We start from the raw sequence: 72089 nt of genomic DNA, 5'->3' as shown, positions 1-72089 counted from the left end.
CTTATCATTTATCGCCCTCCAGGTTCCCTCGGAGAGTTCATCAATGAGCTTGATGCCTTGATAAGCTCAATTCCTGAGGACGGCTCACCTCTCACAGTTCTGGGCGACTTTAACCTCCCCACGTCTACCTTTGACTCATTCCTCTCTGCCTCCTTCTTTCCACTCCTCTCCTCTTTTGACCTCACCCTCTCACCTTCCCCCTACTCACAAGGCAGGAAATACGCTCGACCTCATCTTTACTAGATGCTGTTCTTCCACTAACCTCATTGCAACTCCCTCCAAGTCTCCGACCACTACCTTGTATCCTTTTCCCTCTCGCTCTCATCCAACACTTCCCACACTGCCCCTACTGGATGGTATCGCGCCGTCCCAACCTTCGCTCTCTCTCCCCCGCTACTCTCTCCTCTTCCATCCTATCATCTCTTCCCTCTGCTAAAACCTTCTACAACCTATCTCCTGATTCTGCCTCCTCAACCCTCCTCTCCTCCCTTTCTGCATCCTTTGACTCTCTATGTCCCCTATCCTCCAGGCCGGCTCGGTCCTCCCTCCCGCCTCCGTGGCTCGACGACTCATTGCGAGCTCACAGAACAGGGCTCCGGGCAGCCGAGCGGAAATGGAGGAAAACCCGCCTCCCTGCGGACCTGGCATCCTTTCACTCCCTCCTCTCTACATTTTCCTCTTCTCTCTCTGCTGCTAAAGCCACTTTCTACCACTCTAAATTCCAATCATCTGCCTCTAACCCTAGGAAGCTCTTTGCCACCTTCTCCTCCCTCCTGAATCCTCCTCCCCCTCCCCCTCCTCCCTCTCTGCAGATGACTTCGTCAACCATTTTGAAAAGAAGGTCGACGACATCCGATCCTCGCTTGCTAAGTCAAACGACACCGCTGGTTCTGCTCACACTGCCCTACCCTGTGCTCTGACCTCTTTCTTCCCTCTCTCTCAGATGAAATCTCGCGTCTTGTGACGGCCGGCCGCCCAACAACCTGCCCGCTTGACCCTATCCCCTCCTCTCTTCTCCAGACCATTTCCGGAGACCTTCTCCCTTACCTCACCTCGCTCATCAACTCATCCCTGACCGCTGGCTACGTCCCTTCCGTCTTCAAGAGAGCGAGAGTTGCACCCTTGAAAAACCTACACTCAATCCCTCCGATGTCAACAACTACAGACCAGTATCCCTTCTTTCTTTTCTCTCCAAAACTCTTGAACGTGCCGTCCTTGGCCAGCTCTCCCGCTATCTCTCTCAGAATGACCTTCTTGATCCATATCAGTCAGGTTTCAAGACTAGTCATTCAACTGAGACTGCTCTTCTCTGTATCACGGAGGCGCTCCGCACTGCTAAAGCTAACTCTCTCTCCTCTGCTCTCATCCTTCTAGACCTATCGGCTGCCTTCGATACTGTGAACCATCAGATCCTCCTCTCCACCCTCTCCGAGTTGGGCATCTCCGCCGCGGCCCACGCTTGGATTGCGTCCTACCTGACAGGTCGCTCCTACCAGGTGGCGTGGCGAGAATCCGTCTCCACACCACGTGCTCTCACCACTGGTGTCCCCCAGGGCTCTGTTCTAGGCCCTCTCCTATTCTCGCTATACACCAAGTCACTTGGCTCTGTCATAACCTCACATGGTCTCTCCTATCATTGCTATGCAGACGACACACAATTAATCTTCTCCTTTCCCCCTTCTGATGACCAGGTGGCGAATCGCATCTCTGCATGTCTGGCAGACATATCAGTGTGGATGATGGATCACCACCTCAAGCTGAACCTCGGCAAGACGGAGCTGCTCTTCCTCCCGGGAAGGACTGCCCGTTCCATGATCTCGCCATCACGGTTGACAACTCCATTGTGTCCTCCTCCCAGAGCGCTAAGAACCTTGGCGTGATCCTGGACAACACCCTGTCGTTCTCAACTAACATCAAGGCGGTGGCCCGTTCCTGTAGGTTCATGCTCTACAACATCCGCAGAGTACGACCCTGCCTCACACAGGAAGCGGCGCAGGTCCTAATCCAGGCACTTGTCATCTCCCGTCTGGATTACTGCAACTCGCTGTTGGCTGGGCTCCCTGCCTGTGCCATTAAACCCCTACAACTCATCCAGAACGCCGCAGCCCGTCTGGTGTTCAACCTTCCCAAGTTCTCTCACGTCACCCCGCTCCTCCGCTCTCTCCCACTGGCTTCCAGTTGAAGCTCGCATCCGCTACAAGACCATGGTGCTTGCCTACGGAGCTGTGAGGGGAACGGCACCTCAGTACCTCCAGGCTCTGATCAGGCCCTACACCCAAACAAGGGCACTGCGTTCATCCACCTCTGGCCTGCTCGCCTCCCTACCACTGAGGAAGTACAGTTCCCGCTCAGCCCAGTCAAAACTGTTCGCTGCTCTGGCCCCCCAATGGTGGAACAAACTCCCTCACGACGCCAGGACAGCGGAGTCAATCACTACCTTCCGGAGACACCTGAAACCCCACCTCTTTAAGGAATACCTAGGATAGGATAAAGTAATCCCTCTCACCCCCTTAAAAGATTTAGATGCACTACTGTTCCACTGGATGTCATAAGGTGAATGCACCAATTTGTAAGTCGCCCTGGATAAGAGCGTCTGCTAAATGACTTAAATGTAAATGTAAATGTAATATTTATACTGCCTCGGAAAATCCTCTTTTTCTTTTTATAGACTCCTGATGTTTTGTTATGTTTTGTTTGTTGTTTCTGATTTTGTTTTTAAATTGGCAATGAATGACACTGGGTGTCTGTTGGAGAGATTCTTCTGGTCTGTGTCTTGGATCTGCTCTGCTTAATGTGGCAAATCACAAGCCATTCTAGATCTGGATCTGCTCTGCTTAACCCTTGTGTGGTGTTCGGGTCTGTGGGACCCATTTTCAATGTTTTACTAAAAGAAAAATGAGACAGTGAATTATTTTGTTTAACCTGAGACTCAATGGCCTTGGCTCATTTTCTGTGAAAATATTTTAAAAAACATTTTCATTGAGGGCACACTGTGAACCCCCCTACACATGTATATTACATGGTGGTGTCCGGGTCCACTGGACCCGAGGGTAATAAAAGTGTGGAAAAGTTTGTGTGTCGGTGAAAACAAGTAAAAATGAAACAAAAATGTTTGCTGCGTTACTTCACTCTGTCTAGTTGCTCGGGAACCAGTGCCTCGGCCGTCTTCGGTGACTCTTGAGGAATGTAGGGAAACCATGGGTGCTCTCGGCCACGGGACCGTCCGGGGACTTCCGGGATGACTTGGAGGCAAGGTGGAATCACTGGACGTGCGAGTGAAATCAAATTTTCTCTCCATCCGTCGTTCCCGCAATCGCCCATCAATGCGGATGGTCAAAGCGATGAGGGAGTCAAGATCCGTGGGTAACTCCTGAGCAGCAAGCTCATCCTTAAACTCCTCTGAGACGCCGTGCAGGGACATGTTGGACAGTTCTTCCTGGTTCCACACACTCTACGATGCCAACGTGCGGTATTCCACCACATAGTCGCCCACTCTGCGGGCGTCCTGCCGGAGCTGGATTAGCTTCCGGGCATTATCTCTCCCGGAGAACGGGGCATCAAAAACACTTTCTCACTTTCTCAACTCTACCACGAACCCCTCCAGACTCACGCACATGGCCGGCTGTTGTTCCCATATGGCGGTAGCCCAGGCGAGAGCCCTCCCAGACATCAGCGTGATGAGGTAGGTTATCTTGGAGCTATCCGAGGGGAAGGAGGAGGGATGAGGCTCGAAAATGTGGGCACACTGAGCTAAAAAATCCCGACGGGTGCTTGGCTCTCCATTACGTGGTTCTGGGGGAGGTAAATGGGGCTCCCGGGAAGGTGGAGTGGCCTCCTGATGGATCCTGAGAGGATCTCTCTCTGCCTCCTGATGGAACCTGAGAGGATGTCTCTCTGATCCTGAGAGGATCTCTCTCTGCCTCCTGATGGATCCTGAGAGGATCTCTGCCTCCTGTCATGACGTTAGCGTTCATGTCCAAAGGATTAGCATTTCAATTGTTATAATTATCAACTGTGTGTCTTATCTCAGTCGACCCCCACTTCCCTTTCGTCCACCAAGCCGCGATGACGGTTTATCCCACTAGGGAAACTCTGCTATCATTTACTTGTAACTATCTACTGTTTGTTATGCATTTCTGTGAATTACTTAGTTAGTAAATACATGATTTTAAGACAATTGATGTATGGATGACTCATAGTGAAGACTGGGTTCGTGCAGATAACCAACAATTTACGATGTTTGGAATGAGACTAACGTCAGGTAAAGAATACGTCCTTAATCGGAAGACTAAGGGATCTGTAACGTCTGTTGGTGGAAGAAGGTGAGGACCAAGGTGCAGCGTGGTACGAGTTCATATTATTTATTCGAAACTGAACAATTAAATGCAAAACAACAAAGAGAACAACCGAAACAGACACAAAAACAGAAAGCAACTACCCACCCCACACAGGTGGGAAAAGGCTACCTAGGTATGGTTCTCAATCAGAGACAATGATAGACAGCTGCCTCTGATTAAGAACCACACCTTTTCCACACTTTTATTACCCTCGGGTCCAGTGGACCCGGCCAAACATAGAAATCCAAAACATAGAAAATGAACATAGAATTCCCCGCTAGTCACACCCCGGCCTAACCAAAATAGAGAATAAAAGCCTCTCTATGGCCAGGGTGTCACGGTTTTCCTTAGGTGAAAGAGAGTCAGACCAAAATGCGGCGTGGCTATTGCGATTCATGTTTAATGAAACAAAGTACACACGAATCAAAAACAATAAACGTAACACGAAAACCGAAACAGCCTAATACTGGTGCAAAGTAACACAGAGACAGTAACAAGGACAATCACCCACAAAACCCAACACCAAACAGGCTACCTAAATATGGTTCCCAATCAGAGACAATGACGAACACCTGCCTCTGATTGAGAACCATATCAGGCCAAACATAGAACTAGACAAACTAGACATGTAACATAGAATGCCCACTCAGATCACACCCTGACCAACCAAAACATAGAAACATACAAAGCAAACTATGGTCAGGGTGTGACACAGGGCGTGACAGGATCAGATATTAAAAGATCTGAAAGTTATATTAGGAAAATTATAATGTTGCAATCTGAATATTTTCCTTGGTGCCCCGAACTTCCTAGTTTATTACAGTTACATGATTAATCAGTTTAATCGCGTAATACTAATTACAGAGTTATTTGATAAAGATTCATCTTCAGTTTAATGATGCCAAAGAAACGACACTCCTGAAGGATCCTGAGAAGATCTCTCTCTGCCTCCTGAAGGATTCTGAGAGGATCTCTCTCTGCTTGTGTCACCCACCACACCACTGCTCTGCATGGCTTGGACCCAATCACAGCCTAATTTCAATGCCAAGTGCCATGAAGTATTTGGCATTTGAGATGTGTGCGTTCTAGAGACCGAGAGTCATGCAATAGTGCAAACAAGGTTTCCTGTAACGTGACTTTTCCATGTACCAGATAATTTTGTGATTTTTCTTTTTGTTTTGACAAATTGTCATCTGATCTACAGACTTTGATTACACAGTGACATTTATCACACTATTCTAGCTATAGCAAGAGAAGTACCATAGATCACAGCGTGAGGAGAGCCAATACAAGCAGGACGAAGTGAAGACACAACGCTGTGATGACAGAGAACATTCTGGAAGGAGATTGCACCCATAGGCTAACACAACACCACTAGGAAGGAATCACTGATTCTTTCAACATCATAATAACTAAGCCATGGCCACGGCGTTCACATACATATTTATCAGCTCTTAACCATTTACATAATCTACCGTCCCTCCTGCACTAGCCATTTACATAATCTACCCTCCCTCCTGCACTAGCCATTTACATAATCTACCCTCCCTCCTGCACTAGCCATTTACATAATCTACCCTCGCTCCTGCACTAGCCATTTACATAATCTACCCCTCCCTCCTGCACTATACATTTACATAATCTACCCTCCCTCCTGCACTAGCCATTTACATAATCTACCCTCCCTCCTGCACTAACCATTTACATAATCTACCCTCCCTCCTGCACTATACATTTACATAATCTACCCTCCCTCCTGCACTAGCCATTTACATAATCTACCCTCCCTCCTGCACTAACCATTTACATAATCTACCCTCCCTCCTGCACTAACCATTTACATAATCTACCCTCCCTCCTTCACTAACCATTTACATAATCTACCCACCCTCCTGCACTAACCATTTACATAATCTACCCTCCCTCCTGCACTAACCATTTACATAATCTACCCACCCTCCTGCACTAACCTGTTACAGTATATAATCTACCTCCGGCACTAGCCTGTTACAGTACATAACATACCTCCTGCACTAACCTGTTACAGTACATAACATACCTCCTGTACTAACCTGTTACAGTACATAACATACCTCCTGCACTAACATGTTACAGTACATAACATACCTCCTGCAGTAACCTGTTACAGTACATAACATACCTCCTGTACTAACCTGTTACAGTACATAACATACCTCCTGTACTAACCTGTTACAGTACATAACATACCTCCTATACTAACCTGTTACAGTACATAACATACCTCCTGTACTAACCTGTTATGTTAAATAATCTACATCCGGCACTAACCTGTTACAGTACATCATCTACCTCCTGCACTAACCTGTTACAGTACATCATCTACCTCCTGTACTAACCTGTTACAGTACATAACATTTATTTATTTATTTTTTATTTCACCTTTATTTAACCAGGTAGGCAAGTTGAGAACAAGTTCTCATTTACAATTGCGACCTGGCCAAGATAAAGCAAAGCAGTTCGACAGATACAACGACACAGAGTTACACATGGAGTAAAACAAACATACAGTCAATAATACAGTATAAAAAAACAAGTCTATATACAATGTGAGCAAATGAGGTGAGAAGGGAGGTAAAGGCAAAAAAAGGCCATGGTGGCAAAGTAAATACAATATAGCAAGTAAAACACTGGATTGGTAGTTTTGCAATGGAAGAATGTGCAAAGTAGAAATAAAAATAATGGGGTGCAAAGGAGCAAAATAAATGAATTAATTAAATACAGTTGAGAAAGAGTTAGTTGTTTGGGCTAAATTATAGGTGGGCTATGTACAGGTGCAGTAATCTGTGAGCTGCTCTGACAGCTGGTGCTTAAAGCTAGTGAGGGAGATAAGTGTTTCCAGTTTCAGAGATTTTTGTAGTTCGTTCCAGTCATTGGCAGCAGAGAACTGGAAGGAGAGGCGGCCAAAGAAAGAATTGGTTTTGGGGGTGACTAGAGAGATAAACCTGCTGGAGCGTGTGCTACAGGTGGGAGATGCTATGGTGACCAGCGAGCTGAGATAAGGGGGGACTTTAACACACCTCCTGTACTAACCTGTTACAGTACATAATCTACCTCCTGTACTAACCTGTTACAGTACATAATCTACCTCCTGCACTAACCTGTTAGACTACATAACATAGCTCCTGTACTAACCTGTTAGACTACATAACATACCTCCTGCACTAACCTGTTACAGTACATAATATACCTCCTGCACTAACCTGTTACAGTACATAACATACCTCCTGCACTAACCTGTTACAGTACATAACATACCTCCTGCACTAACCTGTTACAGTACATAACATACCTCCTGCACTAACATGTTACAGTACATAACATACCTCCTGCAGTAACCTGTTACAGTACATAACATACCTCCTGCACTAACATGTTACAGTACATAACATACCTCCTGCAGTAACCTGTTACAGTACATAATATACCTCCTGTACTAACCTGTTACAGTACATAATATACCTCCTGCACTAACCTGTTACAGTACATAATCTACCTCCTGTACTAACCTGTTATGTTAAATAATCTACCTCCTGTACTAACCTGTTACAGTACATAACATACCTCCAGCACTAACCTGTTACAGTACATAATCTACCTCCTGTACTAACCTGTTATGTTAAATAATCTACCTCCTGCAGTAACCTGTTACAGTACATCATCTACCTCCTGCACTAACCTGTTACAGTACATAACATACCTCCTGTACTAACCTGTTACAGTACATAACATACCTCCTGTACTAACCTGTTACAGTACATAACATACCTTCTGTACTAACCTGTTACAGTACATAATCTACCTCCTGCACTAACCTGTTACAATACATAACATAGCTCCTGTACTAAACTGTTAGACTACATAACATAGCTCGTACCACTCACTTCCGTCATCATGAAGTGCTTTGAGAGACTAGTCAAGGACCATATCACCTCCACCCTACCTGACACCCTAGACCCACTCCAATTTGCTTACCGCCCAAATAGGTCCACAGACGATGCAATCTCAACCACACTGCACACTGCCCTAACCCATCTGGAAAAGAGGAATACCTATGTGAGAATGCTGTTCATCGACTACAGCTCGGCATTTAACACCATAGTGCCCTCCAAGCTCGTCATCAAGCTCGAGACCCTGGGTCTCGACCCCGCCCTGTGCAACTGGGTACTGGACTTTCTGACGGGCCGCCCCCAGGTGGTGAGGGTAGGCAACAACATCTCCACCCCGCTGATCCTCAACACTGGGGCCCCACAAGGGTGCGTTCTGAGCCCTCTCCTGTACTGCCTGTTCACCCACGACTGCGTGGCCATGCACGCCTCCAACTCAATCATCAAGTTTGCAGACGACACAACAGTGGTAGGCTTGATTACCAACAACGACGAGACGGCCTACAGGGAGGAGGTGAGGGCCCTCGGAGTGTGGTGTCAGGAAAATAACCTCACACTCAACGTCAACAAAACTAAGGAGATGATTGTGGACTTCAGGAAACAGCAGAGGGAACACCCCCCAATCCACATCGATGGAACAGTAGTGGAGAGGGTAGTAAGTTTTAAGTTCCTCGGCGTACACATCACAGACAAACTGAATTGGTCCACCCACACAGACAGCATCGGCTTGTCACCAAAAGCACTCACAAACTTCTACAGATGCACAATCGAGAGCATCTTGGCGGGCTGTATCACCGCCTGGTACGGCAACTGCTCCGCCCACCACCGTAAGGCTCTCCAGAGGGTAGTGAGGTCTGCACAACGCATCACCGGGGGCAAACTACCTGCCCTCCAGGACACCTACACCACCCGATGTCACAGGAAGGCCATAAAGATCATCAAGGACAACAACCACCCGAGCCACTGCCTGTTCACCCCGCTATCATCCAGAAGGCGAGGTCAGTACAGGTGCATCAAAGCTGGGACCGAGAGACTGAAAAACAGCTTCTATCTAAAGGCCATCAGACTGTTAAACAGCCACCACTAACATTGAGTGGCTGCTGCCAACACACTGACTCAACTCCAGCCACTTTAATAATGGGAATTGATGGGAAATGATGTAAAATATATCACTAGCCACTTTAAACAATGCTACCTAATATATAATGTTTACATACCCTACATTATTCATCTCATATGTATACATATATACTGTACTATATATCATCTACTGCATTCTTATGTAATACATGTATCACTAGCCACTTTAACTATGCCACTTTGTTTACATACTCATCTCATATGTATATACTGTACTCAATACCATCTACTGTATCTTGCCTATGCCGCTCTGTACCATCACTCATTCATGTATCTTTATGTACATATTCTTTATCCCTTTACACTTGTGTGTATAAGGTAGTAGTTTTGGAATTGTTAGGTAGATTACTCATTGGTTATTACTGCATTGTCGGAACTAGAAGCACAAGCATTTCGCTACACTCGCATTAACATCTGCTAACCATGTGTATGTGACAAATACATTTGATTTGATTTGAACAGGGAGAACAGAGAGAACAGAGAGAACAGGGAGAACACGGAGAACAGGGAGAACAGAGAGAACAGGGAGAACACGGAGAACAGGGAGAACAGAGAGTAACGAGAGAACAGAGAGAACAGGGAGAACAGGAAGAACAGAGAGAACAGGGAGAACAGGAAGAACAGAGAGAACAGGGAGAACAGAGAGAACAGAGAGAACAGAGAGAACAGAGAGAACAGGAAGAACAGAGAGAACAGGGAGAACAGGGAGAACAGAGAGAACATGGAGAACAGAGAGAACAGGGAGAACAGAGAGAACACGGAGAACAGGGAGAACAGAGAGAACAGGGAGAACACAGAGAACAGGGAGAAGAGGGAGAACAGAGAGAACACGGAGAACAGGGAGAACAGGAAGAACAGAGAGAACAGGGAGAAGAGGGAGAACAGAGAGAACAGAGAGAACAGAGAGAACGACATGGCTGCCAATGTGATGCAACCAGGGCCGACGCGGATGGCGGTTACTCATGTACAGGACATAAAGACGTCCTTTGAACTGTTCAAAAGAAGAACCCTACGCTGGCCACTTGGGTTATTCTTCAACATCTTGGACATCTCGGCGTACAACACGTTTGTCATCTGGATGGCGTTGAACTCAGATAGGAACAGAGGGAAGCTCCAGAGGAGACGGCTCTTTCTAGAGGAGCTGGGAAAGGCCTTGGTTAGACCTCAACTCCAGAGGAGACGGCTCTTTCTCGAGGAGCTGGGCAAGGCATTGGTAAGACATCAAATCCAGAGGAGGCAACATATCCCAAGGACCCCTGCTTCTGCAGCCATCGTGAGGATGATTCAGGAGGAGGATGCTGGTGCCCTATCCTCCCCATCCGCCCCGACCATCAACTCCAATACAGGAAGTGTGAGTGATGTTGTTGCATGTGTGTGTGTCTGACTCTCCTACCTTGGCCTGATGAACGCACAGACACATTGCCTAATGTAATTATATATGTGAGTGAGATGTTAATAAAATTCCTGAACTAAGTGTTTTCATCATTCTAGATTTGTAACCGGTAGTAACAAGAAGAAACGCTGCAATGTGTGTGGACCAAAGAAGGACAGGAAGACACAGTACACATGCATCACGTGCAAGAAATACATTTGCCTACACACACACACACACACACACACAGTAAAACTCTGTCCCTCATGTGGTGTGCAGACCGGCCTTCATTTGTGTTCAATGGGGCTCATTTATTATTATTATTTTTTTCTTATTTATTATTTTCATAAAATACTGTTTGTAAAATGTGTCCGTCCAATTTGTTCAGTTCAAAGCAATAAACATCAATGGTGATAAACCTTGTTTCATTTATATTTGTTCAAGATTAACATAATTTATTCCACCCATGTCTTGATTATCATACATTTTTTGTTTATAGAAATCACATTTTATACCATTTTTTTTATTTTTAAATAGCACTGTTATTGATGAATGTGATCTAGCAGGCAAATTGGAAATTATAGAAAAAAAGGTATGGTGTCTCTATTGCTTGTAATTGATATAAGTCAACATCTAAGTATTAAGTATTTTTTTTTAACGTAAATTGTTATGGCTGTATAGTTGTAAAAACCCAATAACGTTGTGGGTCCATCAGACCCGTGAATAACAACAACATTGAACACCACACAGGGATTAAATAATCAGACATGAAAACAAGTCTTTACAATATGTGTCCCCCCTGTTAAATGTAGCGATCCTTTAAGATGATTTTAAGGACGACAATTCAAAGGAAAGGTACTACAATGTGAACACCCAATCACACCCCTATAAATCAGAAGGATAATCTGTATTAAAAGATTCACACTGTAGAAGAATGCCATTTGTCCATGCACTGTAAAACAGTGTTTTTATTGTGCACCGGATGTACTATACTGTCCTCGAGTCTCAGAGTCATGTTATAATCATTTTATTGATATATATATATATAATCAATCTCTGTAATACAATATATAATAACATTTTAAATTAGATACATTTACTAAAATAGTTCATCTAAAAACAAAAAGATAATACCCCCCCCCCCCCCAAATATAGACATGATGAAAAGCAGACGTTATAATCTATAGTTCTTTATTTACTTCTGCAGATAACATATATGGCAATCATGCTTTTTTTCTTCATATAACACCATCTAAAGACATTTATTATATATTTTATTTTTTACGTAGAATATTTTACATTTAGGCCCATGAAACTGGTAGAAATATACAAAACAAGATTCTTTTGACTAGACGAGTGTATATATATATTATTATTTAATTATTTAATTTTATTTAATTATCATACTACTGTCATTATTGCAATTGTATTATTTTACATAGCAGAAATATACTGTATGTGGTTTAGTTTCTGAGAGAATCATATTATTGCAGAAAACAAGATTTTTTCTTCAACATGTAGACATATCATATCGTACGGACAATTCACAGAGGCCACAGTTACGCGTATAACACAGAGTTTTACAACATCGTTTGAAGACAGAAAACTGCAGTATGGTAACTTTATACAAAATGAATGGAACCCTTATTCATTGCACATTTTAGTTATATAATCTTTGCAGAGACCAAAATGACTCATTGAAACCAGATCCTTGTCATTTGTAGCTGCCATGGAAACAAACTAGTTGATATCTTATAGAAATACATATTTGATCATTTTGTGGAATTAATATATAATCAAACTAAATATATTTATACATATACTGTACATATATTAATCTATTTCTATATATATTGCCAAACAACTTGATAATTCATATGTTTCGTCTTTCAATTTTTAAAAAACAAACAAGGTATATTTTCAGTAATAATATTGTTGTTGGTTTCTGGTCAGGTTAGGTTATAGTCCATCGATAAGGTTTCTCTCTCAGATCATGCCATTGGAAACCTGTACAGTCATAACAACAGACTATGGCTATTAACAGAGCCATATATTTAAACAGTTAGAATTTTCAATAATTGTTCTAATTCTACACATTAATTTAGATGGCATTGTTTAAATATTACCCATGTAATGTTAAAGGAGAGTTAACATGGCCGTTATAGAATGTTGTAGTGTCATGTTAATGGAGTTCTAACATGGCTGTTATAGAATGTTGTAGTGTCATGTTAATGGGGTTCTAACATGGCTGTTATAGAATGTTGTAGTGTCATGTTAATGGGGTTCTAACATGGCTGTTATAGAATGTTGTAGTGTCATGTTAATGGGGTTCTAACATGACTGTTATAGAATGTTGTAGTGTCATGTTAATGGGGTTCTAACATGACTGTTATAGAATGTTGTAGTGTCATGTTAATGGGGTTCTAACATGACTGTTATAGAATGTTGTAGTGTCATGTTAATGAGCTCTAACATGGCTGTTATAGAATGTTGTAGTGTCATGTTAATGGGGTTCTAACATGGCTGTTATAGAATGTTGTAGTGTCATGTTAATGGGGTTCTAACATGGCTGTTATAGAATGTTGTAGTGTCATGTTAATGGGGTTCTAACATGACTGTTATAGAATGTTGTAGTGTCATGTTAATGGGGTTCTAACATGACTGTTATAGAATGTTGTAGTGTCATGTTAATGGGGTTCTAACATGACTGTTATAGAATGTTGTAGTGTCATGTTAATGAGGTTCTAACATGGCTGTTATAGAATGTTGTAGTGTCATGTTAATGGAGTTCTAACATGGCTGTTATAGAATGTTGTAGTGTCATGTTAATGGGGTTCTAACATGACTGTTATAGAATGTTGTAGTGTCATGTTAATGGAGTTCTAACATGACTGTTATAGAATGTTGTAGTGTCATGTTAATGGAGTTCTAACATGACTGTTATAGAATGTTGTAGTGTCATGTTAATGAGGTTCTAACATGGCCGTTATAGAATGTTGTAGTGTCATGTTAATGGGGTTCTAACATGGCTGTTATAGAATGTTGTAGTGTCATGTTAATGGGGTTCTAACATGACTGTTATAGAATGTTGTAGTGTCATGTTAATGGGGTTCTAACATGACTGTTATAGAATGTTGTAGTGTCATGTTAATGGGGTTCTAACATGGCTGTTATAGAATGTTGTAGTGTCATGTTAATGGAGTTCTAACATGGCTGTTATAGAATGTTGTAGTGTCATGTTAATGGGGTTCTAACATGGCTGTTATAGAATGTTGTAGTGTCATGTTAATGGGGTTCTAACATGGCTGTTATAGAATGTTGTAGTGTCATGTTAATGGGGTTCTAACATGACTGTTATAGAATGTTGTAGTGTCATGTTAATGGGGTTCTAACATGGCTGTTATAGAATGTTGTAGTGTCATGTTAATGGGGTTCTAACATGGCTGTTATAGAATGTTGTAGTGTCATGTTAATGGGGTTCTAACATTACTGTTATAGAATGTTGTATTGTCAAGTTAATGCATCATATTGCAGAAACCTCATCTCTCTAAATACATGGCTCTGGCTTCGACTAGAATGACTGACTAACTGACTGACTGGTGTAAGGAAGGAAAGTCTTCGTTCACAACTCTCATCACGGTAGTTTCAGTAGATCATTTGGTCGCTTTTCACGGCTGTTCCTGAGGAGTTGGACACTAAATGTGGTAAACATGATTGCAGTAAAACAATATATCTGGGTTATTAGGAGTTGTTAGACAATCACTGCTCAAATGCTGCTTCTGTAGTAATACTTCTTATTGTACCCTGTTCTCTGCAGCAACGGTATGTGAGGGATGCTTCTCATTTCGGTTTGTAAATCTAGAGCTAATCCCTTCTCACCAGCGTATGCTTTTGGTCCGTCTCACTCTCACATACAAAAAAACATCCTACAGAGGATTCTAAAAACAAGTTATAGGACACATAGAAAATTATTGTTCTTTAGAAAACAAAGATACAATTAAAACAGTCTCTCGTATGTAACGGTAATCTGCGTTGTTTTGTAACAGGTACTTCAGTCATGTCACGCCAGATGGTCTGAGATCCATACCGGCCTTGTGCTTTTCAAATGGTTAATATACATGTATGTGATAATATTATTTAAAAGATATGGACATTTGCCTTGCAGGTTGCACTTTCCCATAATGGTCATCGCTTATGATTGGTCAATATTCAATTCCACTATGCAATTTTCATATTGAGTTAATTTGTCGACTTTAAAACATTGTTTTTTTTTCTGTATTTCTTTCATACGGATTTTAATGTGTATCTTTCCTTTTCACAATCAGAGCTATAGCAACGTAAAGAAAGGACACTGACACTGACACGTCCGAAACCTCAATAATGATTTCAAATTGATATTATTTGTTTAATTATTATTATACATTTTTTTTTTTAACTCTTGTTTGGGGTCTCAAATTACTGTTGAGAATTAGAATAGAATAACTGAAACTTGGTTGTGCATCAGCAGTTTCTCTCTTGTTATGTGTCAGTAAACCATGCCTCCATCCAAGGTTGTTATGCAAGTAAAGTCTTACCATGTAAGAAAATATATAATAAATCAGGTGTGATGGAAACAGGAAGTTTCAGTCCAATTTGTATAAATGACGATAGATCATCTCTTCGTTCGACACGGTGGGATGTTTTTTTAGTGTCTGTAAAATGTGTTTTGTGAGAAATGGTGGGTGGAAATCACTTTGATGCTCAAATATTTATATAATAACCATCCTATTGAAGTAAATTTGGAGTCACGCGATGATATGGTGTGTGGTCCTCCCCACTACGACTCAGGGAAAGCATGCAGTGTATTAGGCTTGATATTAAATAAAGGACGATGAACTTCACAGGGTGGTGAAAGATGATCTTGATGCTCCCTTTCTATTAAATATCCGGGGTCTTATTCTGGTGACGTGATGATCGATGCTCGACTGCTGTTTGACAAAATAAAAAATATTCTCGCTATTATCCATAACGAATCTCATTATGTAGATTAGCCCCACACTGCATCTGTCGTTGGTAGAGTTGAAAATGCAATGGAAACGTTAGTTGTTTGTTTAAAAGTCGGTACAGGAAAACTGGAACGCAAAAGTGTATTTTTATGTGCACTATTCTATTTCACACTGATTGTTTCATCCGTTACAAGTCTATTAGGTGGAAACACGGGTGTGAAAATGTGCATATTTTCTTTATGTGTGACAGTCACTCAATTATCCCAATTCAGTTAAACCTTTTTAGATTGGTTAATTAGTCTATTTACTCATCTAAACGTGTAGTAATCATGGCTGAATTACCGACAGGGCATGCAGGGCACATTCCCAGGGGGCCTTGACCTCCAGGGGGCCTTGACCTCCAGGGGGCCTTGACCTCCAGGGGGCATTGACCTCCAGGGGGCATTGACCTCCAGGGGGCATTGACCTCCAGGGGGCCTTGACCTCCAGGGGGCCTTGACCTCCAGGGGGCCTTGACCTCCAGGGGCCTTGATCTCCAGGGGTCTTGACCAGGGGGCATTGACCTCCAGGGGGCCTTGACCTCCAGGGGGCCTTGACCTCCAGGGGGCCCCAATTATTTGATTTGTTCACGCGCTCAGATATCATATTAACATGGCAAAATGTGTAGAATTGCAGGTCATTAATTAGCTATAAAACTGCAAAAAAAACTATATTTGTTGACTATTGTTAATGAAATAGTTTTTTCTGCTGTGAGATACCTCTGTACGTATTCCATTATATATTTTTTTTAAATCCTGGTGCTGAGTTAATGTGAGTTAATGTGTCGCGGCTAATTGTATAGCTAACAGGCTATGTGTTTGTAGATCCGCTGAGGTGAAGGAAGCTACAATAACCAATGTGATAACGACTGAAGTCATTCCCCCCCACCCCACCCACCCTCCCCTTCCAGACGCACTAAAACCCAGACCCTGGCTACGGCTCGGTTTTACAATAACTTAATTTTTTCATAGATGAATTAAGTTAATATTAGCACGTTAGTGTTGAATCACATTGGGCCTCCAAATTTAAATTATAATTCAAAATTATAGTATTTTCTAGGTAACAATCTTAGAAAGACTAACATGTTTGCATATGAAACACAAAACTATCACAATAACAGCTGTTTGACTTTCTTATTTCTGTTGACAAAACAAATGAAAAAACAAATAAATAAAAATAAATGAAAAGTAAAATGAAAAGTAAAATGTAATCAGGTTGGTCACGTTTCCCCTGGAGGTAGGTGATTAGATATCAGACATGGAAGGTCTTATCTGCCTCCCAAATGACACCCTATTCCCTATATAGTGCACTACTTTTAACCAGGGCCTATATTAGGTAGTAGTCCATATGGGCCCTGGTCAAAAGTAGTGCACTATATATAGAATAGGATTCCATTTGGGAATGCATCCCTTGGTTGTGCTTCACCTTGATTACGTTGTTTTCTGCAAAGAGTTGGCCTCGGAGACAGGCTGAATACAACAGGGTTTAGATGTAAGCCTCTTCAGTGGCTGCTGCCGGTGTCTGCTCAGGGCCGTTCTCCTGGCGTTCTCCTCTCACCATCATCGGGGGTTGGATCATTATCCGCAGACGCTGTAACGTGCGAGAGAACGATACGTGCAGAATACGTCAGACATCTTTTTAGGCTGTAAGTTACAACATTAACATGCTATATGCAGATGCCGTGAGGAAATGATATGTTTGCACATCTTCATGCTTTCACATCGCTGGTAATACATTGTATCACGCACTAGATAGCTAGCTGGCATCCGTGTCTGTAAGATCGAGCCTTTCCGCCGGGTGCCTGGCACACACAAACCAAGGAATTGATTGCTACAATTTAAGCAATCGAGATCGCACTGACTGACACAAAAAGGGCGGACAGCTGCTCCTCTCGTTGCCATTGACGACCGCAGCGCTCCATCCTTGACAACACCAGAACCAGCAATTACTGTTCCTTTCACTGCAAGCTGCAAGCTCAACAGACGTAGCGGCATGGGACTGACCAGCCTCACATTCCTTTCTGTGACCTTCTCAACAGACGAAGCGTCATGGGACCGACCAGCCTCACATTCCTTTCTGTGACCTTCTCAACAGACGAAGCGTCATGGGACCGACCAGCCTCACATTCCTTTCTGTGACCTTCTCAACAGACGAAGCGTCATGGGACCGACCAGCCTCACATTCCTTTCTGTGACCTTCTCCTTCAACAGACGAAGCGTCATGGGACCGACCAGCCTCACATTCCTTTCTCCTTCTCAACAGACGAAGCCATGACCTTCTCAACAGACGAAGCGTCATGGGACCGACCAGCCTCACACTCCTTTCTCCTTCTCAACAGACGAAGCGTCATGGGACCGACCAGCCTCACACTCCTTTCTCCTTCTCAACAGACGAAGCGTCATGGGACCGACCAGCCTCACACTCCTTTCTCCTTCTCAACAGACGAAGCGTCATGGGACCGACCAGCCTCACACTCCTTTCTCCTTCTCAACAGACGAAGCGTCATGGGACCGACCAGCCTCACACTCCTTTCTCCTTCTCAACTGAACGTCTATGTGTATACATGTATCTTAATTTGATCACTCTGTTGTTACAGATAATTTTTAAATGAGCTTTGTGATTTTCATAAAGTGACTGAAAATCTGCAGTTGTCTTTCCCTCATTTGATCTCATATCTAAATTACAGCCTATTGAAACTAATTTACGTTAGCAATGATCACTTTCAACTTATCTCTCTCTCTCTCTCTCTCTCTGTCTCTCTCTCTCTCTCTCTCTCTCTCTCTCTCTCTCTCTCTCTGTCTCTCTCTCTCTCTCTCTCTCTGTCTCTCTCTCTCTCTCTCTCTCTCTCTCTCTCTCTCTGTCTATCTCTCTCTCTCTCTCTCTCTCTCTCTCTCTCTCTCTCTCCATCTCTCCCGTCTCTCTCTCTCTGTCTATCTCTCTCTCTGTCTATCTCTCTCTCTCTCTCTCTATCTCTCTCTCTCTCTCTCTCTCTCTCTCTCTCTCTCTCTGTCTCTCTGTCTCTCTATATCTCTCTCTCTCCATCTCTCTCTCTCTGTCTCTCTCTCTTTATCTCTCTCTCTCTGTCTCTCTCTCTCTCTCAAGACTAATGTCTTGCAAAAAAATACATTATCGCCAACATTTTGCTATCCTCAAACTTTTCTTTTAGAATGTCTGTGAGAACCAACGATTATTTATACGGATTCATATAAAAACAGTAATCGCCAAGAGCAATATTCCCAACTAATTTTGGATTAAGTGCCATACCATCTATTTAAAATTGTACAAAACCCCACAGCCTGTGACAAACTCTCTGCTGCAGGCAGATCTCTTTCTGAGACGCACGCTATGGTTATCTCCAGAAGAGTTGTTGGACATAAAATGGTCGCCTTTAAGTCGACTCTTTGTACACAGTATGTGAGGAGAGCACTTGAAATGTCAGGATAGTTGGTTCGATTCCCGGGACCACCCATAGGAAAATAATTTAGGCACGCATGACTGTAAGTGACTTTGGAAAAAAGTGTCTGCTAAATGGGACATATATATATACCTTCAGGAAGAATTTTACATTTTAACACATTTTGTTGTGTCATAAAAATATGGATTGAATTTAGATTTTGTTTCACAATACTCTAAAATGTCAAAGTGGAATAATTTTTTAGACATATTTACAAATTAATTAAAATATGAAAAACTGAAATGTCTTGAGTCAATAAGTATTCAGTCACATAATGAGTTACATGGACTCACTCTGTGTGCAATAAAAAAATAGTGTTTAACATGCTTTTTGAATGTCAACATCATCTCTGTACCCAATACATACAATTATCTGTGTCAGTGCTCTCAGTCGAGCAGTGAATTTCAAACACAGATTCAACCACAAAGGCGTAAAATAAAAAGCAGACATTGAATTTCCCTTTCAGTATGGTGAAGTTGTTAATTACACTTTGGTTGGTGTATCAATTACAACCAGTCACTACAAAGATACAGGAGTCCTTCCTAACTCAGTTGCCGGAGAGGAAGGAAACTGCTCAGGGATTTCACAATGAGGCTAATGGTGACTTTAAAACAGTTACAGAGTTTAATGGCTGTGATAGGAGAAAACTGAGGATGGATCAACAACATTGTAGTTACTCCACAATACTAACCTAAATGACAGAGTTTAATGGCTGTGATAGGAGAACACTGAGGATGGATCAACAACATGGTAGTTACTCCACAATACTAACCTAAATGACAGAGTAAAAAGAAGGAGGCCTGTTTATAATAAAAACATTCCAAAACATGCATCCTGTTTGCAACAAGGCACTAAATACTGATGCAAAACATGTGGCAAAGAAATTAACTGTATGTCCTGAATACAAAGTGTTATGTTTGGAGCAGCACATTACTGGCTGCATCACGTTATGGGTATGCTTGTCATCGGCGAGAACTAGGGAGATTTTGAAGAATATAAAGAAATGGAGCTAAGCACAAGCAAAATCCTAGTGGAAAACCTAGTTCAGTCTGCTTTCCTACAGACGCTGGGAGACAAATTCACCTTTCAGCAGGACAATAATCTAAAACACAAGGCCAAATATACACTTTAGTTGCTTAACAAGACAAAATTGAATGTTCCTGAGTGGCCTAGTTACAGTTTTGACTTAAACCGGCTTGAAAATATATGGCGAGACTTGAAAATGGCTGTCTAGCAATGATCAATAATCGACTTGACAGAGCTTGAAGAATTAAAAGAATAATGTGCAAATACTGTACAATCCAGGTGTGGAAAGCTCTTTAGAGACTTACCCAGAAAGACTCACAGCTGTAATGACTCTTAGAGACTTACCCAGAAAGACTCACAGCTGTAATCACTCTTAGAGACTTACCCAGAAAGACTCACAGCTGTAATGACTCTTAGAGACTTACCCAGAAAGACTCACAGCTGTAATCACTCTTAGAGACTTACCCAGAAAGACTCACAGCTGTAATCACTGCCAAAGGTGTTTCTAATAAAGTGCTGACTTAAGGGTGTGAAAACTTATGTATTCAAGATATATTAGTGTTTATTTTTCACTTTGACATTCCAGAGTATTTCGTTGACCAAAAAAAAAAGACAATTTAATCAATTTTAATCCAACCTTGAAACACAACAAAATGTGTAAAATGAGTACTTTCTGAAGGTGATTGTCAGCAGCTGAGGAAGACAGAAGGTGATGCGTTACCTCTTTGTAATCCCCCTTGAGGTTGAGGAACATATAGACCATGTATCCAGGTATCAGGAGCATGGAGGACAACGCCATGCACCAACCTACTCCCTGTCCCCAGGCCGGGAACACGTAGTTGTTCATGGTGAGAGGAACCATCTGGACAGCACTGAACAGGAACACTGAACACAGAACAACCTGGTCAAACACTCAGAACCATCTGGAAGACTGAACAGGAACAACCCTGGTCACAACACAATCAGAACCATCTGGACAGCACTGAACAGGAACACTCCCTGGAAGACAGAACAACCTGGTCACAACACAATCAGAACCATCTGGACAGCACTGAACAGGAACACTCCCTGGAAGACAGAACAACCTGGTCACAACACAATCAGAACCATCTGGACAGCACTGAACAGGAACACTCCCTGGAACACAGAACAACCTGGTCACACCACAATCAGAACCATCTGGAACAGAACAGAACACTCCCTGGAACACAGAACAACCTGGTCACAACACAATCAGAACCATCTGGACAGCACTGAACAGGAACACTCCCTGGAACACAGAACAACCTGGTCACAACACAATCAGAACCATCTGGACAGCACTGAACAGGAACACTCCCTGGAAGACAGAACAACCTGGTCACAACACAATCAGAACCATCTGGACAGCACTGAACAGGAACACTCCCTGGAAGAGAAGACAGAAGAACAACCTGGTCAGAACACAATCAGAACCATCTGGACAGCACTGAACAGGAACACTCCCTGGAACACAGAACAACAACCTGGTCACAACACAATCAGAACCATCTGGACAGCACTGAACAGGAACACTCCCTGGAACACAGAACAACAACCTGGTCACAACACAATCAACCACAATGGAGAAAAAAAGCTTTAGGGCTTAATTGTGTTTTCATCCTGGATAATGTAACGTTGTATCTGGCTAGAACGGACTACTACCTTCCATTGTCTAATACAATTAACCAATCAAAGTCACCTTGTTACATCACAAACACAACACCAAGGATGAAGGAATATGGAGGGTTATTAATGACAAAAATATGTTGTATAATTTGGTTTTACAGCCCTCCATAGAAAAACACCATGGAGTTCATTTGACAACTCTATACTTTGTGGTAGACAATTGAATGCTTTACATTGATTTGTAAATTAACTTTATGTCCTGAATACAACGTGTTATGGTTGGGGAAAATCCAACACAACACATTACTGGCTGCATCATGTTATGGGTATGCTTGTCATTAGGAATAGGGAGTGTCTGTACTCCTGTTCATCCATGACTGCGTGGCCATGCACGCTTCTAACTCTGTCATCAAGTTTGCAGACGACACAACAGTAGTAGGCTTGATTACCAACAATGACGAGACGGCCTACAGGGAGAAGGTCAGGGCCCTGGAAGAGTGGTGCCGGGAAAATAACCTCTCACTCAACGTCAACAAACCAAAAAGAGCTGATCATGGACTTCAGGAAACAGCGGAGGGAGCACCCCCATATCCACATTGACGGGACCGCAGTGGAGAAGGTGGAAAGCTTCAAGTTCCTCAGCGTATACATCACTGACAAACTGAAATGGTCCACCCACACAGACAGCCTCAGAAGGCTAAAGAATTTGGCACCTAAAACCCTCACAAAACTTATACAGACGCACAATTGAGAGCATCCTGTCGGGCTATATCACAGCCTGGTACGGCAACTGCACCAACCGCAACCACATGGCTCTCCAACGTGATGCGTTGGGCAAACTACCTGCCTTCCAGGACACCTACAGCACCCACCTTCAAAGGAAGGCGAAAAAGATAATCAGGGACAACAGCCACCCGAGCCACTACCCATTCACCCCGTTATCATCCAGAAGGCGAGGTCAGTACAGGTGCATTAAAACTGGGACAGAGAAACTGAAAAACAGTTTCTATCTCAAGGCCATCAGACTGTTAAATAGTCATCACTAGCACATTAGAGTCTGCTGCCCTATATACATAGACTTGAAATCACTGGCCACTTTATTAACTAGTCACTTTAATAATGTTTACATACCTTGCATTACTCATCTCATATGTATATACTGTATTCTATTCTACTGTATCTTAGCCTATGCCGCTCCGACATTGCTTGTCTATGCTTGTGTATATATTATTCATTCCATTCATTTACTTAGATTTGTGTGTATTGTTGTGGAATTGTTATATTACTTGTTAGATATTACTCCACTGTTGGAGCTAGAAACACAAGCATTTCGCTACACCTCGCAATAACATCTGCTAAACACGTGTTTGTGACCAATAACATTTGATTTCATTTGATGTTTAATGCTCTAGTTTGAGAATGTTGAAAGACAGAGAAAGGGGAAGAGATATATATAGAGAGAGAGAAGAGAGAGAGAGAAAGAGAGATAGAGAAGAAGAGAGAGTACTTACAGCCACGATGAGAGGAGTGAACACGACCCAACACAGCTTCCACCACAGGCAGGGCCTAAAGCCAATCATCTCCTCAATGTTGGCAAGGAACTTATCAGCACCTGCAACATATGCAAGACAGGAAGCAAGTAGGTTAAAGGTGCTGTGATGGAAGACAAGTACCTGCACTCATTGGAAGCAGATTTTGGAATTTGGATTTTGACAACACCAACACCCAAACCTTTTACATAGACTATTACATTGAGAAGGCCCCAACCTCTTTGTACATCAGTCAGGTTAGCGACGTCACCGTAGCTCTAACAGGAAGTGAGGTAACCGACTCACCGTAGAACCAGGATATGGAGACACACTCGAAGAAGACCAGGAAGAGCAGGCACATTCCACTGGCAGAATAGTAGTCAAACAGCTTGAACACGTACAGCCCACCCTATTGGACGAGAAGAGAACAGAGAAAGACTGTTGGATACAGGTTCCCAAGTGGAGAGAGAACGAGACCAGCAAGACGGGGAGTCATGGGGGGGGGGGATATAGAGGATAGGAGATAGAACGACTGAGATGTGATGTAAACTGGTGACGCGGAATAATGTGAGGGATGAGAGCACCAGTGGTGGTAGCTGGTGGAGGGTCACTGACCCTAGCTGCCTGCCTGTCTCCCTGGGAATCTTCAGGGCCCTGGAGCCCGGCGCTAGGGAAGGGTGGAGGGAGATGAAACGCTAGACTGGTACTGCAGAGCTGAGGTGAACAACTGATTAGGCCGATTGTTTCAATCCAAGAGGGATGCAGACATTAATCTCCAGTGACAGATGTGATAATGCTGTGAAGAGCGGTGAAGTAGGGTAGAGAGTGGTGGGTAGTGTTTCATACAAGCAGAGGACTGGAGGGGGGGGTGACTGGAAGCATTCAGTGATCCTGTCAGTGGCCACGCTATATCGGTACAGGTTTCAGGAGGAGAGTTATTGACCTCAGAGTTTGGGATGTGGAGCTTGAGAAGACATCATCATTTTCCCTGGTTTGATCCTGTGAAAGAGTCCAGGGCAGGGGAGGAGGGGGGAGGAGGGGGGGGGGGTCGAGGAGATGAAGCCGTTAGGGAGAAATAACATCAACTGATCAGATACAGGGATGTCAACACAGCCTGTAAAGAAATTATATTGGAGAAAAATAACATGGAATGTTAAGGGACTTAAAGGTTTGATATTAACTTCTTTAGGTATAGTGGGCAGCATTATCACTTTTGGATAAATAGTGTGCCCAAATTCAATTTCCTGCTACTCATGCTAAGAATATAAGATATGCATATTATTAGTAGATTTGGATAGAATGTTTGCATCATGTCTGTGAGTATAACAGAACTTATGTAGCAGGCAAAACCCTGAGGACTAACCATTCAGAATTGTTATTTTTTTAGGTCTCTGTTTGTTCACTGAGTTCTCATTGGCAAACGATACAGCTTCCACTGGATGTCCCCAGTCTTTGGAATTTGGTTGAGGTTATTCATTTGTGCAATGAAGAAGTAGGGCCAACTAGAAACTGCGTAACACTGTTGAGAGTTGCTTAAGACTTGAAAAGTAGCTTGGTTTGTTGTGTTCCTGTATTGAACACAGATAGACCCGTCTTCAATTTGATCGATTATTAACGTTTAAAAATACCTAAAGTTATAAATACCTATACCTAAATCTATTTTGGCAAAGTTTATAGGCAACTTTAGAAATATTTTGTAGTGACGTTGTGCATTTTGGAAGCTGTTTTTTTCTGGCTCAAACGCGCCAAATAAATTGACATTTGGATATATATGGACAGAATTAATCGAACAAAAGGACCAATTGTGATGTTTATGGGACATATTGGAGTGCCACCAAAAGAACCTCGTCAAAGGTAATGCATGTTTTATATTTTATTTATGTGTTTTGTGTAGCGCCTGCAGGGTTGAAATATGCTACCCTCTTTGATTACTGCTGTGCTATCATCAGATAATAGCTTCTAATATTTTCGCCGAAAAGCCTTTTGAAAATCTGACATGTTGGCTGGATTCACAACGAGTGTAGCTTTAACAGAGTATCTTACATGTGTGATTTAATGAAAGTTAGATTTTTATATAATTTTATTTAAATTTGCCGCGCTGCATTTTCCCTGGTTTTTGGCCAAGTGGGACACAAGCGTCCCCTATACCATAAGAAGTTAAGAGACTTAAAAGTTTGATATTAAGGGACTTAAAGATTTGATGTTAAGGGACTTAAAGGTTCAATGTTTTTATCTAATTGTCACCAGTCATAACAGTCTACACCTAGTCGTAACAGACAGTCAAAAAAGATGAAGAAGTGTAAGTATGTATCGGTAGACTGTAACAAAGTAGATCTAATTAACTACACACATTATTACATCACAATACAAGTGAACCCAGTTACCTCAGGTGAACGAACCTTGACAGCGCACTTTTTTTTTGCTTATTTCCCTATATTTTGGGGATCCCAAGAGGCGCAGCGGTCTAAGGCACTGCATCGCAGTGTTAGAGGCATCATTACAGACCCTGGTTCAATTCCAGGCTGTATCACAACCATCCATGATTGGGAATCCCGTAGGGCTGTGCGCAATTGCCCTAGCATCGTCCAGGTTAGGGATTGGCCGGGGTTAGGCCGTCATTGTAAAAAATAATTTGTTCTTAACTGACTTGCCTAGTTAAATACATACAAATACACCACGTAGACCAACCCTAGCTGTCAATATCTGTCATGTGATGTCATTTTCTGGTTAAAATCTAGTTTTCAGCTGAAGTAATGTCAGACAACTAGATAAGACGTATTGTTCATGGCGATGCAAGGATGCAGTGTTGCCAACTGGACCCCTTTCACACGGCACACCTCTTATTTATCATTGAAAAAACTTCTGCTTTTATTTCCTAATTAATCTGGAAAATAGTCAGTGAGTTCACTTTTCAACTCAAATCTGCTGTTCTACTTCACGTGTATTGTAACAGGTCCAGCTTCACCTGGGAGACCCATCACTTTTCAACCACATCACTACCACCTCACTACCATCTCACTACCACCTCACCGCCACCTCACCACCACATCACTACCACATCACTACCACCTCACTACCATCTCACTACCATCTCACTACCATCTCACTACCATCTCACTACCACCTCACTACCATCTCACTACCATCTCACTACCACCTCACCGCCACCTCACCGCCACCGCAATACCACCTCACTACCACCTCACTGCCACCTCACTACCACCTCACTGCCACCTCACTACCACCTCACTGCCACCTCACCGCCACCTCACTGCCACCTCACTGCCACCTCACTGCCACCTCACTACCACCTCACCTCCACCTCACTACCACCTCACCTCCACATCACTACCACCGCACTGACACCTCACTGACAACTCACTGCCACCTCTCCGCCACCTCACTACCACCTCACTGCCAACTTACCTCCATCTCACTACCACCTCACTACCACCTCACCTCCACCTCACTACCACCTCACTACCACCACACCTCCAACTCACTACCACCTCACCTCCACCTCACTACCAACTCACTACCACCTCACTGCCACCTCAATACCACCTCACTGCCACCTCACCTCCACCTCACTGCCACCTCACTACCACCTCACTGCCACCTCATTACCACCTCACCTCCATCTCACCTCCACCCCACCTCCACCTCACTACCACCTCACTGCCACCTCACTGCCACCTCACTACCACCCCAGTACCACCTCACCGCCACCTCACTGCCACCTCACTGCCACCTCACTACCACCCCAGTACCACCTCACTGCCACCTCACCGCCACCTCACTGCCACCTCACCGCCACCTCACCACCACCTCACCTCCACCTCACTGCCAACTCACCGCCACCTCACCGTCACCTCACCGCCACCTCACCTCCACCTCACTACCACCTCACCTCCACCTCACTACCACCTCACTACCACCTCACTGCCACCTCACCTCCACCTCACTACCACCTCACTGCCACCTCACTACCACCTCACTGCCACCTCACCTCCACCTCACTGCCACCTCACTACCACCTCACTGCCACCTCATTACCACCTCACCTCCATCTCACCTCCACCCCACCTCCACCTCACTACCACCTCACTGCCACCTCACTGCCACCTCACTACCACCCCAGTACCACCTCACCGCCACCTCACTGCCACCTCACTGCCACCTCACTGCCACCTCACCGCCACCTCACTGCCACCTCACCGCCACCTCACCACCACCTCACCTCCACCTCACTGCCAACTCACCGCAAACTCACCGTCACCTCACCGCCACCTCACCTCCACCTCACTACCACCTCACCTCCACCTCACTACCACCTCACCTTCACCTCACTACCACCTCACTGCCACTTCACCTCCACCTCACTGCCAACTCACCGCCACCTCACCGTCACCTCACCGCCACCTCACTACCACCTCACCTCCACCTCACTACCACCTCACCTTCACCTCACTACCACCTCACCGCCACCTCACTGCCACCTCACTGCCACCTCACCGTCACCTCACCGCCACCTCACCTCCACCTCACTACCACCTCACCTCCACCTCACCTCCACCTCACCGCCACCTCACCTCCACCTCACCTCCACCTCACCTCCACCTCACCGCCACCTCACTGCCACCTCACCGCCACCTCACTACCACCTCACCTCCACCTCACTGCCACCTCACTGCCACCTCACTGCCACCTCACCTCCACCTCACTGCCACCTCACTGCCACCTCACTACCACCTCACTACCACCTCACTGCCACCTCATTACCACCTGACCTCCATCTCATCTCCACCCCACCTCCACCTCACTGACACCTCACTGCCACCTCACTACCACCTCACCACCACCTGACTGACAACTCACTACCACCTCACTGCCATCTCACTACCACCTCACTACCACCTCACTGACACCTCACTGCCACCTCACTGCCCTCTCACTGACACCTCACTACCACCTCACTGTCACCTCACTACCACCTCACTACCACCTCACTGACACCTCACTGCCACCTCACTGCCCTCTCACTGCCACCTCACCTCCACCTCACTGCTATCTCACTACCACCTCACTGACACCTCACTACCACCTCACTACAACGTCAACTCCATCTCACTACCACCTCACCTCCACCTCACCTCCACCTCACTGCCACCTACCTCACTACCACCTCACCTCCACCTCACCTCCACCTCACCTCCACCTCACTACCACCTCACTACCACCTCACTGCCACCTTATTACCACCTCACTACCACCTCACTATCACCTCACCTCCACCTCACCTCCACCTCACTACCACCTCACTGTCACCTCATTACCACCTCACTACCACCTCACCTCCACCTCCTACCACCTCCACCACCTCACTACCACCTCACTGCCACCTCACTCCACTACCACCTCACTACCACCACTCACCTCCACCACCTCACTCCACCTCACTACCATCTCACTACCACCTCACCGCCACCTCACTGCCACCTCACTACCATCTCACCTCCACCTCACTGCCACCTCACTACCACCCTCCACCTCCACCTCACTGCCACCTCACTACCACCCACCTCAGTACCACCCCAGTACCACCTCACCGCCACCTCACTGCCACCTCACCTCACTGCCACCTCACCGCCACCTCACTGCCACCACCGCCACCTCACCACCACCTCACCTCCACCTCACTGCCAACTCACCGCCACCTCACCGTCACCTCACCGCCACCTCACCTCCACCTCATTACCACCTCACCTCCACCTCACTACCACCTCACTACCACCTCACTGCCACCTCACCTCCACCTCACTACCACCTCACTGCCACCTCACTACCACCTCACTGCCACCTCACCTCCACCTCACTGCCACCTCACTACCACCTCACTGCCACCTCATTACCACCTCACCTCCATCTCACCTCCACCCCACCTCCACCTCACTACCACCTCACTGCCACCTCACTGCCACCTCACTACCACCCCAGTACCACCTCACCGCCACCTCACTGCCACCTCACTGCCACCTCACTGCCACCTCACCGCCACCTCACTGCCACCTCACCGCCACCTCACCACCACCTCACCTCCACCTCACTGCCAACTCACCGCCACCTCACCGTCACCTCACCGCCACCTCACCTCCACCTCACTACCACCTCACCTCCACCTCACTACCACCTCACCTTCACCTCACTACCACCTCACTGCCACTTCACCTCCACCTCACTGCCAACTCACCGCCACCTCACCGTCACCTCACCGCCACCTCACTACCACCTCACCTCCACCTCACTACCACCTCACCTTCACCTCACTACCACCTCACCGCCACCTCACTGCCACCTCACTGCCACCTCACCGTCACCTCACCGCCACCTCACCTCCACCTCACTACCACCTCACCTCCACCTCACCTCCACCTCACCGCCACCTCACTGCCACCTCACCGCCACCTCACTACCACCTCACCTCCACCTCACTGCCACCTCACTGCCACCTCACTGCCACCTCACTGCCACCTCACCTCCACCTCACTGCCACCTCACTGCCACCTCACTACCACCTCACTACCACCTCACTGCCACCTCATTACCACCTGACCTCCATCTCATCTCCACCCCACCTCCACCTCACTGACACCTCACTGCCACCTCACTACCACCTCACCACCACCTGACTGACAACTCACTACCACCTCACTGCCATCTCACTACCACCTCACTACCACCTCACTGTCACCTCACTACCACCTCACTACCACCTCACTGACACCTCACTGCCACCTCACTGCCCTCTCACTGTCACCTCACCTCCACCTCACTGCTATCTCACTACCACCTCACTGACACCTCACTACCACCTCACTACAACGTCAACTCCATCTCACTACCACCTCACCTCCACCTCACCTCCACCTCACTGCCACCTCACTGACACCTCACTACCACCTCACTACCACCTCACCTCCACCTCACTACCACCTCACCTCCACCTCACCTCCACCTCACTGCCACCTACCTCACTACCACCTCACCTCCACCTCACCTCCACCTCACTACCACCTCACCTCCACCTCACTACCACCTCACTACCACCTCACTGCCACCTCATTACCACCTCACTACCACCTCACTACCACCTCACCTCCACCTCACCTCCACCTCACTACCACCTCACTGCCACCTCACTACCACCTCACCTCCACCTCACTACCACCTCACTACCACCTCACTGCCACCTCATTACCACCTCACTACCACCTCACTACCACCTCACCTCCACCTCACCTCCACCTCACTACCACCTCACTGTCACCTCATTACCACCTCACTACCACCTCACCTCCACCTCCCCTCCACCTCACTACCACCTCACTGCCACCTCACTACCACCTCACTACCACCTCACCTCCACCTCACTACCACCTCACTACGACCTCACCGCCACCTCACTGCCACCTCACTACCATCTCACCTCCACCTCACTGCCACCTCACTACCACCTCACCTCCACCTCACTACCATCTCACTACCACCTCACTACCACCTCACCGCCACCTCACCACCACCTCACTACCATCTCACCTCCACCTCACTGCCACCTCACTACCACCTCACCTCCACCTCACTACCATCTCACTACCACCTCACTACCACCTCACCGCCACCTCACCACCTCACTGCCACCTCATTACCACCTCACTACCACCTCACCTCCACCTCACCTCCACCTCACTACCACCTCACTACCACCTCACTGCCACCTCACCTCCATCTCACCTCCACCCCACCTCCACCTCACTGACACCTCACCACCACCTCACTGACACCTCACTACCACCTCACTGCCACCTCACTACCACCTCACTACCACCTCACCTCCACCTCACTACCACCTCACTACCACCTCACCTCCACCTCACCTCCACCTCACTACCACCTCACCTCCACCTCACTACCATCTCACTACCACCTCACTGCCACCTCATTACCACCTCACTACCACCTCACCACCTCACCTCCACCTCACCTCCATCTCACCTCCACCTCACTACCACCTCACTACCACCTCACCTCCACCTCACCTCCACCTCACTACCACCTCACCTCCACCTCACTACCATCTCACTACCACCTCACTGCCACCTCATTACCACCTCATTACCACCTCACTACCACCTCACCACCTCACCTCCACCTCACCTCCACCTCACTACCACCTCACTGCCACCTCATTACCACCTCACTACCACCTCACCTCCACCTCCCCTCCACCTCACTACCACCTCACTGCCACCTCACTACCATCTCACCTCCACCTCACTGCCACCTCACTACCACCTCACCTCCACCTCACCTCCACCTCACTGCCACCTCACTACCACCTCACTACCACCTCACCTCCACCTCACCTCCACCTCACTACCACCTCACCTCCACCTCACCACCACCTCACTGCCACCTCATTACCACCTCACTACCACCTCACTACCACCTCACTACCACCTCACCTCCACCTCACCTCCACCTCACCTCCACCTCACTACCACCTCACTGCCACCTCATTACCACCTCACTACCACCTCACCTCCACCTCCCCTCCACCTCATTACCACCTCACTACCACCTCACCTCCACCTCACTACCACCTCACTACCACCTCACCGCCACCTCACTGCCACCTCACTACCATCTCACCTCCACCTCACTGCCACCTCACTACCACCTCACCTCCACCTCACTACCATCTCACTACCACCTCACTACCACCTCACTGCCACCTCATTACCACCTCACTACCACCTCACCTCCACCTCACCTCCACCTCACTACCACCTCACTACCACCTCACTGCCACCTCACCTCCATCTCACCTCCACCCCACCTCCACCTCAATGACACCTCACCACCACCTCACTGACACCTCACTACCACCTCACTGCCACCTCACTACCACCTCACCACCACTGACACCTCACCTCCACCCCACCTCCACCTCACTGACACCTCACTGCCACCTCACTGCCCTCTCACTGCCACCTCACCTCCACATCACTGCCACCTCACTACCACCTCACTACCACCTCACCTCCATCTCACTGCCCTCTCACCGCCACCTCACCGCCACCTCACTACCACCTCACTACCATCTCACTGCCACCTCACTGCCACCTCACTACCACCTCACTACCACCTCACTGCCACCTCACTGCCACCTCACTGACATCTCACTGCCACCTCACTGCCACCTCACCGCCACCTCACCTCCACCTCACGGCCACCTCACTGCCACCTCACCGCCACCTCACCTCCACCTCACTACCACCTCACTACCACCTCACTGACACCTCACTACCACCTCACTGACACCTCACTGACACCTCACTGCCACCTCACTGACACCTCACTGCCACCTCACTGACACCTCACTGACACCTCACTGACACCTCACCTCCACCTCATTACCACCTCACTACCACCTCACCTCCACCTCACCTCCACCTCACTACCACCTCACTACCACCTCACTGCCACCTCACCTCCATCTCACCTCCACCCCACCTCCACCTCACTGCCACCTCACTACCACCTCACTGCCACCACACTGACAACTCACTGACACCTCACTGACACCTCACCTCCACCTCACCTCCACCTCACTACCACCTCACTGACACCTCACTGCCACCTCACTGACACCTCACTGACACCTCACTGACACCTCACTGCCACCTCACTGACACCTCACTACCACCTCACTGACACTTCACTGCCAACTCACTGACACCTCACCACCACCTCACTACCACCTCACTGACACTTCACTGCCAACTCACTGACACCTCACCACCACCTCACCACCACCTCACTACCACCTCACCTCCACCTTACCGCCACCTCACCGCCACCTCACCGCCACCTCATTACCACCTCACTACCACCTCACCTCCACCTCACCTCCACCTCACTACCACCTCACTACCACCTCACTGCCACCTCACCTCCATCTCACCTCCACCCCACCTCCACCTCACTGACACCTCACCACCACCTCACTGACACCTCACTACCACCTCACTGCCACCTCACTACCACCTCACTACCACCTCACTGACACCTCACCTCCACCCCACCTCCACCTCACTGACACCTCACTGCCCTCTCACTGCCACCTCACCTCCACCTCACTGCCACCTCACTACCACCTCACTACCACCTCACTGCCACCTCACTGCCACCTCACTACCACCTCACTGCCACCTCACCTCCATCTCACTGCCCTCTCACCGCCACCTCACCGCCACCTCACTGCCACCTCACTGCCACCTCACTGACACCTCACTACCACCTCACTGCCACCTCACCGCCACCTCACCGCCACCTCACTGCCACTTCACTGCCACCTCACTGCCACCTCACTACCACCTCACTACCACCTCAATGCCTCCTCACTGCCACCTCACTGACATCTCACTGCCACCTCACTGCCACCTCACCGCCACCTCACCTCCACCTCACGGCCACCTCACTGCCACCTCACCGCCACCTCACCTCCACCTCACTACCACCTCACTACCACCTCACTGACACCTCACTACCACCTCACTGACACCTCACTGCCACCTCACTGACACCTCACTGACACCTCACTGACACCTCACTGACACTTCACTGCCAACTCACTGACACCTCACCACCACCTCACTACCACCTCACCTCCACCTTACCGCCACCTCACCGCCACCTCACCGCCACCTCATTACCACTTCACTACCACCTCACCTCCACCTCACCTCCACCTCACTACCACCTCACTACCACCTCACTGCCACCTCACCTCCATCTCACCTCCACCCCACCTCCACCTCACTGACACCTCACCACCACCTCACTGACACCTCACTACCACCTCACTGCCACCTCACTACCACCTCACTACCACCTCACTGACACCTCACCTCCACCCCACCTCCACCTCACTGACACCTCACTGCCCTCTCACTGCCACCTCACCTCCACCTCACTGCCACCTCACTACCACCTCACTACCACCTCACTGCCACCTCACTGCCACCTCACTACCACCTCACTGCCACCTCACCTCCATCTCACTGCCCTCTCACCGCCACCTCACCGCCACCTCACTGCCACCTCACTGCCACCTCACTGACACCTCACTACCACCTCACTGCCACCTCACCGCCACCTCACCGCCACCTCACTGCCACCTCACTGCCACCTCACTGCCACCTCACTACCACCTCACTACCACCTCAATGCCTCCTCACTGCCACCTCACTGACATCTCACTGCCACCTCACTGCCACCTCACCGCCACCTCACCTCCACCTCACGGCCACCTCACTGCCACCTCACCGCCACCTCACCTCCACCTCACTACCACCTCACTACCACCTCACTGACACCTCACTACCACCTCACTGCCACCTCACTGACACCTCACTGCCACCTCACTGACACCTCACTGCCACCTCACTGACACCTCACTGCCACCTCACTGACACCCCACCTCCACCTCACTACCACCTCACTACCACCTCACCTCCACCTCACTGCCAACTCACCTCCACCTCACCGCCACCTCACTGCCACCTCACTGACCCTCACTGCCACCTCACCTCCAGCTCACTACCACCGCACTGTCACCTCACTGACACCTCACTGCCACCTCACTGCCACCTCACTGCCACCTCATTACCACTTCACCTCCATCTCACCTCCACCCCACCTCCACCTCACTGCCACCTCACTACCACCTCACTGCCACCTCACTGACACCTCACTGACACATCACTGACACCTCACCTCCACCCCACCTCCACCTCACTGACACCTCACCACCACCTCACTGACACCTCACTACCACCTCACCTCCACCCCACCTCCACCTCACTACCACCTCACTGCCACCTCACCTCCATCTCACCTCCACCCCACCTCCACCTCACTGACACCTCACCACCACCTCACTGACACCTCACTACCACCTCACTGCCACCTCACTACCACCTCACTACCACCTCACTGACACCTCACCTCCACCCCACCTCCACCTCACTGACACCTCACTGCCACCTCACTGCCCTCTCACTGCCACCTCACTGCCACCTCACTGCCACCTCACTACCACCTCACTACCACCTCACTGCCACCTCACTGCCACCTCACTACCACCTCACTGCCACCTCACCTCCATCTCACTGCCCTCTCCGCCACCTCACCGCCACCTCACCGCACACCACCTCACCGCCACCTCACCGACACCTCACTGACACCTCACTACCACCTCAACCTACCCACCTCACCGCCACCTCACTGCCACCTCACTGCCACCTCACTGACATCTCACTGCCACCTCACTGCCACCTCACTGCCACCTCACTACCACCTCACTACCACCTCACTGCCACCTCACTGCCACCTCACTGACATCTCACTGCCACCTCACTGCCACCTCACCGCCACCTCACCTCCACCTCACGGCCACCTCACTGCCACCTCACCGCCAACTCACCTCCACCTCACTACCACCTCACTACCACCTCACTGACACCTCACTACCACCTCACTGCCACCTCACTGACACCTCACTGACACCTCACTGACACCTCACTGCCACCTCACTGACACCTCACTGCCACCTCACTACCACCTCACTGCCACCTCACCTCCATCTCACCTCCACCCCACCTCCACCTCACTGACACCTCACCACCACCTCACCGACACCTCACCACCACCTCACTGACACCTCACTACCACCTCACTGCCACCTCACTACCACCTCACTACCACCTCACTGACACCTCACCTCCACCCCACCTCCACCTCACTGACACCTCACTGCCACCTCACTGCCCTCTCACTGCCACCTCCACCTCCACCTCACTGCCACCTCACTGCCACCTCACTACCACCACTGCCACCTCACCTCCATCTCACCCCTCTCACTGCCACCTCACTACCACACCGCCACCTCACTGCCACCTCACCTCCACCTCACTACCACCTGCCACCTGACCGCCACCTCACTGCCACCTCACTGCCACCTCACTGCCACCTCACTCCACCTCACTCCACCTCACTGCCACCTCACTGCCACCTCACTGACATCTCACTGCCACCTCACTGCCACCTCACCGCCACCTCACCTCCACCTCACGGCCACCTCACTGCCACCTCACCGCCAACTCACCTCCACCTCACTACCACCTCACTACCACCTCACTGACACCTCACTACCACCTCACTGCCACCTCACTGACACCTCACTGCCACCTCACTGACACCTCACTGCCACCTCACTGACACCTCACTGCCACCTCACTGACACCTCACTGCCACCTCACTGACACCTCACCTCCACCTCACTACCACCTCACTACCACCTCACCTCCACCTCACTGCCAACTCACCTCCACCTCACCGCCACCTCACTGCCACCTCACTGACCCTCACTGCCACCTCACCTCCACCTCACTACCACCGCACTGACACCTCACTGACACCTCACTACCACCTCACCTCCACCTCACTGCCACCTCACTGCCACCTCACTGCCACCTCATTACCACCTCACCTCCATCTCACCTCCACCCCACCTCCACCTCACTGCCACCTCACTGCCACCTCACTGACATCTCACTGACACATCACTGACACCTCACCTCCACCTCACCTCCACCTCACTGCCATCTCACTACCACCTCACTGACACCTCACTGCCACCTCACTGACACCTCACTGACACCTCACTGACACCTCACTGACACCTCACTACCACCTCACTGACACTTCACTGCCAACTCACTGACACCTCACCACCACCTCACTACCACCTCACCTCCACCTCACCGCCACCTCACCGCCACCTCACCGCCACCTCACTGACACCTCACTACCACCTCACCTCCACCTCACCGCCACCTCACCGACACCTCACCGACACCTCACCGACACCTCACTGACACCTCACTACCACCTCACTGCCCTCTCACTGCCACCTCACTACCACCTCACTACCACCTCACTACCACCTCACCTCACCGACACCTCACCGCCACCTCACCGCCACCTCACCGCCATCTCACTGCCACCTCACTGTCGCTGAATGCTTCCTTATGGCAGCATAAGATAATAGGCTATACTATTGATTTAACCAGTAGCATTAATCCTGTAGCATTAAACCATGTAGCATTAACCCTGTAGCATTAATCTTGTAGCATTAACTCTGTAGCATTAACCCTGTAGCATTAATCTTGTAGCATTAACTCTGTAGCATTAACCCTGTAGCATTAACCCTGTAGCATTAATCCTGTAGCATTAAACCTGTAGCATTAAACCCTGTAGCATTAACCCTGTAGCATTAACCCTGTAGCATTAACACTGTAGCATTAACCCTGTAGCATTAACCCTGTAGCATTAAACCCTGTAGCATTAACCCTGTAGCATTAACCCTGTAGCATTAACCCTGTAGCATTAAACCCTGTAGCATTAACACTGTAGCATTAACCCTGTAGCATTAAACCTGTAGCATTAAACCCTGTAGCATTAACCCTGTAGCATTAAACCCTGTAGCATTAACACTGTAGCATTAACCCTGTAGCATTAAACCCTGTAGCATTAAACCTGTAGCATTAAACCCTGTAGCATTAACCCTGTAGCATTAACCCTGTAGCATTAAACCCTGTAGCATTAACCCTGTAGCATTAACCCTGTAGCATTAACCCTGTAGCATTAACCCTGTAGCATTAACCCAGATCCACAGGACATTATTCACCTACTTTGGTCACTAACTCAGCAGGGATTCTGGTGACCCGATTTAACTCACTGAAATAATTAACATTATTTTGGCCAAACAGATTGTGAACCCAAATGTGTAACTGATTCAGGCGGAGGGGGTGTGACAACACAGTGAAATATAATTTGTGCTGGATGTGAGGCGGAGCAGATTTAGGCTACGGCATTTTGTCTTCAGGAGATTTGATCTGTTGACTTCATTTGGTCTTACACAATAGCTGATAGTCATTAGAACAATTCCCATCGCCTACAGTGTGCTAAAACAGAGACTATGTGTTTATCTCAGCAAGAACACTACTGTTATTCCTCATACTTTTATTATTTCACTTCTTACACATTTGTTCTGGTGTAATTAAGCTATTTGAATTCTGATATGACAACTTGTCTTTGAAAATACTGGACTGGACTAGACATGGACGTGACCGGAATGGACTGGACTAGATGTGACTGGACTGGACTAGATGTGACTGGACTAGATGTGACCGGACTGGACTAGATGTGACTGGACTGGACTAGATGTGACTGGACTAGATGTGACTGGACTAGATGTGACTGGACTGGACTAGATGTGACTGGACTAAATGTGACCGGACTGGACTAGATGTGACTGGACTAGATGTGACCGGACTGGACTAGATGTGACTGGACTAGATGTGACTGGACTGGACTAGATGTGACTGGACTAGATGTGACTGGACTGGACTAGATGTGACCGGACTGGACTAGATGTGACCGGACTGGACTAGATGTGACTGGACTGGACTAGATGTGACTGGACTAGATGAGACCGGACTGGACTGGATGTGACCGGACTGGACTAGATGTGACCGGACTGGACTAGATGTGACCGGACTAGATGTGACTGGACTGGACTGGATGTGACCGGACTGGACTAGATGTGACCGGACTGGACTAGATGTGACCGGACTAGATGTGACTGGACTATATGTGACCGGACTGGACTAGATGTGACTGGACTAGATGTGACTTGACTAGATGTGACCAGACTAGATGTGACCAGACTGGACTAGATGTGACCGGACTAGATGTGACTGGACTAGATGTGACTGGACTTGATGTGACTTGACTAGATGTGACCGGACTAGATGTGACCGGAATGCACTGGACTAGATGTGACCGGAATGGACTGGATGTGACCGGACTGGACTAGATGTGACCGGACTGGACTAGATGTGACCGGACTAGATGTGACTGGACTAGATGTGACTGGACTGGATGTGACCGGAATGCACTGGACTAGATGTGACCGGACTAGATGTGACTGGACTAGATGTGACCGGACTGGACTAGATGTGACTGGACTAGATGTGACTGGACTAGATGTGACCGGACTGGACTAGATGTGAATGGACTAGATGTGACTGGACTAGATGTGACTGGACTAGATGTGACTGGACTGGATGTGAATGGACTACTAGATGTGACTGGACTAGATGTGACTGGACTAGATGACTGGACTAGATGTGACTGGACTAGATGTGACCGGACTGGAGATGTGAATGGACTGCATGTGACTGGACTAGATGTGACCGGACTGGACTAGATGTGACTGGACTAGATGTGACCGGACTAGATGTGACCGGACTGGACTGGATGTGACCGGACTGGACTGGATGTGACCGGACTGGACTAGATGTGACCGGACTAGATGTGACTGGACTAGATGTGACTGGACTAGATGTGACCGGACTAGATGTGACTGGACTAGATGTGACTGGACTAGATGTGACCGGACTAGATGTGACTGGACTAGATGTGACTGGACTAGATGTGACTGGACTAGATGTGACCGGACTAGATGTGACTGGACTAGATGTGACCGGACTAGATGTGACTGGACTAGATGTGACCGGACTAGATGTGACTGGACTGGACTAGATGTAACTGGACTAGATGTGACTCGACTAGATGTGACTGGACTAGATGTGACCGGACTGGACTGGATGTGAGTGAACTGAACTGGATGTGAGTGAGTGAGTGAGTGAGTGAGTGAGTGTGAGTGAGTGAGTGAGTGAGTGAGTGAGTGAGTGAGTGAGTGTTTACTGTACCTGTGTGATGTTGGACAGGCCAATGATATAAGAGACCAGGCAGACGGCAGCGATGAAGAGTTCTCTTCTTCCTCTCAGAGCTCTGGGGAACTCATCCACCAATGCAGTGATGAAGCCCTCCACCGTACAGAACTACACAGAAAGGTAAAACATATTACATCAGGCTCACCCCTTTCAAAGGCTCTCGGATCAATTTCCCGCAAGAACTCAGTTGGGGTTTAAACTTCCTGTTGCTAGGTAGAATAGTAGAATAAACCTGGTTGTTCATCAGTAGGTTTTTCTCTTGTTATGTCAGTCATTGACAGTCCCTCAATTAAAACACGTCAGCCACATTTTTTTGGGGGGGGGGGGATTGGTAACTTAGTCTAGCGGCCAGCTATCTAAACTTAGTATTCATGGTGGAATTACCTCTCGGTTATTGAAAACTCATATTCCTCTCCGCCTCAAACCAAAATGAGTAGAATTGCATGTTTACGAGGTATACAATTGAAAAATCTTCTCTCTAACGCAAAAGGTGTAGAATTGCAGAATTCTTGTTTTAATTTTCTCTACACCCAACTGCAAAATGTGAAGAATTACACAAAATTCACACTAAAACTAAAAAAAATTCTCTCTGCTGTCTAGATGGCGTCCGCTAAGATGTTTTGTTACCCGTGTGTGGTGGTACAACACAGGATATGGTACTATACAACACATGATATAGTACTATACAACACATGATATAGTACTATACAACACAGGATATAGTACTATACAACACATGATATAGTACTGTACAACACATGATATAGTACTATACAACACATTATATAGTACTATACAACACATTATATAGTACTATACAACACATGATATAGTACTATACAACACATGATATAGTACTATACAACACATGATATAGTACTATACAACACATGATATAGTACTATACAACACATGATATAGTACTATAGTACTATACAACACATTATATAGTACTATAGTACTATACAACACATTATATAGTACTATACAACACATGATATAGTACTATACAACACATTATATAATACTATACAACACATTATATAGTACTATACAACACATGATATAGTACTATACAACACATTATATAGTACTATAGTACTATACAACACATCATATAGTACTATACAACACATTATATAGTACTATACAACACATGATATAGTACTATACAACACATTATATAATACTATACAACACATTATATAGTACTATACAACACATGATATAGTACTATACAACACATTATATAATACTATAGTACTATACAACACATGATATAGTACTATACAACACATTATATAGTACTATACAACACATTATATAATACTATACAACACATTATATAGTACTATACAACACATTATATAGTACTATAGTACTATACAACACATTATATAGTACTATACAACACATGATATAGTACTATACAACACATGATATAGTACTATACAACACATGATATAGTACTATAATACTATACAACACATTATATAGTACTATACAACACATGATATAGTACTATACAACACATTATATAGTACTATACAACACATTATATAGTACTATACAACACATTATATAGTACTATACAACACATTATAGTACTATACAACACATTATATAGTACTATACAACACATGATATAGTACTATACAACACATGATATAGTACTATACAACACATGATATAGTACTATACAACACATGATATAGTACTATAATACTATACAACACATTATATAGTACTATACAACACATGATATAGTACTATACAACACATTATATAGTACTATACAACACATTATATAGTACTATACAACACATTATATAGTACTATACAACACATGATATAGTACTATACAACACATTATATAATACTATACAACACATTATATAGTACTATACAACACATGATATAGTACTATACAACACATTATATAGTACTATACAACACATTATATAGTACTATACAACACATCATATAGTACTATACAACACATTATATAGTACTATACAACACATGTTATAGTACTATACAACACATGATATAGTACTATACAACACATGATATAGTACTATACAACACATGATATAGTACTGTACAACACATGATATAGTACTATACAACACATCATATAGTACTATACAACACATTATATAGTACTATACAACACATCATATAGTACTATACAACACATGTTATAGTACTATACAACACATTATATAGTACTATACAACACATGTTATAGTACTATACAACACATTATATAGTACTATACAACACATTATATAGTACTATACAACACATTATATAGTACTATACAACACATCATATAGTACTATACAACACATCATATAGTACTATACAACACATGATATAGTACTATACAACACATTATATAATACTATACAACACATGATATAGTACTATAGTACTATACAACACATGATATAGTACTATAGTACTATACAACACATCATATAGTACTATACAACACATGATATAGTACTATAGTACTATACAACACATCATATAGTACTATACAACACATTATATAGTACTATACAACACATGATATAGTACTATAGTACTATACAACACATTATATAATACTATACAACACATGATATAGTACTATACAACACATTATATAGTACTATACAACACATTATATAGTACTGTACAACACATGATATAGTACTATACAACACATTATATGGTACTATACAACACATGATATAGTACTATACAACACATTATATAGTACTGTACAACACATGATATAGTACTATACAACACATTATATGGTACTATACAACACATGATATAGTACTATACAACACATGATATAGTACTATACAACACATTATATAGTACTATACAACACATGTTATAGTACTATACAACACATTAACACTACTAGGTTAGATAGATTAGATGTTGAATGGAACTGACTTTCTGCATCTCTTATAGAATAGTAAACACTATTCCAATCACGCAACACATCACTGCATTAGATGGATAATACTACATTCATTGTCCAACAAACAAACAAAACACAACACAACAATGCAATAACACAACATAACAACAACAACACAACAACAAGACAAAATACATACAACACAACCACACAACAAAAACACATCACCACAACACAACACAAACACAACCACACAACACATAACACCCATGCAACAACACACAAAAACACAAAACAACAACAACACAAAATAACACTTAACACCCATACAACGACACGCAACACAAAATAACAACAAAACAACAACACAAACACAACAACACAACATCACAACAACACAACATAACACAAACCACAACATAACAACACATCACACAACAACACAACACATAACACCCATACAACAACACGCAACACAAAATAACACTTAACACCCATACAACAACACACAACACAAAATAACAACAAAACAACAACACATCACACAACAACACAACACATAACACCCATACAACAACACAAAACAACAACAGAAACATGAAATGCAAATAGCTGTTGTTTCCTCACCTGACTGTCTATTCCCAGCATGAGCAACATAGAGAAGAAAAGGATCGCCCAGAGAGGAGAGATAGGCAGCTGGGTTACTGCCTCAGGGTAGGCCAAGAACGCCAAGCCAGGCCCTGCAACACAGACAGACAGTTAGAGACGGGATCTGACAACACAACACAGACAGTTAGAGACAGGATCTGACAACACAACACAGACAGACAGTTAGAGACAGGATCTGACAACACAACACAGACAGTTAGAGACAGGATCTGACAACACAACACAGACAGTTAGAGACAGGATCTGACAACACAACACAGACAGTTAGAGACAGGATCTGACAACACAACACAGACAGTTAGAGACAGGATCTGACAACACAGACAGACAGTTAGAGACAGGATCTGACAACACAACACAGACAGACAGTTAGAGACAGGATCTGACAACACAACACAGACAGACAGTTAGAGACAGGATCTGACAACACAGACAGACAGTTAGAGACAGGATCTGACAACACAACACAGACAGTTAGAGACAGGATCTGACAACACAACACAGACAGACAGTTAGAGACAGGATCTGACTACACAACACAGACAGTTAGAGACAGGATCTGACAACACAACACAGACAGTTAGAGACAGGATCTGACAACACAACACAGACAGACAGTTAGAGACGGGATCTGACAACACAGACAGTTAGAGACAGGATCTGACAACACAACACAGACAGAGAGTTAGAGATGGGATCTGACAGAACAGACAGTTAGAGACAGGATCTGACAACACAGACAGTTAGAGACAGGATCTGACAACACAGACAGTTAGAGACGGGATCTGACAACACAGACAGTTAGAGACAGGATCTGACAACACAGACAGTTAGAGACAGGATCTGACAACACAACACAGACAGTTAGAGACAGGATCTGACAACACAACACAGACAGTTAGAGACAGGATCTGACAACACAACACAGACAGTTAGAGACAGGATCTGACAACACAGACAGTTAGAGACAGGATCTGACAACACAACACAGACAGTTAGAGACAGGATCTGACAACACATCACAGACAGTTAGAGACAGGATCTGACAACACAACACAGACAGTTAGAGACAGGATCTGACAACACAACACAGACAGTTAGAGACAGGATCTGACAACACAGACAGTTAGAGATGGGATCTGACAACACAGACAGTTAGAGACAGGATCTGACAACACAACACAGACAGTTAGAGACAGGATCTGACAACACAACACAGACAGTTAGAGACAGGATCTGACAACACAACACAGACAGTTAGAGACAGGATCTGACAACACAACACAGACAGTTAGAGACAGGATCTGACAACACAACACAGACCGTTAGAGACAGGATCTGACAACACAACACAGACAGTTAGAGACAGGATCTGACAACACAGACAGTTAGAGACAGGATCTGACAACACAGACAGTTAGAGACGGGATCTGACAACACAGACAGTTAGAGACAGGATCTGACAACACAGACAGACAGTTAGAGACAGGATCTGACAACACAGACAGACAGTTAGAGACAGGATCTGACAACACAACACAGACAGTTAGAGACAGGATCTGACAACACAACACAGACAGACAGTTAGAGACAGGATCTGACAACACAGACAGTTAGAGACAGGATCTGACAACACAACACAGACAGACAGTTAGAGACAGGATCTGACAACACAGACAGTTAGAGACGGGATCTGACAACACAACACAGACAGTTAGAGACGGGATCTGACAACACAGACAGACAGACAGACAGTTAGAGACAGGATCTGACAACACAACACAGACAGTTAGAGACAGGATCTGACAACACAGACAGTTAGAGACAGGATCTGACAACACAACACAGACAGTTAGAGACAGGATCTGACAACACAGACAGAGACGTGATCTGACAACACAACACAGACAGTTAGAGACAGGATCTGACAACACAGACAGTTAGAGACAGGATCTGACAACACAGACAGACAGTTAGAGACAGGATCTGACAACACAACACAGACAGTTAGAGACAGGATCTGACAACACAACACAGACAGACAGTTAGAGACAGGATCTGACAACACAGACAGTTAGAGACAGGATCTGACAACACAACACAGACAGACAGTTAGAGACAGGATCTGACAACACAGACAGTTAGAGACGGGATCTGACAACACAACACAGACAGTTAGAGACGGGATCTGACAACACAGACAGACAGACAGACAGTTAGAGACAGGATCTGACAACACAACACAGACAGTTAGAGACAGGATCTGACAACACAGACAGTTAGAGACAGGATCTGACAACACAACACAGACAGTTAGAGACAGGATCTGACAACACAGACAGAGACGTGATCTGACAACACAACACAGACAGTTAGAGACAGGATCTGACAACACAGACAGTTAGAGACAGGATCTGACAACACAGACAGTTAGAGACGGGATCTGACAACACAGACAGTTAGAGACGGGATCTGACAACACAACACAGACAGACAGTTAGAGACGGGATCTGACAACACAACACAGACAGACAGTTAGAGACGGGATCTGACAACACAACACAGACAGTTAGAGACAGGATCTGACAACACAACACAGACAGTTAGAGACAGGATCTGACAACACAGACATAGACGTGATCTGACAACACAACACATCCCATTCCTGTTCAAATACCCATATAGAGAAGTGTTTCCATGTCCGTGGTTTTACAGTGAGTCCTACTGTTATTCCAAGATTTGCTCATATTTTTTTTTACTCAAATCAAATGTTACTTGTCACATGCTCCCGAAAACCAGGGTAGACCGTGAAATGCTGACTTTAACCAACAACGCAGTTCAAGAAATAGAGTTAAGAAAATATTTTACTAAAATAAACTAAAGTAAAAATAGTCAAATTAAAATTAAAAAGTTCAAATAACAACGAGGATATATGCAGAGGGTGCCGGTACAGAGTTAATGTGCGAGGGTACAGGTTAGTCTAGTTATTTTTCGTACATGTAGGTAGGGGTAAAGTGACAATGCATAGATGATACACAGCAAAGCAGCAGCAGTGTAAAAAAGAAAAGGGAATGTAAATTGTCCGGGTGGCCTTTTGATTAAATAGGCTGAGTCATGTATTGTTCCAATTAAGATCTATATCAATAGTGAACGTTAATTACCTGAGGCTGCTACTTCTATTATAGGCCTCTTAGTCACGTTGGCCATGAAGCCCACAATGGAGAAGATGACTAAGCCAGCGAACATGCTGGTGAACGAGTTGATGCAGCACACAATGACAGAATCTCTGCAGGGAGATGGAGAGAAAGACAAAAAAAGCATGGGGTTTGGAACGTCTGTTGTCACACTGATATGGAAGCCTTATCAAAACCACAGCACATTTAAAATTGGGGAAGGAGGGAGGGAGGGAGGGAGGGAGGGAGGGTTTTGCATTCTATAGCCGAGTGTTACTGCAATGTCAATGGACTGACCTATTCATTTCAGAGATGGGGTGATTGTTCATTCGGTGCCAGGGTTGAACATAGGAGAGAGACAGAGATGATGTGACAGCTGAGAGATGTGTTTTCTCTTTGTCTCTCTCTCTCACCCCCCCTTTCTATCTCTTTCTTTCTCTCTCTCTCACCCCCCCTCTTCAAATCCCCTCTCTCTCTCCTACCCCCTCTCTCTCGCTCTCTCTCTCTCTCTCTCTCTCTCTCTCTCGCTCTCTCTCTCTCTCTCTCTCTCTCTCACCCTCTCTTTCTCTCTCTCCCCCCTTCTCTCTCTCTCTCCCCCTTCTCTCTCTCTCTGTGTCTCGCTCGCTCTCTCTGTCTCTCTCTCTCCCCCCTTCTCTCTATAGACAAAAGGGAAATAAACAGTGGAAACATTAGTAAACATTACACTCACAAAAGTATCTCTCTCTCTCTCTCTCTTGCTCTCTCTCTCTCTCTCTCTCTCTCTCTCTCCCCCTTCTCTCTCTCTCTCTCTCTCCCCTTCTCTCTCTCTCTCTCTCTCTCTCTTTCTCTCTCTCTCCCCCTTCTCTCTCTCTCTCTCCCCCTTCTCTCTCTCTCTGTGTCTCGCTCGCTCTCTCTGTCTCTCTCTCTCCCCCCTTCTCTCTCTCTCTGTCTCCCCCTTCTCTCTCTCTGTCTCTCTCTCTCCCCCCTTCTCTCTCTCTCTCTCTGTGTCTCACTCGCTCTCTATCTCTGTCTCACTTGCTCTCTCTTTTGGCAGAGGCAGAATATAAACCGATAGCAGGGAGCTGGATAGAATGGTTTTGTAGATTTGAACCTACCTGTAAACATGACTATTGAACAGTGTTGTAGATTTGAACCTACCTGTAAACATGACTATTGAACAGTGTTGTAGATTTGAACCTACCTGTAAACATGACTATTGAACAGTGTTGTAGATTTGAACCTACCTGTAAACATGACTATTGAACAGTGTTGTAGATTTGAACCTACCTGTAAACATGACTATTGAACAGTGTTGTAGATTTGAACCTACCTGTAAACATGACTATTGAACAGTGTTGTAGATTTGAACCTACCTGTAAACATGACTATTGAACAGTGTTGTAGATATGAACCTACCTGTAAACATGACTATTGAACAGTGTTGTAGATTTGAACCTACCTGTAAACATGACTATTGAACAGTGTTGTAGATTTGAACCTACCTGTAAACATGACTATTGAACAGTGTTGTAGATTTGAACCTACCTGTAAACATGACTATTGAACAGTGTTGTAGATTTGAACCTACCTGTAAACATGACTATTGAACAGTGTTGTAGATTTGAACCTACCTGTAAACATGACTATTGAACAGTGTTGTAGATTTGAACCTACCTGTAAACATGACTATTGAACAGTGTTGTAGATTTGAACCTACCTGTAAACATGACTATTGAACAGTGTTGTAGATTTGAACCTACCTGTAAACATGACTATTGAACAGTGTTGTAGATTTGAACCTACCTGTAAACATGACTATTGAACAGTGTTGTAGATTTGAACCTACCTGTAAACATGACTATTGAACAGTGTTGTAGATTTGAACCTACCTGTAAACATTGTTATTGAATGGGTTGTAGCTTCCCAGAGCGATCAGTGATCCCAGCCCCAGCCCATAGGAGAAGAAGATCTGAGTGGCAGCATCCAACCACACCTGAGGAGAACAGAGAGTCAAAACACACCACAAGTCAAAACACACCACAAGTCAAAACACACTGCAGGTCAAGACACACCACAAGTCAAGACACGCCGCAAGTCAAGACACGCTGCAAGTCAAGACACGCTGCAAGTCAAAACAGGCTGCAAGTCAAAACACACCACAAGTCAAAACATACTGCAAATACTGCAAGTCAAGACACACTGCAAGTCAAGACACACCACAAGTCAAGACACACTGCAAGTCAAGACACACTGCAAGTCAAGACACACTGCAAGTCAGAACACACTGCAAGTCAGAACACACTGCAAGTCAGAACACACTGCAAGTCAAAACAGGCTGCAAGTCAAAACACACCACAAGTCAAAACATACTGCAAGTCAGAACACACTGCAAGTCAAAACACACTGCAAGTCAAGACACACTGCAAGTCAAGACACACTGGAAGTCAAGACACACCACCATACCTCTGAATCTGCTCACTGATAGAGACTAGCTACCTCTGAATCTGCTCACTGATAAAGGCTAGCTACCTCTGAATCTGCTCACTGATAGAGACTAGCTACCTCTGAATCTGCTCACTGATAGAGACTAGCTACCTCTGAATCTGCTCACTGATAAAGGCTAGCTACCTCTGAATCTGCTCACTGATAAAGGCTAGCTACCTCTGAATCTGCTCACTGATAAAGGCTAGCTACCTCTGAATCTGCTCACTGATAAAGACTATCTACCTCTGAATCTGTTCACTGATAAAGGCTAGCTACCTCTGATTCTGCTCACTGATAAAGACTATCTACCTCTGATTCTGTTCACTGATAAAGGCTAGCTACCTCTGAATCTGCTCACTGATAAAGGCTAGCTACCTCTGAATCTGTTCACTGATAAAGGCTAGCTACCTCTGATTCTGCTCACTGATAAAGATTATCTACCTCTGATTCTGTTCACTGATAAAGGCTAGCTACCTCTGATTCCTTGAGCTTCTCGAAGTTGGGCGTGATGTAGAAGAGGATTCCATCGATGGCTCCGGGCAGAGTGATGCCGCGGCAGAAGAGGATGAAGAGCATAAAGTAGGGGTACGTCGCTGAGAAGTACACCACCTGAAACAGGGAGGGAGGGAGAGACTTGTTAAAATACAAGACAATGGAGCCACCCTCCTTATGTCAATATTACAGCTAGAACCCATGCATGGATTAACTGCCATTTTTCCAGTCAAATGTTTCTTAATGGATTTTTAATCTATAGTAATGCCTCTTACTTTTGCAAATAAGCCAGGGGACATGCTGGACCCCCCCGCCCTCCCAACATCCAATACGGCTGCCAAAATCTAATATGGCTGCCAAAAATCCAATATGGCTGCCAAAATCCAATGTCAAGATTCCTCTGTGGCAGCCTCTTACCTTGCCGGTCCATGCGACACCTTTCCAGATGCAGAAATAAACCAGGACCCAAGCGATGGCCAGCGTGATGGCTAGAGGCGCTCTGATCTCCCCAGGTTTCTCCAGACCATCCGTCAATTGGTGCATGTTACGTCTATAGGACAAATCAACCAATGAAACCAATCTATCAACCAACCAATCAATCAACCAACCAATCAAATCTATTTATAAATCCTTTTTTTCATCAACTACAACTCCATTCATTATTTTCTACACTGCGTGGTCTAACCACAGACCAAAAAAAAAAAAAAAAAAAAAATGTTTAACAAAATATAATAAAATATATGTTCTTTACTCCCAGAATTCCTGAACGGCGCTGGTGAGGTTGACAGCGTTCGGGATGCTGTAGTTGGTGTAACAGCGATCTGTATTCCAATAATTTCCACATGATTGCCATGGCAACTCCTGTAAAAACAAAGACAGTTTTTTCTTTTTTTCTTTTTCTCACTTTTTTGTCATTTTGCCCAACTCTTTTCACCCAGGCGACATGCACCACATTGTTTTTTGAAAGGGTACTGATGGCCAAATTCGATATATTTGAATTAACTATACATAAAAGAAACAGTATTTCTTTCCTTTCAGCATTCAAATGGAGAACACCGAAGAGGCCTATGCCCCCTGCTCTTTCAGTCCTCAGTCATGCTACTTAAAGACATTCATCGGGGAAATGTGTTTTTCCTTTTTTAAACCTCCCAGTGAACGAAATGCAATAACCTCACATGAATTCGATTTTTTTTTTTGGGGGTTTTGTTTTGTTTTGTACTTACAACTTTTTCATAGAAAAGCAATTAATATCCATCATACTCACCGAAGTAAAGGAGGACCAGAGATAGTATATGGCCCAGGAAATAATGACAATGTAATAAATATTTAGCCAGAAAGAAAGCACTGCAGCGGCCAGACCAACACCTGGAACAACAGGGAAACGTGGAATTAGGAATGTATATACACACTCAGTTAATATAAGATGAAATAATGTGACAGCTTAAGTCATTTGAGAAGAAAAAAAATAGATAAAATAGCTTTAGCTAGTTATATTAAATATGTGGTTTGATCTGTAATTACAACGGGGAGAGAAGGCGTGCACTGAAATTGCAGATATTTGTTTGTGTTTATTGACAACCAGCAAAAAGAGTATTGGATGAGGAGAGCTAATTGTCTTACGGTATATATTGAGATGTATTTCAGTTGAACCTCTAAACGTAGTGTTTTGATTTACCTTTAAACATGGGAGCCAGTTTCCACACCCCAAGCCCTCCAATCGATGTGTACTGACCGAGGGACGTTTCGAGCAGAAACAGGGGCATGCCAGCAAATATGAGCGTCAAAAAGTATGGAATCAAGAAGGCCCCTGAATGGAAGGTGAAAGGTAAGTAAACAACACATATATATAATGGTGAATAAAAGCGACCGGGAACATTTCAAATCATCCAAAGAAATAAAGAGATGAAGACAATATTTTTTGTATCACAATGCTGCGCCTAAAATGAATGATAATTACGCTCAATCTGGAGAGAAAAAGACCATTGTGATAATTAAATGAGGGACCCAGAACACATTTCCTGTTTGAAGGCTTAAGTTTTTAAGCCTCCTGTTTTTGAAAACACGGGAAAAGCGCCGAAATCTTGATTACCTCCTCCGTTCTTCCCACATAGATAAGGAAATCTCCAGACATTTCCGAGTCCAATTGCGTACCCGACGCAAGACAGGAGAAAGTCAAATTTTCCAGTCCAGTTTTCTCTTTCGGGAAGTTCCTTTTTCTGGACTTTTACGACCAAGGTTTTGGGTTTGTCATTAGGCTCCGCATTCACCTCCGTTAAAACGTGTCCATCCGAGGCTTTAGTTCCATTAGTCGCCATGTCTCTCTGATTAGGTTTAGATTTCCTGGCAAGGCTGGCAGGCGGTTGGAAGATTTTAACCCCACTGATCCACGTAGAGAGCAGCTTCGCGGTTCGTTACCCAGCCGATTGACCGTTGGATGTGAAGGAGCGGGAGAAGGAGAGGGAACACCGAGGAAGTTAAAAGCGAACCTGGGAAAAAAAGAGCAAGAGAATGTTACCAAATAGGAAATTAAATAATGATAGGACCCTAAATATTTACACAATATTGAATTAACACGGGAATTATCCAAATTAAAGTATAGCGCTGAAAATGGGCCGTTTTGAAGAGTTTTCATTGAGTCACTTTGTTGGCGCAGGGGACAAGAGATCACACGAAGACCCTGTGGTTCTTCTTAAACAACCAGGGCCCGTTGATTCACAGCGTCATTACTCTCAATGTCTCCCTTATACAACTTTAAAACAGCACACATTCCGCAGACAGGTCATTTCATAGTGTTAAGAGGAGGAGGCGATCCCCGCTGTCCAATTATTCAGCATTTGGATGGTTAATTGCAGCGGAACTCAACCATCAATTTGACACAAAAAAAATGATAAATTACGTTCATTCACACGCTATGGCTTAGAATGTACTCATCCAAATAAGTGTAACATTATAGATAAAAACTGAATTGCAAAGCATTCATATTAACATAAATCAGCTTGACTGTTCATTATCCGAGGTTAAACACTTTGAATATAATTTATCTTTAATTATTCATAATAAATTTGAGACAAAGGTAAATTAGTCGATTAAAAAAAACAAAAAACGTTCCTGTTACAAGTCAAAACGCAATGTGCGTATTGTGGAAACATTGGCTTGGCAACGTCATGCTTTTGGTATTTTTAGGCTTTTATTTGTGTGAATAATACCGTGCCTCTATATCTGTAGTATAATGGTCAAATATCCCTCGTTTTTCCCATCAGCTAGTTGACATTTATGGAAAGAGATGGAGATGGATATGTGCCCGCCAACAAAAGCGAAAGATTTACGCGTCAGTCACTCTCCTACGCGTCCTTTCACATTTGCTTATTATATTCCGTGAATTATGGAACTTCAAAAAACGAATCAAATGTAGATTGATGTGATTTATCACTCTCTTTGAAGTTGCATTGATTTAAAAAATATATATCATTGATTTATCCAATTTAGGCTAATCATCTCGCCTACTCAGTGCGCAACATTTGAAACACCGTTTTTCCCCACCGAGACACTCCACACCCCCAAACACTGTCCAATGTTCTGACCATCGCAATTAAGTTTTCCCACACTGTTTAACGTCAATTCTGTACTTACAATTAAACTGCTGAGCCAGCCAGAATTGTGGGACATGGTATAGTATCCGTGCGTTCTTCGAAAAGTTGTGTTCTTGAAGCTTCTAACCGGGCAGACCAAATCATATATTTTTAGAGATAGATAAGCAAAACTTAAACTATGATCCTGATGGGAAAGGTGAGTTTGCAGGAAAGCAGGAACTAGGTGTGAGTGGCGCTGTCCGTTAGCTTGGTGATGCCTGAAGGAGAGAGAGACAAGCAGAGGAGAGCAGAGCGGGGGGAACAATACCACGAAAAGGCAGCAGCTTCACCTCGTAACACCGTCTATCTTCAGCGGCCAGGGTTGTTACGCGGACCACAAATCCCCGTTCTCATCTACATAGCCTCAATGTCATCTGTAAGTCGACCCTCCCCGTGTGTCCAACATTTCCACCACTGAGATCGCTGTGGTTCTGATAAAGTAGCATCTTATAGTCTCATGGTTTTATAGGCATAGTGCTTTTCATCAATTTGTGGATTTTTTTCTACACGAATTGATTGGGTGACTCACAGACAGTTAGTTATATGACTTAACATTTTGTTAACTTTACGCGATTTCTCACATATAGGACCGTTATCATACGCTTAACCGTGTTGATATTCCCAGAAACAAATTAACTCAAGTCGGGGTCTCAATTTACTGTTGAGAGTTAGAATAGTAGAATACAGCAAGGTGCAATTTCGAAACCTGGTGCGGTGCATCCGCAGTTTTTCCTCTGTTTATGTCAGAGAAACCAACCATTCCCAGAGAGTGGCTGATGCGAAGGCAGATGCCAATCATGCTGGCAAACTGTGATAAGAGGAACCAGTCAATACAAGCTAGTCTGAGGGTGGGAGATAAATTGAAAACTGCGCCTATAATCTTTTTAATCCGCTGTCTCATGAAATATAAGACCCTGGGGACAGAGGAAAAACAGACTTTAAAAGCGGAATTCAACCCCAAAATGTGGAGACAAATGAATATATTGATTAGTAGACGCTATAGTGTCTCACAGGGAGATTGGGCCTCAGTGAGTGTGAGACTTGGAAAAGTGCAGAGACAAAGGAATAAACAGCTAAAACAGAAAGATGGCCTCTGTTGTGTTCCATTCTGATTGGCTCACTCAGCTAGAATGGGGATTGGGTGTTTTATCCACTCTCTATTCTTCAAAGCTTGAAGTCCATGCATACCAAATGGTGAATAGATTATTTCATTATAACCGGATCGCCCAAAATCACCTGGTGCCAACAATGTTTCTAATTTCCTAGCCACAGTCACCCACTCATTTGGATTGTGAGGCCGTATTCAGGTATGTACCACTCTCTCTGACGTATCACAGCTTCTGGTCCGTCATCTTCTGATGGGAACTCATTTCATTGGACTACAGAGCACAGATTTAACACCAATGTGGAAAGACCTATAATAACAGTGTTATAAACACGACAGCTCTTATAACGTACCATGACAGCTGTTATAACATACCATTTACATTTACATTTAAGTCATTTAGCAGACGCTCTTATCCAGAGCGACTTACAAATTGGTGCATTCACCTTATGACATCCAGTGGAACAGCCACTTTACAATAGTGCATCTAAATCTTTTAAGGGGGGGGGTGAGAAGGATTACTTTATCCTATCCTATTTAGCAGCTGTTATAATCTACCACGACAGCTGTTATAACATACAAGGAAAGCTGTTATAACCTACTACAACAGCTGTTATAACATACCACAATAGCTGCTATAACATACCACGACAGCTGTTATAAGACACCACGACAGCTGTTATAACCTACCACGACAGCTGTTATAACCTACCACGACAGCTGTTGTAACCTACCATGACAGCTGTTATAACATACCATGACAGCTGTTATAACATACAAGGAAAGCTGTTTATAACCTACCACGACAGCTGTTGTAACCTACCACAACAGCTGTTATAACCTACCACAACAGCTGTTATAACCTACCATGACAGCAGTTATAACCTACCACGACAGCTGTTATAACCTACCACAACAGCTGTTATAACCTACCATGACAGCAGTTATAACCTACCACGACAGCTGTTATAACCTACCACGACAGCTGTTATAACATATAAGGAAAGCTGTTATAACCTACCATGACAGCTGTTATAACATACCATGACAGCTGTTATAACATACAAGGAAAGCTGTTATAACCTACCACGACAGCTGTTATAAGACACCACGACAGCTGTTATAACCTACCACGACAGCTGTTATAAGACACCACAACAGCTGTTATAACCTACCATGACAGCTGTTATAACATACCATGACAGCTGTTATAACATACAAGGAAAGCTGTTATAACCTACCACGACAGCTGTTATAAGACACCACGACAGCTGTTATAACCGGCCACAACAGCTATTATAACATACCATGACAGCTGTTATAACATACAAGGAAAGCTGTTATAACCTACCACGACAGCTGTTATAAGACACCACGACAGCTGTTATAACCGACCACAACAGCTATCATAACATACCATGACAGCTGTTATAACATATAAGGAAAGCTGTTATAACATATGTTTCTCTCTCCCTACTTCTCTCTCTCTCTGCTTCTCTCTCTCTCTGCTTCTCTCTCCCTGATTCTCTCTCTCTCTCTCTGTTTCTCTCTCTCTTTGCGGCTCTCTCTCTGCTTCTCTCTAAGCTTCTCTCTCTCTCCTCTCTCTCTAAGCTTCTCTATCTATCTGCTTCTCTCTCTGCTACTCTCTCTCTCTCTAAGCGTCTCTCTCTCTGCCTCTCTCTCTGCTTCTCTCTCTCTCTGCTTCTCTCTCTGCTTCTCTCTCTACATGACATTCTCTCTCTGCTACTCTCTCTCTAAGCTTCTCTCTCTCTGCCTCTCTCTCTGCTTCTCTATCTCTCTGCTTCTCTCTCTGCTTCTCTCTATGCTACTCTCTCTCTCTAAGCTTCTCTCTCTCTGCTTCTCTTTCTGCTTCTCTCTCTCTAAGCTTCTCTCTGCTTCTCTCTCTGCTTCTCTCTCTAAGCCTCTCTCTCTGCTACTCTCTCTCTCTCTCTGCATCTCTCTCTTTCTCTAAGCCTCTCTCTCTTTGCTTCTCTCTCTCTTTGCTTCTCTCTCTCTGATTTCTCGCTCTCTGCTTCTCTCTCTGCTTTTCTCTCTCTCTCTCTCTGCTTCTCTCTCTTTCTCTAAGTTTCTCTATCTTTGCCTCTCTCTCTCTGCTTCTCTCTCTCTCTCTCTGCTTCTCTCTCTTTCTCTAAGTTTTTCTCTCTTTGCCTCTCTCTCTCTGCTTCTCGCTCTCTGCTTCTCTCTCTGCTTCTCTCCCTCTTTCTCTCTCTCCCTCTCTGCTTCTCTCTCTTTCTCTAAGCTTCTCTCTCTCTCTCTGCTTCTCTCTCTCTGATTCTCTCTCTCTCTGCTTCTCTCTCTCTGCTTCTCTCTCTCAGCTTCCCCCACTCTCTCTGCTTCTCTCACTCTCTCTGTCTCTCTCCATCTCTCTCTCTCTCTCTCTCTGCTTCTCTCTCTGCTTCTCTTTCTGTTTATGTGTCTGTCTGTCTGTCAGGGCTACAGCAGGGCTGGCACCCTATTCCCTACATAGTGCACTAATTTACACCAGGGCTGGCACCCTAATCCCTATATAGTGCACTACTTTACACCAGGGCTGGCACCCTTTTCCCTATATAGTGCACTACTTTCGACCAGAGCCCCATGTAAGAAATAGGGTGCCATTTGGGACGGCAGCAGATGGGAAGCCAATGAGGGGTGAGCTAACCTACTAATGATACAAAATTAAATGTAGCATTTCTAAACCCCACCTGGTTGTTTCTCCCTCTGGGGATGGGGGTTAGCAGAGCAAAGAGAGAGAGAGACACCACCGCCACATGCCGGCCCACCTGGCCCCCACCTGCAGCCAGCCAGAGGACGTGTCCCAACCGGCAACCTATTCACATAGGCAGTGCACTGCTTTTGACCCGCCTGTCATTTGGGATGCGTGTTGTCACAGACTCAAAGTGTTTAGGCGTCGGTGGTGGGGCACCTGATAGCGCCACTGTGCATTGAACCATATAATTGCAGTAGGTTGTGATAATCCCATCTCTCTGAGGTCTTTTTTGGTATTCAGCTATAAGCACCGTTTGTGCAAAAAAAAGATCCCACGTCGACACCAGTAGAATCACCAACGAGGTTGGCTGTCATGATAACACAAGCAGATGGAAAATGGCAGAGAGAATTTTATTCTAATGATAATTAACATTTAAAATATCTAAAAAGGTTTGCAGTTTGCAACAAAATCAGCTGTGTTTAAAAAACAGATGATGTATGGAAATGTAACTCAGAAGGAGGCACTATGAGCTAGCCACACTCATTTGGAGACACTATGAGCTAGCCACACTCATTTGGAGACACTATGAGCTAGCCACACTCATTTGGAGACACTATGAGCTAGCCACACTCATTTGGAGACACTATGAGCTAGCCACACTCATTTGGAGACACTATGAGCTAGCCACACTCATTTGGAGACACTATGAGCTAGCCACACTCATTTGGAGACACTATGAGCTAGCCACACTCATTTGGAGACACTATGAGCTAGCCACACTCATTTGGAGACACTATGAGCTAGCCACACTCATTTGGAGAGAGGTTTGGGACAAATATCCACTTTTACCCCTTTGATACTCCATAATGATATTTATATTTGAAAATGACTGTCTGGATGCAAACGGATTTCAGCAAAGTATTGTGTCATTCATCGTGCAAGACATGATGAGACATGATGACAGCACTGACATGAAATACCAGGCTGTGATTCAGACCAGGCTGTGATTCAGACCAGGCTGTGATTCAGACCAGGCTGTGATTCAGACCAGGCTAGGGCTGTGTTGATGTGACATAACAGGCTGTGATTCAGACCAGGCTAGGGCTGTGTTGATGTGACATACCAGGCTGTGATTCAGACCAGGCTAGGGCTGTGTTGATGTGACATAACAGGCTGTGATTCAGACCAGGCTAGGGCTGTGTTGATGTGACATACCAGGCTGTGATTAAGACCAGGCTAGGGCTGTGTTGACATGACATACCAGGCTGTGATTAAGACCAGGCTGTGATTCAGACCATGCTAGGGCTGTGTTGACATGACATAACAGGCTGTGATTCAGACCAGGCTAGGGCTGTGTTGACATGACATAACAGGCTGTGATTCAGACCAGGCTAGGGCTGTGTTGACATGACAACAGGCTGTGATTAAGACCAGGCTAGGGCTGTGTTGACATGACAACAGGCTGTGATTCAGACCAGGCTAGGGCTGTGTTGATGTGACATAACAGGCTGTCCTAAACCTCATCCTGTTGTTGCGCTCGCTACAGATAGTTCAACGTCTAGTTTTGACCTACCTTTTGTTGAGTTGTCAACTAACGTGAATTCAACGTGAAATCAACAAAAGATTTCACCAAGTGAATTAGATTTAGGTTAAAAGCTGGGCGAAAAGAAGACGAAATTTGAAAAAATAACTTTTTTTAAATCCAATACGTTTTCGAGGTTGATTCAACATCATCACGTCGAAACAACGTTGATTGGACAGGTTTTAGCCCAGTGGGATCCATTAGGGACACATGCACTAGGTCTGGAGCAGCAGAATGCAGGAAGTGTTCTCCTTACTTCACTGCAGTAGGACCATGGCTTTAACAAAGGGTTAGTCATTACTTCACTGCAGTAGGACCATGGCTTTAACAAAGGGTTAGTCATTACTTCACTGTAGTAGGACCATGGCTTTAACAAAGGGTTAGTCATTACTTCACTGCAGTAGGACCATGGCTTTAACAAAGGGTTAGTCATTACTTCACTGCAGTAGGACCATGGCTTTAACAAAGGGTTAGTCATTACTTCACTGCAGTAGGACCATGGCTTTAACAAAGGGTTAGTCATTACTTCACTGCAGTAGGACCATGGCTTTAACAAAGGGTTAGTCATTACTTCACTGCAGTAGGACCATGGCTTTAACAAAGGGTTAGTCATTACTTCACTGCAGTAGGACCATGGCTTTAACAAAGGGTTAGTCATTACTTCACTGCAGTAGGACCATGGCTTTAACAAAGGCTTAGTCATTACTTCACTGCAGTAGGACCATGGCTTTAACAAAGGCTTAGTCATTACTTCACTGCAGTAGGACCATGGCTTTAACAAAGGGTTAGTCATTACTTCACTGCAGTAGGACCATGGCTTTAACAAAGGGTTAGTCCTTACTTCACTGCAGTAGGACCATGGCTTTAACAAAGGGTTAGTCATTACTTCACTGCAGTAGGACCATGGCTTTAACAAAGGGTTAGTCATTACTTCACTGCAGTAGGACCATGGCTTTAACAAAGGGTTAGTCATTACTTCACTGCAGTAGGACCATGGCTTTAACAAAGGGTTAGTCATTACTTCACTGCAGTAGGACCATGGCTTTAACAAAGGGTTAGTGATTACTTCACTGCAGTAGGACCATGGCTTTAACAAAGGCTTAGTCATTACTTCACTGCAGTAGGACCATGGCTTTAACAAAGGGTTAGTCATTACTTCACTGCAGTAGGACCATGGCTTTAACAAAGGGTTAGTCATTACTTCACTGCAGTAGGACCATGGCTTTAACAAAGGCTTAGTCATTACTTCACTGCAGTAGGACCATGGCTTTAACAAAGGCTTAGTCATTACTTCACTGCAGTAGGACCATGGCTTTAACAAAGGGTTAGTCATTACTTCACTGCAGTAGGACCATGGCTTTAACAAAGGGTTAGTGATTACTTCACTGCAGTAGGACCATGGCTTTAACAAAGGGTTAGTCATTACTTCACTGCAGTAGGACCATGGCTTTAACAAAGGGTTAGTCATTACTTCACTGCAGTAGGACCATGGCTTTAACAAAGGGTTAGTCATTACTTCACTGCAGTAGGACCATGGCTTTAACAAAGGGTTAGTCATTACTTCACTGCAGTAGGACCATGGCTTTAACAAAGGCTTAGTCATTACTTCACTGCAGTAGGACCATGGCTTTAACAAAGGCTTAGTCATTACTTCACTGCAGTAGGACCATGGCTTTAACAAAGGGTTAGTGATTACTTCACTGCAGTAGGACCATGGCTTTAACAAAGGGTTAGTGATTACTTCACTGCAGTAGGACCATGGCTTTAACAAAGGGTTAGTCATTACTTCACTGCAGTAGGACCATGGCTTTAACAAAGGGTTAGTCATTACTTCACTGCAGTAGGACCATGGCTTTAACAAAGGGTTAGTCATTACTTCACTGCAGTAGGACCATGGCTTTAACAAAGGCTTAGTCATTACTTCACTGCAGTAGGACCAGAGATGACTATGGCGTGCAACTATCTCTGTCTCCTCCCCGCTCGGACAGAGAAAATAACTCATTATTCATCACATTCCCAAATCAAAGTGTGTTTTGTGTATTCTCTCATTCACTTTATTCTTACTCTGATAAAGTGTATTTCCCCTTTACTAATCCCATTGGTTCGGGTTAAGATGACATGCCGTGGGAGGACGGGAGAGGTAACCTGTCCTTCACCCAGCCTTTGCACAGTTCAACTCCCTCCACAACACCATGGAGCAATTCATCATTCTTGCAGTTGGTCATGTAGGAAACAGTTGGTCAGGCAGGCAGGAGTTGGTCATGTAGGAAACAGTTGGTCAGGCAGGCAGGAGTTGGTCATGTAGGAAACAGTTGGTCAGGCAGGCAGGAGTTGGTCATGTAGGAAACAGTTGGTCAGGCAGGCAGGAGTCGGTCATGTAGGAAACAGTTGGTCAGGCAGGCAGGAGTTGGTCATGTAGGAAACAGTTGGTCAGGCAGGCAGGAGTTGGTCATGTTGGTCAGGAAACAGTTGGTCAGGCAGGCAGGAGTTGGTCATGTAGGAAACAGTTGGTCAGGCAGGCAGGAGTTGGTCATGTAGGAAACAGTTGGTCAGGCAGGCAGGAGTTGGTCATGTAGGAAACAGTTGGTCAGGCAGGCAGGAGTTGGTCATGTAGGAAACAGTTGGTCAGGCAGGCAGGAGTTGGTCATGTAGGAAACAGTTGGTCAGGCAGGCAGGAGTTGGTCATGTAGGAAACAGTTGGTCAGGCAGGCAGGAGTTGGTCATGTAGGAAACAGTTGGTCAGGCAGGCAGGAGTTGGTCATGTAGGAAACAGTTGGTCAGGCAGGCAGGAGTTGGTCATGTAGGAAACAGTTGGTCAGGCAGGCAGGAGTTGGTCATGTAGGAAACAGTTGGTCAGGCAGGCAGGAGTTGGTCATGTAGGAAACAGTTGGTCAGGCAGGCAGGAGTTGGTCATGTAGGAAACAGTTGGTCAGGCAGGCAGGAGTTGGTCATGTAGGAAACAGTTGGTCAGGCAGGCAGGAGTTGGTCATGTAGGAAACAGTTGGTCAGGCAGGCAGGAGTTGGTCAGGTAGGAAACAGTTGGTCAGGCAGGCAGGAGTTGGTCATGTAGGAAACAGTTGGTCAGGCAGGCAGGATTTGGTCATGTAGGAAACAGTTGGTCAGGCAGGCAGGAGTTGGTCATGTAGGAAACAGTTGGTCAGGCAGGCAGGAGTTGGTCATGTAGGAAACAGTTGGTCAGGCAGGCAGGAGTTGGTCATGTAGGAAACAGTTGGTCAGGCAGGCAGGAGTTGGTCATGTAGGAAACAGTTGGTCAGGCAGGCAGGAGTTGGTCATGTAGGAAACAGTTGGTCAGGCAGGCAGGAGTTGGTCAGTTGGTCATGTTGGTCAGGCAGGAAACAGTTGGTCAGGCAGGCAGGAGTTGGTCATGTAGGAAACAGTTGGTCAGGCAGGCAGGAGTTGGTCATGTAGGCATCAGTTGATCAGGTAGTCACACGGTAGCTGTTGGCTAGGTAGGCAGAAGTTGGTCAGGTAGGTAGCAGGTAGCAGTTGGTCATGTAGGAAACAGTTGGTCAGGCAGGCAGGAGTTGGTCATGTAGGAAACAGTTGGTCAGGCAGGCAGGAGTTGGTCATGTAGGAAACAGTTGGTCAGGCAGGCAGGAGTTGGTCATGTAGGAAACAGTTGGTCAGGCAGGCAGGAGTTGGTCATGTAGGAAACAGTTGGTCAGGCAGGCAGGAGTTGGTCATGTAGGAAACAGTTGGTCAGGCAGGCAGCAGTTGGTCATGTAGGAAACAGTTGGTCAGGCAGGCAGCAGTTGGTCATGTAGGCATCAGTTGATCAGGTAGTCACGCGGTAGCTGTTGGCTAGGTAGGCAGAAGTTGGTCAGGTAGGTAGCAGGTAGCAGTTGGTCATGTAGGAAACAGTTGGTCAGGCAGGCAGGAGTTGGTCATGTAGGAAACAGTTGGTCAGGCAGGCAGGAGTTGGTCATGTAGGAAACAGTTGGTCAGGCAGGCAGGAGTTGGTCATGTAGGAAACAGTTGGTCAGGCAGGCAGGAGTTGGTCATGTAGGAAACAGTTGGTCAGGCAGGCAGGAGTTGGTCATGTAGGAAACAGTTGGTCAGGCAGGCAGGAGTTGGTCATGTAGGAAACAGTTGGTCAGGCAGGCAGGAGTTGGTCATGTAGGAAACAGTTGGTCAGGCAGGCAGGAGTTGGTCATGTAGGAAACAGTTGGTCAGGCAGGCAGGAGTTGGTCATGTAGGAAACAGTTGGTCAGGCAGGCAGGAGTTGGTCATGTAGGAAACAGTTGGTCAGGCAGGCAGGAGTTGGTCATGTAGGAAACAGTTGGTCAGGCAGGCAGGAGTTGGTCATGTAGGAAACAGTTGGTCAGGCAGGCAGGAGTTGGTCATGTAGGAAACAGTTGGTCAGGCAGGCAGGAGTTGGTCAGGTAGGAAACAGTTGGTCAGGCAGGCAGGAGTTGGTCATGTAGGAAACAGTTGGTCAGGCAGGCAGGATTTGGTCATGTAGGAAACAGTTGGTCAGGCAGGCAGGAGTTGGTCATGTAGGAAACAGTTGGTCAGGCAGGCAGGAGTTGGTCATGTAGGAAACAGTTGGTCAGGCAGGCAGGAGTTGGTCATGTAGGAAACAGTTGGTCAGGCAGGCAGGAGTTGGTCATGTAGGAAACAGTTGGTCAGGCAGGCAGGAGTTGGTCATGTAGGAAACAGTTGGTCAGGCAGGCAGGAGTTGGTCATGTAGGAAACAGTTGGTCAGGCAGGCAGGAGTTGGTCATGTAGGAAACAGTTGGTCAGGCAGGCAGGAGTTGGTCATGTAGGAAACAGTTGGTCAGGCAGGCAGGAGTTGGTCATGTAGGAAACAGTTGGTCAGGCAGGCAGGAGTTGGTCATGTAGGAAACAGTTGGTCAGGCAGGCAGGAGTTGGTCATGTAGGCATCAGTTGATCAGGTAGTCACACGGTAGCTGTTGGCTAGGTAGGCAGAAGTTGGTCAGGTAGGTAGCAGGTAGCAGTTGGTCATGTAGGAAACAGTTGGTCAGGCAGGCAGGAGTTGGTCATGTAGGAAACAGTTGGTCAGGCAGGCAGGAGTTGGTCATGTAGGAAACAGTTGGTCAGGCAGGCAGGAGTTGGTCATGTAGGAAACAGTTGGTCAGGCAGGCAGGAGTTGGTCATGTAGGAAACAGTTGGTCAGGCAGGCAGGAGTTGGTCATGTAGGAAACAGTTGGTCAGGCAGGCAGCAGTTGGTCATGTAGGAAACAGTTGGTCAGGCAGGCAGCAGTTGGTCATGTAGGCATCAGTTGATCAGGTAGTCACACGGTAGCTGTTGGCTAGGTAGGCAGAAGTTGGTCAGGTAGGTAGCAGGTAGCAGTTGGTCATGTAGGAAACAGTTGGTCAGGCAGGCAGGAGTTGGTCATGTAGGAAACAGTTGGTCAGGCAGGCAGGAGTTGGTCATGTAGGAAACAGTTGGTCAGGCAGGCAGGAGTTGGTCATGTAGGAAACAGTTGGTCAGGCAGGCAGCAGTTGGTCATGTAGGAAACAGTTGGTCAGGCAGGCAGCAGTTGGTCATGTAGGCATCAGTTAATCAGGTAGTCACACGGTAGCTGTTGGCTAGGTAGGCAGAAGTTGGTCAGGTAGGTAGCAGGTAGCAGTTGGTCATGTAGGAAACAGTTGGTCAGGCAGGCAGGAGTTGGTCATGTAGGAAACAGTTGGTCAGGCAGGCAGGAGTTGGTCATGTAGGAAACAGTTGGTCAGGCAGGCAGCAGTTGGTCATGTAGGAAACAGTTGGTCAGGCAGGCAGCAGTTGGTCATGTAGGCATCAGTTGACACGGTAGCTGTTGGCTAGGTAGGCAGAAGTTGGTCAGGTAGGTAGCAGGTAGCAGTTGGTCATGTAGGAAACAGTTGGTCAGGCAGGCAGGAGTTGGTCATGTAGGAAACAGTTGGTCAGGCAGGCAGGAGTTGGTCATGTAAGAAACAGTTGGTCAGGCAGGCAGGAGTTGGTCATGTAGGAAACAGTTGGTCAGGCAGGCAGGAGTTGGTCATGTAGGAAACAGTTGGTCAGGCAGGCAGGAGTTGGTCATGTAGGAAACAGTTGGTCAGGCAGGCAGGAGTTGGTCATGTAGGAAACAGTTGGTCAGGCAGGCAGGAGTTGGTCATGTAGGAAACAGTTGGTCAGGCAGGCAGGAGTTGGTCATGTAGGAAACAGTTGGTCAGGCAGGCAGGAGTTGGTCATGTAGGAAACAGTTGGTCAGGCAGGCAGGAGTTGGTCATGTAGGAAACAGTTGGTCAGGCAGGCAGGATTTGGTCATGTAGGAAACAGTTGGTCAGGCAGGCAGGAGTTGGTCATGTAGGAAACAGTTGGTCAGGCAGGCAGGAGTTGGTCATGTAGGAAACAGTTGGTCAGGCAGGCAGCAGTTGGTCATGTAGGAAACAGTTGGTCAGGCAGGCAGCAGTTGGTCATGTAGGCATCAGTTGATCAGGTAGTCACACGGTAGCTGTTGGCTAGGTAGGCAGAAGTTGGTCAGGTAGGTAGCAGGTAGCAGTTGGTCATGTAGGAAACAGTTGGTCAGGCAGGCAGGAGTTGGTCATGTAGGAAACAGTTGGTCAGGCAGGCAGGAGTTGGTCATGAAGGAAACAGTTGGTCAGGCAGGCAGGAGTTGGTCATGTAGGAAACAGTTGGTCAGGCAGGCAGGAGTTGGTCATGTAGGAAACAGTTGGTCAGGCAGGCAGGAGTTGGTCATGTAGGAAACAGTTGGTCAGGCAGGCAGCAGTTGGTCATGTAGGCATCAGTTGATCAGGTAGTCACACGGTAGCTGTTGGCTAGGTAGGCAGAAGTTGGTCAGGTAGGTAGCAGGTAGCAGTTGGTCATGTAGGAAACAGTTGGTCAGGCAGGCAGGCAGGAGTTGGTCATGTAGGAAACAGTTGGTCAGGCAGGCAGGAGTTGGTCATGTAGGAAACAGTTGGTCAGGCAGGCAGGAGTTGGTCATGTAGGAAACAGTTGGTCAGGCAGGCAGGAGTTGGTCATGTAGGAAACAGTTGGTCAGGCAGGCAGGAGTTGGTCATGTAGGAAACAGGAACAGTTGGTCAGGCAGGCAGGAGTTGGTCATGTAGGAAACAGTTGGTCAGGCAGGCAGGAGTTGGTCATGTAGGAAACAGTTGGTCAGGCAGGCAGGAGTTGGTCATGTAGGAAACAGTTGGTCAGGCAGGCAGGAGTTGGTCATGTAGGAAACAGTTGGTCAGGCAGGCAGGAGTTGGTCATGTAGGAAACAGTTGGTCAGGCAGGCAGGAGTTGGTCATGTAGGAAACAGTTGGTCAGGCAGGCAGGAGTTGGTCATGTAGGAAACAGTTGGTCAGGCAGGCAGGAGTTGGTCATGTAGGAAACAGTTGGTCAGGCAGGCAGGAGTTGGTCATGTAGGAAACAGTTGGTCAGGCAGGCAGGAGTTGGTCATGTAGGAAACAGTTGGTCAGGCAGGCAGCAGTTGGTCATGTAGGAAACAGTTGGTCAGGCAGGCAGGAGTTGGTCATGTAGGAACCAGTTGGTCAGGCAGGCAGGAGTTGGTCATGTAGGAAACAGTTGGTCAGGCAGGCAGGAGTTGGTCATGTAGGAAACAGTTGGTCAGGCAGGCAGGAGTTGGTCATGTAGGAAACAGTTGGTCAGGCAGGCAGGAGTTGGTCATGTAGGAAACAGTTGGTCAGGCAGGCAGGAGCTGGTCATGTAGGCATCAGTTGATCAGGTAGTCACACGGTAGCTGTTGGCTAGGTAGGCAGAAGTTGGTCAGGTAGGTAGCAGGTAGCAGTTGGTCATGTAGGAAACAGTTGGTCAGGCAGGCAGGAGTTGGTCATGTAGGAAACAGTTGGTCAGGCAGGCAGGAGTTGGTCATGTAGGAAACAGTTGGTCAGGCAGGCAGGAGTTGGTCATGTAGGAAACAGTTGGTCAGGCAGGCAGGAGTTGGTCATGTAGGAAACAGTTGGTCAGGCAGGCAGGAGTTGGTCATGTAGGAAACAGTTGGTCAGGCAGGCAGCAGTTGGTCATGTAGGAAACAGTTGGTCAGGCAGGCAGCAGTTGGTCATGTAGGCATCAGTTGATCAGGTAGTCACACGGTAGCTGTTGGCTAGGTAGGCAGAAGTTGGTCAGGTAGGTAGCAGGTAGCAGTTGGTCATGTAGGAAACAGTTGGTCAGGCAGGCAGGAGTTGGTCATGTTGGAAACAGTTGGTCAGGCAGGCAGGAGTTGGTCATGTAGGAAACAGTTGGTCAGGCAGGCAGGAGTTGGTCATGTAGGAAACAGTTGGTCAGGCAGGCAGCAGTTGGTCATGTAGGAAACAGTTGGTCAGGCAGGCAGCAGTTGGTCATGTAGGCATCAGTTAATCAGGTAGTCACACGGTAGCTGTTGGCTAGGTAGGCAGAAGTTGGTCAGGTAGGTAGCAGGTAGCAGTTGGTCATGTAGGAAACAGTTGGTCAGGCAGGCAGGAGTTGGTCATGTAGGAAACAGTTGGTCAGGCAGGCAGGAGTTGGTCATGTAGGAAACAGTTGGTCAGGCGGGCAGGAGTTGGTCATGTAGGAAACAGTTGGTCAGGGAGGCAGGAGTTGGTCATGTAGGAAACAGTTGGTCAGGCAGGCAGGAGTTGGTCATGTAGGAAACAGTTGGTCAGGCAGGCAGGAGTTGGTCATGTAGGAAACAGTTGGTCAGGCAGGCAGCAGTTGGTCATGTAGGAAACAGTTGGTCAGGCAGGCAGCAGTTGGTCATGTAGGCATCAGTTGATCAGGTAGTCACACGGTAGCTGTTGGCTAGGTAGGCAGAAGTTGGTCAGGTAGGTAGCAGGTAGCAGTTGGTCATGTAGGAAACAGTTGGTCAGGCAGGCAGGAGTTGGTCATGTAGGAAACAGTTGGTCAGGCAGGCAGGAGTTGGTCATGTAGGAAACAGTTGGTCAGGCAGGTAGGAGTTGGTCATGAAGGAAACAGTTGGTCAGGCAGGCAGGAGTTGGTCATGTAGGAAACAGTTGGTCAGGCAGGCAGCAGTTGGTCATGTAGGCATCAGTTGATCAGGTAGTCACACGGTAGCTGTTGGCTAGGTAGGCAGAAGTTGGTCAGGTAGGTAGCAGGTAGCAGTTGGTCATGTAGGAAACAGTTGGTCAGGCAGGCAGGAGTTGGTCATGTAGGAAACAGTTGGTCAGGCAGGCAGGAGTTGGTCATGTAGGAAACAGTTGGTCAGGCAGGCAGGAGTTGGTCATGTAGGAAACAGTTGGTCAGGCAGGCAGCAGTTGGTCATGTAGGAAACAGTTGGTCAGGCAGGCAGCAGTTGGTCATGTAGGCATCAGTTGATCAGGTAGTCACACGGTAGCTGTTGGCTAGGTAGGCAGAAGTTGGTCAGGTAGGTAGCAGGTAGCAGTTGGTCATGTAGGAAACAGTTGGTCAGGCAGGCAGGAGTTGGTCATGTAGGAAACAGTTGGTCAGGCAGGCAGGAGTTGGTCATGTAAGAAACAGTTGGTCAGGCAGGAGTTGGTCATGTAAGAAACAGTTGGTCAGGCAGGCAGCAGTTGGTAATGTAGGTAAAAGTTGGTCAAGTAGTCACCAGGTAGCTGCTGGTCAGGTAGGCAGCAGTTTGTCAGGTAAGCAGCAGTTGTTCAGGTAGGTAGTTTGTATCAGTTGGTCAGGTAGGAGACAGTTGGTCAGGTAGGAGGCAGTTGGTCAGGTAGAAGGCAGTTGGTCAGGTAGGAGGCAGTTGGTCAAGTAGTAGGCAGTTGGTCAGGTAGGAGGCAGTTGGTCAGGTAGGAGGCAGTTGGTCAGGTAGGAGGCAGTTGGTCGGATAGGAAGCAGTCGGTCAGGTAGGAGGCAGTTGGTCAAGTAGGAGGCAGTTGGTCAGCCAGGAGGCAGTTGGTCAGGTAGGAGAAAGTTGGTCTGCTAGGAGGCAGTTGGTCAGGTAGGAAGCAGTTGGTCAGGTAGGAGGCAGTTAGTCATGTAGGAAGCAGTTGGTCAGGTAGGAGGCAGTTGGTCAGTTAGGAGGCAGTTGGTCAGGTAGGAAGTAGTTGTTCAGGTAGGAGGCAGTTGGTCAGTTAGAAGACAGTTGGTCAGGTAGGAGGCAGTTGGTCAGGTAGGAAGCAGTTGGTCAGGTAGGAGGCAGTTGTTCAGGCAGGAGACAGGTATCAAGTTAAAGGTCTTTCTCACATTGGCTGCAGAGAGCGTGATTACACAGTCTTCCGGAACAGCTGGTGCTCTCATGCATGTTATTTGCCTCGAAGCGATTATAGAAGTAGTTTATCATTTGGTAGGCCCGTGTCACTGGGCAGCACTTGGCTGTGCTTCCCTTTGTAGTCTGTAATGGTTTGCAAGCCCTGCCACATCGATGAGTGTCAGAGCCGGTGTAGTACGATTCGCTCTTAGTGCTGTATTGACGCTTTGCCTGTTTGATGGTTCGTCGGAGGGCATAGTGGGATTTCTTATAAGATTCCGGGATTCCTTGAATGCGACAGCTCTAGAGGATATATAGTATAACAGCTAAAGTGGTAGGCTATGTTGGGTTCTGACAGAGGACTCAGGTAAAGTGGTAGGCTGTGTTGGGTTCTGACAGAGGGCTCAGGTAAAGTGGTAGGCTGTGTTGGGTTCTGACAGAGGGCTCAGGTGAAGTGGTAGGCTGTGTTAGGTTCTGACTGAGGGCTCAGGTAAAGTGGTAGGCTGTATTGGGTTCTGACAGAGGGCTCAGGTGAAGTGGTAGGCTGTGTTGGGTTCTGACAGAGGGCTCAGGTGAAGTGGTAGGCTGTGTTGGGTTCTGACCGAGGGCTCAGGTAAAGTGGTAGGCTGTGTTGGGTTCTGAACGAGGACTCAGGTAAAGTGGTAGGCTGTGTTGGGTTCTGACAGAGGGTTCAGGTAAAGTGGTAGGCTGTGTTGGGTTCTGACAGAGGGCTCAGGTAAAGTGGCTATATACAGTAAGTACCAGATCAATGTGGAGCTATATACAGGAAGTACCAGATCAATGTGGAGCTATATATAGGAAGTACCAGATCAATGTGGAGCTATATACAGGAAGTACCAGTACCAGATCAATGTGGAGCTATATACAGGAAGTACCAGATCAATGTGGAGCTATATACAGGAAGTACCGTTACCAGATCAATGTGGAGCTATATACAGGAAGTACCAGATCAATGTGGAGCTATATACAGGAAGTACCAGTACCAGATCAATGTGGAGCTATATACAGGGAGTACCAGATTAATGTTGAGCTATATACAGGGAGTACCAGTACCAGATCAATGTGGAGCTATATACAGGAAGTACCAGTACCAGATCAATGTGGAGCTATATACAGGAAGTACCAGATCAATGTGGAGCTATATACAGGAAGTACCAGATCAATATGGAGCTATATACAGGAAGTACCAGTACCAGATCAATGTGGAGCTATATACAGGGAGTACCAGATTAATGTGGAGCTATATACAGGGAGTACCAGTACCAGATCAATGTGGAGCTATATACAGGAAGTACCAGTACCAGATCAATGTGGAGCTATATACAGGACGTACCAGTACCAGATCAATGTGGAGCTATATACAGGGAGTACCAGTATCAGATCAATGTGGAGCTATATACAGGACGTACCAGTACCAGATCAATGTGGAGCTATATACAGGGAGTACCAGTACCAGATCAATGTGGAGCTATATATAGGAAGTACCAGATCAATGTGGAGCTATATACAGGAAGTACCAGTACCAGATCAATGTGGAGCTATATACAGGAAGTACCAGATCAATGTGGAGCTATATACAGGAAGTACCGTTACCAGATCAATGTGGAGCTATATACAGGAAGTACCAGATCAATGTGGAGCTATATACAGGAAGTACCAGTACCAGATCAATGTGGAGCTATATACAGGGAGTACCAGATTAATGTTGAGCTATATACAGGGAGTACCAGTACCAGATCAATGTGGAGCTATATACAGGAAGTACCAGTACCAGATCAATGTGGAGCTATATACAGGAAGTACCAGATCAATGTGGAGCTATATACAGGAAGTACCAGATCAATATGGAGCTATATACAGGAAGTACCAGTACCAGATCAATGTGGAGCTATATACAGGGAGTACCAGATTAATGTGGAGCTATATACAGGGAGTACCAGTACCAGATCAATGTGGAGCTATATACAGGAAGTACCAGTACCAGATCAATGTGGAGCTATATACAGGACGTACCAGTACCAGATCAATGTGGAGCTATATACAGGGAGTACCAGTATCAGATCAATGTGGAGCTATATACAGGATGTACCAGATCAATGTGGAGCTATATACAGGATGTACCAGTACCAGATCAATGTGGAGCTATATACAGGGAGTACCAGTATCAGATCAATGTGGAGCTATATACAGGATGTACCAGATCAATGTGGAGCTATATACAGGATGTACCAGTACCAGATCAATGTGGAGCTGTATACAGGGAGTACCAGATCAATGTGGAGCTATATACAGGATGTACCAGTACCAGATCAATGTGGAGCTATATACAGGGAGTTCCAGATCAATGTGGAGCTATATACAGGAAGTACCAGTACCATATCAATGTGGAGCTATATACAGGAAGTTCCAGTACCAGATCTTTGTGGAGCTATATACAGGAAGTTCCAGTACCAGATCAATGTGGAGCTATATACAGGGAGTACCAGTACCAGGATCAATGTGGAGCTATATACAGGATGTACCAGATCAATGTGGAGCTATATACAGGATGTACCAGATCAATGTGGAGCTATATACAGGAAGTACCAGTACCAGGATCAATGTGGAGCTATTTACAGGATGTACCAGATCAATGTGGAGCTATATACAGGAAGTACCAGATCAATGTGGAGCTATATACAGGAAGTACCAGATCAATGTGGAGCTATATACAGGATGTACCAGATCAATGTGGAGCTATATACAGGGAGTACCAGTACCAGATCACTGTGGAGCTATATACAGGGAGTACCAGATCAATGTGGAGCTA

The 72089-nt window shown here is 46.0% G+C and overlaps 1 protein-coding gene across 1 annotated transcript; it reads right to left on the bottom strand.

Moving 5' to 3' along the window:
- Positions 1-16716: 16716 nt before the first annotated feature.
- Positions 16717-54120, bottom strand: LOC115127588 (sodium- and chloride-dependent GABA transporter 1-like). The gene is made up of 15 exons (XM_065000814.1): positions 53734-54120; positions 52193-52589; positions 51779-51910; positions 51368-51468; positions 50855-50964; positions 50521-50653; positions 50086-50220; positions 49017-49120; positions 47137-47261; positions 43934-44046; positions 40357-40488; positions 23762-23864; positions 23434-23538; positions 21001-21164; positions 16717-17389 (listed from the first exon to the last, which is right to left on the bottom strand). Exons 2-15 carry the CDS (start codon positions 52416-52418, stop codon positions 17285-17287), a joined length of 1788 nt encoding a protein of 595 aa, XP_064856886.1. The 5' UTR covers positions 52419-52589; positions 53734-54120; the 3' UTR covers positions 16717-17284.
- Positions 54121-72089: the final 17969 nt, after the last annotated feature.

The sequence above is a fragment of the Oncorhynchus nerka genome, linkage group LG15 (genome assembly GCF_034236695.1).
Source record: "Oncorhynchus nerka isolate Pitt River linkage group LG15, Oner_Uvic_2.0, whole genome shotgun sequence".
In the NCBI taxonomy this organism is placed as follows: domain Eukaryota; kingdom Metazoa; phylum Chordata; class Actinopteri; order Salmoniformes; family Salmonidae; genus Oncorhynchus; species Oncorhynchus nerka.
Note: the sequence above shows the minus strand (reverse complement) of the source record. Positions and strands in the feature narration are given on the sequence as shown.

Bases quoted from the DNA above. Each gene is read 5' to 3' on its own strand.
- LOC115127588 (XM_065000814.1), bottom strand. From the start codon at position 52,418: ATGGCGACTAATGGAACTAAAGCCTCGGATGGACACGTTTTAACGGAG. The intron at 51,469-51,778 runs GTAAATCAAAAC...CTGTTGTTCCAG, and splicing joins ACTGGCTCCCATGTTTAAAG to GTGTTGGTCTGGCCGCTGCA. The intron at 21,165-23,433 runs GTACTCTCTCTT...TTCTGTGTTCAG, and splicing joins TCCTCTCATCGTGGCTGTAA to TGTTCCTGTTCAGTGCTGTC.